Source organism: Lissotriton vulgaris, chromosome 6 (assembly GCF_964263255.1).
Source record: "Lissotriton vulgaris chromosome 6, aLisVul1.2, whole genome shotgun sequence".
Taxonomy (NCBI): Eukaryota; Metazoa; Chordata; class Amphibia; order Caudata; family Salamandridae; genus Lissotriton; species Lissotriton vulgaris.
The window spans coordinates 734,123,520-734,195,608 of record NC_141694.1 but is presented as its reverse complement, the minus strand read 5'-3'; the positions used below and the strand labels follow the sequence as shown (position 1 = coordinate 734,195,608).

The following is a 72,089-nucleotide window of genomic DNA, read 5'->3' as shown; positions in this document are numbered from 1 at the left end:
AAAATCGCTGACATCCACAACAGCTTCGACAACCAACCCGGAGACCAACCCACCCATCCATATGAAGAACACTCTCCCCCCCTGAACACCCTTAACGACTGGAACCCAATCTCCACTGAGGACACCATCCGCCTGATGAACTCCATCCACTCAGGATCTCCCACAGACCCATGTCCTCACCACATCTTCAACAAAGCAGACTCCATCATAGCACCTCACCTCCGAGACGTCATCAACTGCTCCTTCAATTCCGCCACCTTCCCGGAAAGCTGGAAACACGCTGAACTCACCGCCCTTCTGAAAAAACCCACAGCGGACCCCACCGAACTCAAAAATTACCGCCCCATTTCGCTCCTTCCATTCCCGGCCAAAGTAATCGAGAAAGCTGTCAACAACCAGCTCGCCGCTTTCCTCGAAGCCAACAAATCCCTCGACTCCTCTCAATCTGGCTTCCGAGCAAAACACAGCACTGAGACCGCCCTCATCGCAGCAACAGACGACATTCGAACTCTACTGGACAATGGAGACACAGTCGCCCTCATCCTCCTCGACCTCTCCGCAGCCTTTGACACAGTCTGTCATAGCACCCTTCTACAGCGCCTCAGAAACATCGGAATACAAGGAAAAGCACTTGAATGGATCACCTCGTTCCTCACCGGAAGAACTCAGAGAGTCCGCCTTCCACCATTCAAGTCCGAGGCCACTGAAGTCATCTGTGGCGTACCACAAGGATCTTCACTCAGTCCCACCCTCTTCAACGTATACATGAGCCCCCTCGCGGCCATCGCCCGCCAACACAACCTCAACATCATCTCCTACGCGGATGACACTCAACTGATCCTTTCTCTCACCAATGACCCCAGCACCGCCAAAACTAACCTACACGAAGGAATGAAAGAAGTTGCCGAATGGATGAAACTCAGCCGTCTAAAACTGAACTCAGATAAAACAGAAGTCCTCATCTTAGGCACATCCCCATCTGCATGGGACGACTCTTGGTGGCCGGAAGCCCTTGGAAAAGCACCCATCCCGACAGACCACGCACGGAACCTGGGCGTTATCCTGGATTCTTCACTCTCAATGAACAAACAAGTCAGCGCCGTATCCTCATCCTGCTTCAACATTCTCTGCATGCTCAAAAAAACATTTCGCTGGATCCCCACCGAAACCAGAAAAACAGTCACCCATGCTCTGGTCACGAGCCGACTGGACTACGGAAACACCCTCTACGCAGGTACTACCGCTAAACTCCAGAAGAAACTACAACGAATCCAAAACGCATCAGCCAGGATCATATTAGACATCCCGCGCAACGAACACATCTCTGGCCACCTGAAAGACCTCCACTGGCTACCCGTCAATAAGAGGATCCCTTTCCGACTGCTAACCCACGCACACAAATCACTCTACGACATCGGACCAGAATCCCTCAACTCACGACTGTCCTTCTACACCCCCTCCCGCCAACTACGCTCGTCCAGCCAAGCCCTCGCCACTGTACCTCGCATCAACAAGACCACCATGGGAGGCAGATCCTTCTCATACCTGGCTGCTAAAACATGGAACTCACTCCCCACTCACCTTCGCCTTACCCAGAACCACCTAGCATTCAGAAAGCAACTTAAAACGTGGATATTCGACAAGTAATCCTCCTCCCCCCCCCTAGCGCCTTGAGACCCTCTGGGTATGTAGTGCGCTTTATAAATTCTTTGACTTGACTTGATTTGAGCTCAGGGCCCCCACGCACTGCGAGGGACGTGGGGGCTCTTGTTACGCCACTAGGAACACTCTCTTGATGCAAAGTTATTTAAGGTAACTTTCCAGCGCAAATAAGGATTTTCATTAGAATGTGAAGGGCAGATCATCAAGGACCGGGGATAATTATCACTAAGAGCACTTTGAGCTAGTATAATAATCGCTGGGTAACGTTGAATTTTATCTCTGAGATAGCCTGCTATTGGCAACGCTTATCTCAAAAGCGATAAAATTCTAAGCGCTAACTGCTAAATGTGAGATTATCGCTGGAAATCCAGTGATAATCTCACAAAGTATGGCGATAGCTTGATGATAGGGCAAGGCATACTTAGCCATGATATCCACCTTACGTAGAATATCATGGCTAAGTGAATCTTAAAGCAGGCGTAAGGAAAGTAACGATAACAGAGGTTATCGCTACTTTGCTTGTCGCTCCGCAGGTTAGCGTGCCCATTGATAATTGGAGAAATGTTGCTTACCGACATTTCTCCAGTTTAGTCAGGGCAGGAACACCCCTTTGCATCTCATTAGAGATGCAAAGCTGGGCGTTCAGAAAATAGGCGCTAATGCAAGGTTTCACGCGATAGCGTAACCTTGCTGATAAGACGATAAAATTATCGCCACTTTTTGTCCGAAAACAGACAAAAAAGAAGCAATAATTTTTTATTGCCTCGTTGATGATGTGCCCCTAGATCTCCAACACAGCACTTTGCTCCAGATTTGCAACACAAACCCAGCATTAAGTGTTAGTAAATTTCCCCCATGGTTCCTTGTACATAAGATTCTAGATTGCAAGCTAAATACAGGGGGCATCCACCAGAACAGTATTACTATATAGCCATATGTGGTGTAAATGGTAGATTTCCTGGAGGTGCAGTCCCACATTTGAATGGAGGATTTCCCTTTAAAATCAAAAGATGTCTAATATCCTGGTAAGGAAGACAATTAAGCAATTCCATAGCTGCCAAGTTTTCATTTTGCTTATGTGTGATATATTTATCTTTTCAGTTTGCTGATGTGTGACATTTTACTGCTATGCATGTGAAGCTTTAAGAGACATTTTATCACAAACAAAAGGAATCACAATCATGTATTTAGGCAGATTTTGCACATTAGCCTCTTTTTTAAATACCTTAAAACAGCTGCAAGACACATGGTTGAGGTGCACATGCAAGGCCAGTAACTGATTTGCATTATGTAAGAGCGTTGCCCTGTTTATATTTATGGCACTATAATAAATGTAAACCCATTGCTTTCTCGTGCAGCAGTGGTTTCCCAGCAAGGGACCCTTGGTATGCAGCATTGCTACTTAGTGGCCCCATTAAAAGGTATTGCCAACAAATCCCTCACATTTCCAGTCAAGGGCATTTGCTGACAACTTTACAGCCTGGTGCACATTGCAAATGAGGACAGTGTATTCCTGTGTATTATAAACATGTATTAATTGCAGGTTTAAGAATTCAGACACTGTTACTAGACATGGAATGACGGACTAGAGGGAGACCGGCAGCCAGGGAGTACTGTTTGCTTAGTGCTGCCTTAAAGTCGATACCTCCCCAACCTCCCCACCCCCTCCCCCCACTGAAACCGTAATGCCGCCAGCTCACTAAATTAACTTGTTGCTTACCAGTGCTGCATCGCTGATTGAGGGGTGCTGTCTCTGAAATACTAAAGACACAATCTCAATGGTATCTTCCAAAGATCTGAATTTAGCTGACTATGAATCAAATCCATACACACGACAGCATGCTTGCTCTTGCCTGAGACTGATGTGCTTAATCATGGTCTGCCTGTCCATGGGATTTTATGCCCACATGCATCATTGAGAATTGCATTCGCAACCGGTGGGAATCGCAATTTTCGGCCGTTTGCGAATGCAGTTCTCAAATTTTGGATGCATCATGCTTTTCGCAGTTTTAGGAATCGCAACTATGTTGGCATTTCTAAAATTGCGATTGCATTTAAGAAATCGCAATTTGAGATTTCTTAAATGCAATGCATGATTATTTTTAAATTGGGAATTCGCAATTTGGAAGGGGTAAATTAGCATGAAGTTGAACTTCATGCTAATTTACCGAAACTTTAAAACATGCACTAGTTGCATATTTGAAAGTTTTAATTTACACACACACATGTCCTTGGGTCATGTGTGTGTGTAAATTGCACTTAAAGTTAAATTTCAGGGGTGCAGGGAGGGTTTCTTTGGACCCCGCACCCTTGAAATTGCATTCACATTTTGCTATTCACAAAATGAAATTCGCAAAATGTGAATGCCTTCCCATTTACTCCTATGGGCCTTTTGGACCATAGGAATCAATGGGAAGGTTTTCCTTAATTACGATTCGCAAATTGTGAATCGCAATTAAGGAAAAATACTGAATCGCAATAAAAAATGCAAACTTTTCATGCATTGTCGTTTGCGATTTCTAACATGCGATTCCTTAATTTTCGCAATTTAGGAATCGCAAACGGCAACAATGATGCATGTGGCCGTAAGTGTCCTGCGGGACACGTGCTAGTGTTTGTAAATATGGTGTTTCCACCAGCCACTCTTTGAAGGCTAGCTTCCATACTCGCCCAACACCCATCCATCACAGGTGTCACTGTTCAGGTGACCCTGATAATAAAAGGGTGCACATGGCCTGGGCCAGTTCCAGTAGCATACTCTAGGTGTATGTGTGGCCATTAATCCTGCATGATGGCCTAAGGACCTAACCCTAACAGGGACTGATGCTGTGCTGGTTCTGAAGCAGGAAGCAGTGTCTCTGAGATCAATCTGCACATGCGCTTTCTACAAATGACTGGCAGCTGCTGGAGGCGGGTTAAATCAAGAGACTACCAAGACAGGCATTTATGAGGACCTGAAGCCTGGCTGCCTGACTGCTGAATGGAATTATGGACCTAAATGGTGTCTCACATTCTCTTTGTCACTTAAAGAAATTGATATCTTTAAAAGAGCATGTTGGTTTATCGGCTGAACTCAGATGATCTGTGACAGATCTACGGTAGTTCTGGGGTGCAGGGAAAGTTATTGAAATGCGTTACCCTAGCTCAAGATTTGTGGCACTTAGCAGGGCTACAATCTCCTTGGTCATATACAATTTCCATTTTGCGAGGATCCTCTGCAGCTTTCTCCCCCGGACAGGGTCAAATGTATTCCACCTCTTGGGAACAGGGTCTGACTGGCCTATAGGGCAATCCGGCAATGCCCAAAGGGCTGGGCCGACAGTTCAGTGTACGGGCTGGTTTTTTCACTCTTTATGGGCCTGTTTGGTAATGTGCTGGTCCCTGCAACAAGCAAAATAGCATGCAGTTTCCCATAACTTGTGAAACAGCTATACTGCATGCCTTTACAAGTGCAAAATTGCTCCGATTTTCAAATTAGGGTCACTTTTTAGCAGGGCATTGCAACTTGTACCACCGCACCAGGAGATGTTTTTGGGTGGTGGCCTCGTTTTTGTAAGCATATTAACATTTTAAAATCTCCTGCTGCCACTTTCCTGGCCTCCAACAATTTTCAGGTAACAATAAAAATGTCGAGATAACTCCGGTGATTAATGTTCTTCCTCAAGAGAGATCGGAGTTTTGTCTAAGGGAAGTTTTAGCTCATTAAAACATGCAGATCACAAAGTGCATATGATGTAAATAAGTCAGTGAGTTACTGCTTTTGTCATAGAGATCCTTTTGTTACATGCAGTTTATAATTTAAAATCCTAATATAGAACAGTGAGCTATTAACAGTCATCAAAGAGATGCATGCAAACTGCAGGGTATAGATTAGAGAGTTATGATTTTTAACTCAGTCTTTCATTATCCTAATGTTGCATACAGGTTTTAAAGAGAACCACCAATCATGGCGTTATGTTTAAAATTCTGAGTTTGTGCTTTTTCAGACCTAGCACTCTTAAACTATATTACTTACCAGTATGGATGACTTGTGACTCCTACATCTTGTAGTCCTCTTTCTGATGTAACATTTCCTATACCCTGATTTACACAAGTATGGATAATTGTCTCTGGGTAATGTGTGTGATGTTAAGTGCTGTGATACCCTACGTTGTCATGAGTGACGCTATAAAAACAAATTAAATGCCTATGAGAGAGAGTGGTTATGGAGACTTGAAGGGCACTGTTAAAAGTTAGTAGTGAGGAAATCCGTGGTGGAAGTGGTCATTGGGGGGGCGCCAACAAACATTGTCCCACCGGGTGCCACCAGCGCTAAATGCCAGCCCTGCTTTCTAGCTATTTCATTTGCTAATGAGGGCCACTTTTCATTGGATGTCACTGCCTATTTTCTGTTCCAATTCGACCCTGTTTGGAAACATAAAAGAGGGATATGTTCCCTAAAGACTTGCATTGAAACAGAGGCATTTCCGGCATGACAAAAGTAAAAATTAGCACTTTTTTAAAATAAGAAATCAGGAGTCTCTGCCATAAATTGGGTGTGGTGGTATGTATGTGGTAAAAAGGCATTGGTAATCATGAACTGGTCCCTTTCAAAGGTGATCTGTAAGATCTCTGGCACAGAGCCAGATAATTATGACAGGGTCTTTCAGCCTGGTTCTTTGCCGGGGACACATTATGTTTTTTATCAAAAATGCTGCTTTGCAATTGACACCTTATCTTGTATTGCCTGCTTTTAAACTGCAAAACCAACAGTTGATGGACAGAATGCAGAACAGTGTTATACATTCACCCCAGTACAGAGATCTGGGCCTAAATCCATCGTTTTTTGCTCACCACACCACCCCAGTTCAGACATGGCCATATGCAAATCAGCCTTGACCCTGTGCCTCATGGGAACAGTCCAGTCCGAACTGCCAAGCCATGCTTTTAAACTGGTTTCCCGGTTTTAACGTCTGTTTTGATTGGGTGCCAATGAGACGCTTGTTTCTAATGATTTTAATTCACTATAGAGTAAAAATTGACTTACTTACCCTTCTACACCACCACAAAGTTTCCCAACCGGGGAGAGTTTATTCAGCATTTTGTTGGAGTAGAATTAACCATTTACAGCGTGGGGAGAGGTTAGATTGGAGTTTGTAAATGCTCATACACTCACAAGCTAGTGGTGTGTGTTGCATTTATGATTGTGCATTTCTACACATACCTGGCTAAGAATTACACTGTGTTAATAATCTGTCACTAATGCCACTGCCTTAATGTTGTATTGTTTTACACTTATTGATCGACTGTTATGACCCACACGAATCCTCACATGTATCTCAAGCAAACTTCTGTGAATAACATGTAAAGCGCTGTAAAACCATCAGGTCCAACTAGCGCTATATAAAACTCTAAAATAAAGAAATAAATACCGGCCATTGGGTGGAGGGGACGGGCTCAAGTTCCACACAAATTCTCCCAACCTCGAGAAGGTTCCCAATCCACTATTGACATTAGCCCTCAAAATTAGCTTAGCCCGTTCTCCTGAAGGGGCCGAGGGAACCCCCAAGAACACTGAGGCACATTTCTCTCAAATTGAGTGCAAATAATGTAATGGCAAGTCCCATGTTAGTGGGTTTTATGCACTTTTTTCATTTCTCAGCTTGTATTTTCGTGGCTCCCTGTTTGCGTTTTTACTGATTTCTACAGATAAATATATGCAGAAAACAATGTTTCCTGTCTGTATTTATTTTTATAAGTGGAAAAATACAGAAAACTGTGCTTCTTGCGGGCAACACTCCATGCTCTTTTCGTGGATTTCAGGACAACAGCAGAGCAGATAGACAACATGGGAAGTTAAAAAACAGTTTGAGATTTCCCTAAATACAGGCATATGTTAACATATAGTTGTATTGTAATACTGATTTTTACCCGTGGGTGTAGTGTTTTGCAATATTTGGCTGCTTAAAATTCTAAAACGTGACATGAAGCAAAGTATAAGTGCTTGTTCATCAGTTAAATAAATGTGGAAATATACAGTTTTACAACTCCATTTATTTCCATAACACAAAATAAATATGGATAAATACCAATTAGATGGCCAAAAAATAAATATAGATAAATACAGACGGAAATGTTAAAAAAAAAATACCGTAAAACCGGGAGCCCTAATCATACTTTAACAAGCACAAGAAGTTCAGGAGGTAGCAATTAAAATGAAAAGTGAAAGTGGTAAATCTTGAGACATCTACTTCACTAAATCTCGAGACATCTACTCTCAAGGTGGAAAAAACACCAGCATTTATTGGCCCAATCAAAGACAATTTGTTCTGTCCATGGCTCGTGCCCTGTTCACTTTCATGAACTGCTCCACAGTGTAGGAACAGGAAGGGCTGAGGGAAAAAAACATGGTGGGGCATGCATGAAATAAACAAGCATTGATAGAGACTCTTTGAGGTTATCTCAGGACTCACGTACTACCTCAATGCTGCTCAGCACACTTAGACTGCCGAACTTATTAGCTGAATACTGTTTATTGTATGAATCTTGCTAAAAAAATGTTGTGAAGTGCTACGATAGCCTCGGGTCAGGCTAGCACTATATAAAACTCCTTAATAAATATAAATAAATAAACAATGCGTCTAGCATTACCTGCTGAACATTTGGCTATTTATATTTTTAATGCAACAGTAGAGATTTCACCAGTAGTCCCTGTCAAAGAATGGGACTGCTGACTACGGGATGGGTACATTGTGCAAGAGCAGAATTCCTTCTCAGTTCAGTAAGTTAAGGTCTTAAGCAGGCTGACCCTTTGCCCCATGCTTTAGGCTGTCGTGGGTAGGGGCAAAATGGGAAGACACTACTGCAGAACCATGGATGAAAGAGGCTGACTAAAAGCCCCTATAAGTTAGGTGTAGTATATATATTTTTATTAAAGGCGAATGGTCTTGGCTAATGCCAGACTTTTAAAAGAGCTGGTTCTCATTTGCCATTTACCCTCATCTCATTCCTGTCTAGTTCCAAGGTCATCTCACTCTCCATAGGAACAGGACTCCACCACAATGTTACAAAGGTAGAATAGTGAAGTCCTACATAGCAGCAGCGGAAAGATTGTGTGCATTGCAACAGGGGAGTGAACTGCAGCTTAGCATTTGTTCCTGAAACATTTAGGGCCCGATTATGACTTCTTGCACCCCTGCGTGCATCCACATGGCATGAGGCACCAGGGGGCCCTAAAGGGTCCCCTGTTTCCTCTCTGCCACGGTTTTCAAGGCAGTGAAACTGCTGTGAAAACCGTGGTATAGAGGAAACTCGCTATATGCTTGGTGGGACCATCATATTGCTGCCTCAGGATTGCCTCCCCACCTCTAGGGAAGCGGTTCCCCGTTGGCAGTCCCATGGCGGTCCGACCGGCCAAATCGTAATGGGGCAGTCAGACATATGGTGTTGTGCCACCACAAGTCCTTGCCCGCCAGCCTCTTAATCAGGCCCTTAGTCTGAATTCCATTTCATAAGGCAGGTGTACACTGAAAGGTGTCAGGAGTGGGTTCCACAACACGTATGCTACCAACATTATTTCTTGAGGCATGATAGTCTGGGAAGGTTAAAAAGGGCCTGCAGGCAAATAACTGGTCTTCTTTTGTCAACATCAGTGGGCACAATTTCATACCCTATTCCTGAAGAGTGCATGAAACACTACAGCAGTGTCAGGGATGGCCTGGGGTCGTTCAGTCTATCAAGAGGTCATGAGTGCTTAGAATGTGGATCTGGATGTAGGAAGGCACACGAAATACAAAACTGAAGGTTTAGCTTAATGCAGTTAGGTTATATACTCCAATAACTCAATTGTGACTGCTCCTGTTGAGGGATGGGTAAATTATATTTTCTTTATTCCAAAGTGAGCGGATGCAAAACCAGGCCATTGTGCCCATTTCCACTGGACAATTTTTTTTTTAAAAAGCGGAATGCAGGCAGATTTCCCTGCATAACCAGAATTGCCCAGTAGGGGAGTATGTGTGTTGTGCTTGCTTCTCAAGCTCCTACCCTGAGCTGTAATTTTTTCCCACTTGCTGAGCAGAATATTAACCCTTATACTGCTCCACAGGTGGAAAAAACTGGCAATTTTCCCATATTTTTAAATTTGCTGTAATATTTTACCCTCCTCTACTGCTGATCACCTTTAAGTTAGCTCAAACCTTTCTTACAAACCCACTTGTGATAAAGTTATTTCTTCCAATTTAAAAATATGGTGTGGTGTCCTTTTTTCGTTCATGCTAATGCTATTAGCTAATCTTAATTTGCTATGTGCTTTGGCTATGGTTGAGATGGAATTTGTGCCACGCAATTTGTTTCCCACCTTGTGTGTGCTTGTGCACGTCTGTGCGTGTGATGGTGTGGACATGTATTTGGGTGTTTTTGTATTAGAGCATATGATTCTATGTGTGCCTTCTGTTTGCGCATGAGTGTGTGCGCACATTTGTTGTGTGCTTGTTCATATCTGTGTGTGTGATGGTGTGTGTCTGTGTGCATGTATTTGTGTGTACGTGCTTGGGTATTTTTGTACTGTAGCATGTGATTGTATGTGGAAGAGGTGTGGCGCTGCGGCTAGGGTGACTGACTCCGGAATCTGGGGTACGATCCCCGGCACCGGCGGCAGATTAGCCCAGCACTATGAGACTCTGGGCAATAGCTTGCTTAATCTTCCCTACGGCCCCCAGCGCCTAGAGACCCTTATGGGTGGTTGTGCCCTTTAAAAATGTGGATTATTATTATGTGTGTTTGTGTTATTGATAGTTTCTGTATTGTGTGGTTGTGTGTTTGTGCATGTCTTCGTGTATGAGAGTGAGCACATTTGTGTGTGCTTGTGCATGTCTGTGCATGTGATGGTGTTTGCGTGTGCATGTATTTGGGTGTTTTTGTATTAGTGCTTGGAATTTTATCTGTGCTTGTGTTCTTGGATGTTTCTGGCTATGTGCGTGTCTGTGTGCATAAGTGTGCTTATGAGAGTGTGTGCTCACATTGGTGTGTGCTTGTGCATGTCTGTGCGTGTGATGGTGTGTGCATGCTGGATTTGTTATTTTCTGGCGGCCCCTGTCCTAAATATTGACTTTGACTGCCTGATGCCTGACCTTAGGATGGCCACCAGTGTACCAGTGTACCGTACAGTCCTCTGCCTGACCCCAAGATGGCTTCCATTGTGGACCCCCACATGTTGTTTTAATTCCCGGGGTCAACAAATGGACATTGACTAGACCTTGAACCTATGCCATAACCTGCCGATACATCAGGACTTGGAACCTGCGGAACTTACCCCAGACTGTGGAGACCTAGCGATTTGGCTGATGCCCGGTGGAGCTACCATATAGCTAAAGAGGAGATGGATTGTGGACTCCCCCTCCCTGCCGTCACCTACCCAGTCGGACCTTGGGCGAATTTTCCCCTCGTCTCTACGTCCTATCTTCCTCCTTCCCCTTTACCCTATCCCCTTACCATTCCTAGCTCCATTCACCTTGCCCTCTATGTTCTTTAAATGCTTTTCTTGATACTTACGTAAGTTTTATTGTCCCTCATGTAAAGCCCTCTGATTCCATCTGGTCTAGCCAGCGCTATATAATAACTCATTAATTAATTTTGTTCCCATTTAGTACTCTTTCTCTCTTTGTCTTACTCCCTAGCTCCTAGCTCCCATCCACTCTCCCCTGAATATCTCACCTTGCCTGCAAGTCGGCCTAGACCCCTGTCCTTTGTGCCTTTTGACTAAGCACTCCTTCTCCCCTTGTTGGGGAAAGATCCAATATTTATACTCTGGAGTCTCAGCATACCCTCTAAGAGAGTCCACTGCGCCAAGGGAGCCACTCACAGCTGGGGTATGGTATGGCACCCCTTGCCAAAGCACTCCCTCTCCCCTTTTTGGGGAAGGATCCAGTATGTAGGCCTTGGAGTGTCAGAGACCCCTCTAAGAGAGTCCACTGCGTAAAGGGAGCCTCCCGCAACAGAGATAGTGAAGTGATACCACTTCCCCTGGGATCACAGCTTACTGGACTTTGGACGTAGCTTTGACTCGTCTACCGGTTTGTGTCCCCGTGGCCCTTCCCCTCCTCTTTCCATGCGGTGTCCTTCACCCTCCCCTCCTCTATCCCGCCTACATTACCTGTCAACTTCCCCAGATCCTTCCCACTCCCCTGAATCTTTCCCCTTGCCTGCTTTTCCCCTTACGTATTTGTGCTTATTGTTTATCATTTCCTGACAAGTAACTATGTTGCATTGCTCTAATAACTGTGTAACCTTTGTAACAATGTAACCTGTAACTATGATCTGATGCTCATGTAAAGCGCTCTGATACCTCCGGGTCTAGCCAGCGCTATAAAAAACTTTTTTTTAAAAAACGTGTATTTTGCACTAAATGGAAAAACTGCATAAGTCTATCACAAGGAAAGGTGCATTTGCACATTTATTATTTTGTTCTCCCCATTAAAACATTATCCCTCTGGAGAAACCAATTTATCTAACCATATAATATATATGGGAGTTTCCTTCCCTTTTCCAACATTTCTTTTCCAGGCAAATGCATTTAAATTAAATTAAATGGAGTAGTTGTACAGGTATTTCAGGTTGGTAAAGTATCTGTAAAATGCTTATGAAAACAAACTACCGAACATGATTGTGAGTAACCACTCTGTTTTCAAAGACCACCCATTCCCCCGAAATCCCTGTTCCCCGGCCTTATTTTTAAATTTATGATGGTGAAAAGTCCACCGCTATGGTGAATTTTGCTACCTAAAAAATGCATTTTACAGTTGTAATATTTCACAGAGCCCTGTTCTGCAAATATTGATGTGGACTTTGTTATCACTACTCAGGACCTCATTTATGAAAAGTGTTGCACCGCTGAGGTACAACAGCGATGCAACACTATTCACTACACCCTCCTTGTGACACCATGGAAGCTCCGTATTTACTGTACGGCACTCCATGTCACAAAGAATGACAGTTGCGTGAGGAATCCTGACGTATCTGTCGCTACAAAACTCATGCACTGCTGGAGTTCTGTCATGCTTGACGCAACTCCAGTAATGCATGCGGGAGACCTACACATATTGCACTGCGTTACCCTTACACCTGTTGTAAGGCAGGCATAAGATTTTGACAAAGTGGCATCCTAGATATGCCGCAGTGAAATCTGATAGATTTCACTGCACTACTTCTACAAGGCTGGGAACGCCTACTCTGCATCTAATATATCTGATGCAGGTATAATGTGGCACAGGGGTTTACAAAGTGATGCTTCTGCCTAGATCGGTCACTTTGTAATTATGGCGTAACGTGGTGCATTATTTACGCTGCCACTGTGTCACGAAAAGTGACGCAACAGTGGTGCAAAAGTATTGCAAGGGGCTCATAAATAAGCCCTTCAATTTTTTACACCGCCACTTAAATGTGCCCAACCATATGTCAATCAGAACCATATGTGAGATGTGCAGGTGGCAGGTTGACAGTAATCTCTACAAAACTAGTTCCTGAATGAAGTTTTTTGTTACACGAAATACCAGTGTGGCTGAGCAGAAAGGCAATCAAAACAAATGTGTTTCTTCCTTAATTGAACCATTGAACCGGTGATAACAGGGTGCCTTTTTTGAATGTCTCAGGCATTCCAGAGTTAAGCAGATTCGGCAGTTTCTACTCAGTCAGCAGTTTGTGGGAGTGCGTCTAGGATTTGTTACAATCTTTCATAGCTTCTGTGCAGTGTGTAGACTGCCAGCTGGTGAGCAATGCTCTCTGGGAGAAGGCCGAAGCTGGGACACAGGAGAGGAAGGCTGATGAAGGCAGAGGGAACAGCATGTTCTGCCCACTGGGGACCCATCAGATAAAGATGCCCTACAGTGAATGGGTGGAAATGTACACTTGGGCCTGATACAGAAAGATTTTGTAATCAGCAAATTAGGAATTTACCACATTTACAAATATAGGGGCAGATTTACAAGCCCCTTACGCCACTTTTGCGTCATTTTTCCCATGTTAAAAATGATGCAAACGTGGCGCAAGGGCCTTGTAAATAAGCTCCAGACTGTTTTCAGCCAGCAATGGTGCGCTGGGCTCTAATGCGCCAAAAGAGATTGGGGCCACATCCCCTGGTTTTGTTGTGCAAAACTGACACTAACTAGGGAGAAGTGAGCCTTTTACAGCCCTTGGTGCCAGTACCACTGCAATTGCTGCTTCCAGCTTGGGCAATGGATCCAAAAATTGTCCATCTAGCCCCCCACCCCCTTGCTACAAAGACACACGAAATAACACCTAAATGTCTTGTGCACACACTGGGGCAGATTTACTAAGATTTTATGTCGTGTTTGCATCACAAAAGTGATGCAAATCAGCGCAAAATCTTTTTGTCCAATTTTCTTTCCAGCACTAAATTTGTTTAATGCTGGAAATAAGATGAAAGTAACGCGAAGCAGCGCATAGAACTGTTTTGCATTACTAAGTGCCAAGGGGGCATTCCATGAGTGGTGCATGGCATTCCCATGCAACCACCCAAGGTTTTTGACGCTAAACCCAATTTACTAAATAATGTAGACAGGGGTATGCACCAGAAAATAGCGGATCCTTCAATCAGGTGCTATGAAGCAGAAATTCTCCTTATTCTCCTTTATTTTTCGACTTTATATGTGTGCTACACTGTGCAGCACACATATAAATAAGCCGATTAGGATCGCGGACGGAAACGTGTTCCGTCCGCCAAGGAAGCGGCCAAGATACTCCGGACCACTCCGCGGATAAACTTCCGTAGCAATTAGGATACAAATGGGACGAAAGTACGACCGCAGGGGACGGACCACAGCAAACACCGTCCGTGGGGAACGGAGTACACCTGAGACCGCCGCAAGCGGACAGAACCGAAGAAACACCGGCGGACGCACATGACCGCGGGAACAGCCACATCTACCGCTATACCTGCGGAGGCTCCGTGTCCGCGATTAGGATAAATCCGTCTGTACCCCGGTACGCACCTCAATCCACGGCCGCAGCGGAAACAATGCAACGAGAAACGGTGCATCTCAGCGGAAGGCCAACACGAACAACATCCCTACCGTCAAACCAATGACGAAAAGTGAGACGGAAGCTAATAGCAAACACACGAAACAGGACTCCCACCCACCTGAAACACCTACACCAATCACAAGCCACAATGACACCCCCCCAAGTACCTACTAATTCACACTAGTCAACACACCCAACTAGCACCTGACTGCCAACAACCATTGGGACACGACCACGACACAGACTATAAAATGACTCCCACCCACTACCACAATCCTTTGCATCACAGCATAGCTGCTAGCAAGAGGTCCAAGACGACCGCCAGCACACACCAATTGAACACATACAACCACCACCCAAACACACCCACAACACAAACACCCACCACACCATTCCTACACACCACACACCTGCACCTCCCAACTCACTCAACCCACACTCTGAGCACCACACACCATGGCACCCAAGAAAAACCCAAAATTCACGGAGACCGAGTTGAAGGTAATGGTGGATGAAATCATCCGTGTTGAACCCCACATATTCGGGGCACTAGTCCAGCAGACCACCGTGGCTCACAAAAATCACATGTGGGACAGGATCGTCAGTAGGGTGAATGCGTCAGGGACCGTGCCAAGGACAAAGCATGAGATACAGAGGCAGTGGCATGACCTGAAAACCAGGGTCAAAGGCATCCGTGCCAAAAACCATCTACGAGCACAGCACACTGGCGGCGGCACACCCCCGGAGCCCATACCCTACACTGATTGGGAGGAAAAGGTGCTGGGCATACTGCACCCAGAGAGCCTGGAAGGAATTGAGGAAGGAGAAGAGGCTGGTAAGTACAAACCAAGCACCTACGAGCACAACGACATGGTCTGCCTCACACAACTCAGAAGACACATCTCCCAGGCCCCAACCCATGCATGTGGTCCACATACTCACCAAAATGTAAACGACTCCCAACAGGCCCCCATGTCCACAGTAGTGGTGGTGGTGGTGGGTGGGGTGTGTGAGAGGTCACTACTACAACTCCCAACAGGCCCCCATGTCCACAGGGAGGGAGGTGGTGGTGGGTGGGGTGTGTGAGAGGTCACCACTACAACTCCCAACAGGCCCCTTGTCCACCGGGAGGGTGGTGGTGGTGGGTGGGGTATGTGAGAGGTCACTACTACAACTCCCAACAGGCCCCCATGTCCACAGGGAGGGCAGGGCGGTGGTGGTGGGTGGGGTGTGTGAGAGGTCAACACTACAACTCCCAACAGGCCCCCATGTCCACAGGGAGGGCGGTGGTGGTGGGTGGGGTGTGTGAGAGGTCACTACTACAACTCCCAACAGGCCCCTATGTCCACAGGGAGGGTGGTGGTGGTGGGTGGGGTGTGTGAGAGGTCACTACTACAACTCCCAACAGGCCCCCATGTCCACAGGGAGGGCGGTGGTGGTGGGTGGGGTGTGTGAGAGGTCACTACTACAACTCCCAACAGGCCCCCATGTCCACAGGGAGGGCGGTGGTGGTGGGTGTGGTGTGTGAGAGGTCACTACTACAACTCTCAACAGGCCCCCATGTCCACAGGGAGGGTGGTGGTGGTGGGTGGGGTGTGTGAGAGGTCACTACTACAACTCCCAACAGGCCCCCATGTCCACAAGGAGGGCGGTGGTGGTGGGTGGGGTGTGTGAGAGGTCACTACTACAACTCCCAACAGGCCCCCATGTCCACCGGGAGGGTGGTGGTGGTGGGTGGGGTGTGCGAGAGGTCACTACTACAACTCCCAACAGGCCCCCATGTCCACAGGGAGGGCAGTGGTGGTGGGTGGGGTGTGTGAGAGGTCACTACTACAACTCCCAACAGGCCCCCATGTCCACAGGGAGGGAGGTGTGGTGGTGGGTGGGGTGTGTGAGAGGTCACCACTACAACTCCCAACAGGCCCCCATGTCCACTGGGAGGGTAGTGGTGGTGGGTGGGGTGTGTGAGAGGTCACTACTACAACTCCCAACAGGCCCCCATGTCCACAGGGAGGGAGGTGGTGGTGGGTGGGGTGTGTGAGAGGTCACTACTACAACTCCCAACAGGCCCCCATGTCCACCGGGAGGGTGGTGGTGGTGGTGTGTGTCGAGAGGTGGGTGGGGTGTGTGCGACAGGACACTGAAATGTTATTAATTTGAAATAAACATGTAATGTCCACAGTACTGATCAGCACAATCTTGTCCCTCAGGTGATCGTAATTTGACTGGTGAAACCAGCAACCGGCCGCAAGACTCGCCTCACACACATCCAGGGCTCTCTGGGGACGATGCCACAGCCAGCTCCGGTGCGGAGGATGGAGCGGGCCCAAGCACACGGCCAGGGCCATCTGGCTCACAGGAAATCCCTGCCTCGACAACTGTCGCCTGTGTAACTCCTGCAAAACCTGCCACAGTGAGCTGCAGAGCCACCACCACCACCTCCACCACCACCAGTACCACCACTCCTGCCTGTGCCACCCTGCCTAACCCACTGCACAACGCAGGGCCATCGACATCCCAGCCAAGCAGGGAGAGTGCATTACAGAGGGGGGTAGAACCCATGCGATCGCGGGGACCTGGGCGTTATGTAGTAAATGTACAGAGGGGTCCCCGTGGGGAGGAATTATTTGTTAAACAACCAATAAAAATTTCAAAGGGACTCAGATAGTATTCAAAAAAGGGAAAAATGTTGTCATTTATTCAACAACACATGATAACGATTTTAAAGCATTGTTGCAATCATTTAGAAGAGAAACGAGAAATCGGAAAGTGAAATGGCCCCAAGGGGGGAAAAAGGGGAGGGGGGTGTGCTCAAAGGCTGTGAGAAGGATTATAAAGATAGTACACAGACTTAAACATAATGTACATACATCCAAGAGTCAACAAGGAAATAGGAATTATTCCAAAAAACCAAAACGGCCTACATCAATTAAGGCAAGCATTGGGCAGGTATTTCAAAAGAGGGGCATTCCACGGTCACATGTATAATTCAATCAAATACAGGAATTGTGCCGGATGTCCCAAAGCGAAGAAGTGTCGACGTTTCGACCCCTGTTTGTAGGCTAAATTCAGTCCTTTGCCGGGGTCTTCATCAGGACCGTTGCAGTGGGGGAAGGGACGAAAAGGGGCCGTCCTATCTGAAGTGAAGTTAAACACACTCCATAAAATTCAACATCAGCAGGACCAATTGGCAGAACTGCCGGTTTGGAAACAATACAGCTGGGCAAGTCTCAGTCTGATTTAACCAACTTCCATCGGTCGACTACGAGGCCTCGCGTAGCGGATGACGGTGTCTGGAGTATCGCCTGCAGCAAGAAGCCCTGCTGCCTCGCGCCCCTGATTCCGAGACTTGATTGTGACGGCACGTAGTCGACCGGTTCCCCTTGGCGACCGCCGCTTGCACTCAGCTTTCCAGTTCGTAAAGTATTGTACGGACCCCATAAAGCTAATTGAACCAGCACAGCGCCTATTCCTGTCTGCAGAGTATAACTCCTGTTGATGTTCCTCCGTATGGAAGTTGGTTAAATCAGACTGAGACTTGCCCAGCTGTATTGTTTCCAAACCGGCAGTTCTGCCAATTGGTCCTGCTGATGTTGAATTTTATGGAGTGTGTTTAACTTCACTTCAGATAGGACGGCCCCTTTTCGTCCCTTCCCCCACTGCAACGGTCCTGATGAAGACCCCGGCAAAGGACTGAATTTAGCCTACAAACAGGGGTCGAAACGTCGACACTTCTTCGCTTTGGGACATCCGGCACAATTCCTGTATTTGATTGAATTATACATGTGACCGTGGAATGCCCCTCTTTTGAAATACCTGCCCAATGCTTGCCTTAATTGATGTAGGCCGTTTTGGTTTTTTGGAATAATTCCTATTTCCTTGTTGACTCTTGGATGTATGTACATTATGTTTAAGTCTGTGTACTATCTTTATAATCCTTCTCACAGCCTTTGAGCACACCCCCCTCCCCTTTTTCCCCCCTTGGGGCCATTTCACTTTCCGATTTCTCGTTTCTCTTCTAAATGATTGCAACAATGCTTTAAAATCGTTAAGCAGGGAGAGTGGGCGTGAAAGGAGAGAGCCGAGGCCACATCAGCCAAGCAGGAGTACCACACACCGTCGAGCTGGGGAAGGACACCCACCCCATTCTGTCGCTGAGTCACTGGAAGCCCTAGCCAGAGTCCAGGCTTCCTACGAGCGTGGCCAGGAACAGGCTGATCGTGAACACAAATATGTTGCGGTCCATTGACAGCCGCCTTGGCCAAATAGTGGACATCATGGGCCAGCAGACAACACTGTGGAGGGAATGGTTAGCCCGCAACACCCCCCCCCCCTCAACCAAGTGTCCAGACACCACGGTCAGCAACACCACCGCCACCTTTGCCTCTGGCCACGGATGTGGCCCCTGAGCAACCTGCCAAGCTGACTCTGTTCCGGCTCCAAGACAGAGGGGCCGTCCGAGGTTGGAAGTGGGTGAGAGCAGTGGGGATGCTCCATCCACACGCTCCAAGAGGGGCCAACAATGACTCTGACACTGCCTGAGCCAGCCATTCACCCTGCAAACTATCCTGTCCCACATAGCCAATCATTGGCACAGGTCTGCTGGACTAGCCGAACATCACCCAATGTGTTGTCAGCACGGACATTTCATCTGCCATGACCTTCAACTCACACTCCCCCACCCCACACTTACTTGTAAATATTCACTAGCACCAATGCACAACCAGTAAATAAATTTCACTTACACACTCAATGATGTGTTGTCTCCATGTTTATTCACATGATTGTCTCAGAAACAGACGTTACCAGGTGCAGGGATCCAAGTCGTACATAATCATGCCGCTGTGGGAGGGACCTAGGGAAAATCAGAGACAGCAAACACACGTCAGGAAACTGAATCACACCCATCACAACACACTGCAGTGCAACATTCCACAAACCACACTCATCACTAAATCATTGGATGAGAGGACACACACTATGGAGACTTGCATGTCCAAAGAAATAAACACACACACATGCAAACATCACATAGCAGAACACCCAGCTGATGCACACCACATCCACACAACACCAGCAAACATACATAAGGCATTGTCAACCGGCACAAGAGGTAGTCACTCACATTCAAGGGAAGTAGCGATCAATGAGCTGCCGCCTCTGGTCCACACCTTCCTCCTCACAACTATCCTCATCAGTCGACATGGGTGGGATGGGAGGCCGAGGAACTTGTTGGTCTTCAGGGTCCAAGACCAGTTCAATGTTATTGCGCAAGGCCAGGTTGTAGAACATGCAGCAGGCAATCACGAACCTGCATACTTTGCCTGGTGAGTAAGGCAGGGCCCCTCCGGTCTTATCCAGGCACCGAAACCTAGACTTCAGCAGTCCAAAAGTACGTTCAACCACTCTACGTGTCCTTCCATGGGCATCATTGTATCGCATTTCACCCGCTGTAGTTGGATTACGTATAGGACTCTGCAGCCAAGGCCTGTTTGGGTACGCCGAGTCACCTATGTAGGGGGATGAGAGACAGAAATATCACAACCAGAATTGGTGGGTACCCCATGCCACACAGATATCACAACTGTCCCCACAGCATACTCACCAACAAGCCACGCACGTTCTGGACGCAGATTTGCCATCAGTTGGGGGACAATGCTGCTCCGCATGAAGTGGGAGTCATGTGCAGAGCCTGGAAATCTTGCACACACATGGGATATGAAGTTGTTGGCCAGGCACACCACCTGCACATTGAGGGAATGGAAGTGCTTCCGATTCCTATACACCTGCTCACGTGCCCGTGGTGGAATGAGACCGATATGTGTGCCATCAATGGAACCCACTACGTGTGGTATCTGGCCCAGTGCATAGAAGTCTGCTTTGACTGCTGCCAACTCCGCCGGCCATGGGAAATGGATGTAGTCATCCTTGTACAGCATCATGGCTTTTAGAACATCCCGAAGTACCATGCTGAACATGGACTGTGACATTCCCCCGGCATGTCCAACTGTGTACTGAAAGGTGCCAGTTGCAAAGAAGTGTAGTGCCGCCATCACCTTTGCTGTGGGTGTAATGGAACCTGGATAGGTTCTTCGTGGCTGCAGGTGAGGAGACAATTGGTCTACAAGCTCCATCAATCTACGTCCATCCAGCCGGAATTTCCTGATCATCTCCTCGTCAACCATATCCTCCAGCACGGTGTATGGGCGATGGACATTTGGAACCCTCCTGTGTGGGAGTAGATGTAATGGAAATCAATTCACAAACAACGCATGGCTGTGCAACTCAATCACATGTCATCCAACTCTAGCAACAAGAAAAATGTTGTGGACATTTGTCATATGTGTGACATCTCTGATTGTCACTACAACACGGAGTGCCATATGAACAATGGGCAGCCACTAGCAACATGATGTGTGTCAACATGTGCAATGCAACTTAGTCTCATGTCAACATTACTGCCAACAAGACATGTGTTAGGACCCACATGTGTACAAGCCTCATCACAGACACACATGCACGTGCAAGCACAAAACGATAATGATGCACACACTCCATGTCATCATGCACCTATGACAACACCGACAATGGTGAGCATCCGGACATTACATGCATGGTGACACAACAGGAAACACACATACGCATACACAGAATGCATGTGTACCCCCACCATTGTTATTACCACACATTAACCACACACTGACAAGAGATTCAGAATGCGGCGATACAGCCGTGATGTACTGTGTGGGTGTGAAGAAGTTGAAACGTCTGTAGGGAAATACCAGACGTCAACACGTCGACATGCACATGTGTTGCACATTGTGTGCACATCGATGGGCATAGTATGAACACACATGAAATAGAGCATGACATATGAAGTTTCGCAATCACGCTCACAACCCTCATAACGCAAGTGCAGACTATACACCACGGTGCAGCGTCTAAAAATATACAATCATTGGCGCCGCCATGGTGGTGCACTGCTTCCGCTATTTTCGAATGGGCATATGCGGGCCGCGTTCCCTCTTCCCATTGGCTGCATGTGCACGGACCGTCACTGTCACACATCGGCAACCGCATGTGCAAGCTTCCAGGATGGATGCTTCTTTTGCAACAATGTTCAATCACTGGTGCCACCATGGCGGTGCACGTATTCCGCGGGGAGGTGCAGGCCAACACATCCTTCAGATGATGTCAATGGACATGGCAGTTCATGACCCCCCTTACAGTCACATTGCATCACCAACCGTACACCGGCCGGCCCAGCCCGGCCCAGGACCGCCGTGCCAGGCCCCGTCCACAACCGCCGTGCCAGGCCTGGTCCAGGACCGCCGTGCCAGGCATGTCACCCATGGCCTGCACTGCCCCGTCCACAACCGCCGTGCCAGGCCTGGTCCAGGACCAACGTGCCAGCCATGTCACCCACTGCCGTGCCAGGCGAGTGAACACCCGTCGGTGGGTGACATGCCTGGCACGTTGGTCCTGGACCGGGTCTGGCACAACGGTTGTGGACGGGGCTGTGCAGGCCGTGGGTGACATGCCTGGCACGGCAGTCCTGGACTGGGCCGGGCACGGCGGTTGTGGACGGGGCTGTGCAGGCCGTGGGTGACATGCCTGGCCCGGCGGTCCTGGACCAGGCCTGGCACGGCGGTTGTGGACGGGGCTGTGCAGGCCGTGCGTGACATGCCTGGCACAGTGGTCCTGGACCGGGCCTGGCACGGTGGTTGTGGACGGGGCTGTGCAGGCCGTGGGTGACATGGCCGGCACGGCGGTCCTGGACCGGGCCTGGCACGGCGGTTGTGGACGGGGCTGTGCAGGCCATGGGTGACATGCCTGGCACGGCGGTCCTGGACCGGGCCTGGCACGGCTGTTGTGGACAGGGCTGTGCAGGCCGTGGGTGACATGGCCGGCACGGCGGTCCTGGACCAGGCCTGGCATGGCGGTTGTGGACGGGGCTGTGCAGGCCATGGGTGACATGTCTGGCACGGCGGTCCTGGACCGGGCCTGGCACGGCAGTTGTGGACAGGGTTGTGCAGGCCGTGGGTGACATGGCCGGCACGGCGGTCCTGGACCGGGCCTGGCACGGCGGTTGTAGACGGGGCTGTGCAGGCCGTGGGTGACATGCCTGGCACGGCGGTCCTGGACCGGGCCCGCCACGGCGGTTGTGGACAGGGCTGTGCAGGCCGTGGGTGACATGGCCGGCACGGCGGTCCTGGGCCGGGCTGGGCCGGCCGATGTACGGTGGATGATGCAATGTGACTGTAAGGGGGTCATGAACTGCCATGTCCATTGACATCATCTGAAGGATGTGTTGGCCTGCACCTCCCCCGCGGAATACGTGCACCGCCATGGTGGCACCAGTGATTGAACATTGTTGCAAAAGAAGCATCCGTCCCGGAAGCTTGCACATGCGGTTGCCGATGTGTGACCGTGACGGTCCGTGCACATGCAGCCAATGGAAAGAGGGACGCGGCCCGCGTATGCCCAATCGAAAGTAGCAGAAGCAGTGCTTCGCAGCACCAGGGCCAGTCATTGGCCCTTTTACAAACATGCATCCAGGGGCGACCAATTGCTGCCGACGTATGCCACTGACATGGGCTCAGGGCCCTATATATGTGTGATTTCCAAAAGCACACATTCAACGCTGTGAACCAGTGCTGCCTGTGACCATCACCTCGACCTCCTGCTGCTGAGCTGACCACCGACTGCTGCCTGTGACCTTCACCTCGACCTCCTGCTGCTGAGCTGACCACCGACTACTGCCTGTGACCATCACCTCGACCTCCTGCTGCTGAGCTGACCACCGACTGCTGCCTGTGACCATCACCTCGACCTCCTGCTGCTGAGCTGACCACCGACTGCTGCCTGTGACCATCACCTCGACCTCCTGCTGCTGAGTTGACTACCGACTGCTGCTGTAGTGCCACAGTCCAGGACCTTGCCATGCAGAGAGTGCGAGAGATCCGGTCTCGTCCCTTCACCGCCGCGGAACTAGATGTTCTCATGGGCGGTGTGCTCAGCCACTACGAACAGCTGTACGGTGCACCCGGACAGGTGGTAAGTGCAGTGGTGTACATGTTGTTGGCCCTGAGGTGGTCAGTGGCTCCTGTCTTCTGTCGGGCTGCCGGTGTGCTGTGGGACCTTAACATGTGTTGTGCAGGGCATGGCTGGATGTAGATATGTCTATCTACGTAGTATGTGCATGTCATACTGTCCACTAACGTTATCCTCTTGTCTCCCATCATGGTAGGTGAAGCTGTACCTTCGCAAGGCCGTGTGGAGGAGCATAGCACGTGATGTCCGGGCAGTGGGGGTGTGCAATAGACAACACACACACTGCCACAAACGCTGGGACGACATTTCCAGGCTGAGCAAGAATGTAGCGGAGATGACACTGGGGATGATTCCAAGAACGCCACATCTGGCCCGCCGCTCCATGACCCCTCTCATGCACCGTATCATTGCTGTGACGCATCCTGACCTGTCCGACCGGCTGAGTGTGGATCAACAGCAAACTAGCGGTAAGCAGACTGTCTGTGTATGTTACTTGGGAGTGCAATGCATGTATTGGTTCTCAGACACAGTAGTGACTTCCGTGGTGCGTCAGCAATGCCATGTTGGTGCCATTGGCGGAGTGTAATTTCAAATTGACATCCAGGTCCGGCATGTTTATACGCCACTTGCATAGTAGTTGAGTGTTGAAGCACATGCCGTAGAGGTCTGTGGCCCCATGGCAAGACATGTGTGCAAATCTACATGCTCCTGCTCTGTCCGCATGCTGTACATGTTTCACGGCCACCACTGGTTATTTCATGTGAGGATGACTGGTAGGGGTGGGCCGTGTGCAGGATGGTGGCTAGATGTTTTTTGTCAGCAATGAAATTAGGGTTTTCTTGTCCTTCTGTACGTGAGTGTGCCCATGACTTACACCTCTTTTCTGTGCATTTCAGCTTTGGCAGAGGGCACTCAGCCACAGACGGTGGAGATAAGTGGTGGCAATGCATCCGGATCAGACTTCACGCACACGCAGACTGACACAGAAGAGGGCAGCCATGGAGAAGGGGACAGGACCGTCCCTGAGGACTCGCATGTCCTCATCTTCCGACACTGTCGGTGAGTCAGCACTGTTGTCACAGACTGGGAGTGGGCAATCAAAACCTTCGGTCGGGACACAGCACACAAGGCCCACACTGCCGCCACCTGCACCAAGTACTGCTCGTGCACGCAGAAGTAGGGGGAGCAGAGTGGCCTTCGGTGCAGGCACCGCTGCCCCTGCCCCGGTGACCCAAAATGCACTTTGTGCTGAGGCTGTTGATCTGCTGCGACAGCTGTGTGTGGGGCAGACCAATATCATCAATGCATTCCAAGACCACGATAGGAAGTTGGGGCAGGTGGTGGCATTCATGGAAGGGATGCATGACGATGTTGCTGGTCTACACAGGACAGTTCAGTCATTGGCAAGCAGTGTGTCGTCTGCCATTGTACAGTCACATGGACAGGGTGCTACTTCTGTTCCCCCATCTACACCACTGGATGTCTCAGGGGTGAGTGAATATTCTGACCAGGACTCTAATACAGGTTATTGCACTAGAAGCAGCCACAGACAGTACGTCAGGGCACGGAGGGCACAGACACCATCTCCTAGGTCAGCAAAATCTGTTCACAAAGACAACGTCAGATACACTGGAGTTCACACACAGGATCCACAAGTGGTGTTGGGGGAAATGCATTCACATGCTACACAGGCATCCCACACAAAAGGTACTCCCAAGGCAAGTCATACTCCCAAGTCCATGGACACTCCCTTGGACAAGGACAGTCCAAAGACAAAGACACCTCTAAGACGCAGGGACACTCCCAAGGACAGGGACACCACTGAGGAAGGGGCCACTCCCAAGGGCAGGGACAAGGACAGTCCAAAGACAAAGGCACCTCTAAAGAGCAGGGACACTCCCAAGGACAGGGGCACTACTAAGGAAGGGGCCACTACCAAGGGCAGGGACAAGGACTGTCCAAAGACAAAGGCACATCTAAAGAGCAGGGACACTCCCAAGGACAGGGACAGTACTAAGGAAGGGACCACTACCAAGGGCAGGGACAAGGACAGTCCAAAGACAAAGGCACATCAAAAGAGCAGGGACACTCCCAAGGACAGGGACACTACTAAGGATGGGGCCACTCCCAAGGGCAGGGACACACACAGGGAGAAGGTGTCTTCTGGAGACAGGTACACCACAGATGACAAGTCTGCTGCCAGGAACAGGGCACCGTCCAGGGAACAGGGAAAGTCCAGAGACAACACTCCTCCTACGGACAAGGCACATGCAAGGGACAAGGCTTCTCCCATAGACACTGGCGCAATCAAGGACCGGCATACATCACCCCTGGCTGCACTGAGGCTGATGTTGTTGAAGGAACGGAAAACAGATGTCTCCGCGGCGGAGTACCCCCATACCTCCACTCCCATCCTGGCCCATCAGAAGCTGAGGAAGGAGTCCCCTGTTGTTGCATCCCCCATTACACATGATGCTGAGTCCAGGCGGCAGGCACACAGCAAACGACAAGCAGGGTCCAGCACGTCCCCAGAGAGCAGAGCCCCAGCAACAGATGCTCCACCTTTGGTGGGTGGTGTTTCATTGGAGTCCGCACCACTTGCCAGTCCTGTCATGTCCAGGGTGCCCTCACAAATCCCAAAGAAACGCAGACACACGCCATTGACACCTGACCACACCGATGTGGCTCAAGTACAGCTATCCACTTTGGAAAGAAGGGGACCCCTACTACTAATGCAATCACTACTTGTAGGGAATAATGTGAACCATTTTTTTGCAAAGCAGAAAGTTGTGAGCTATATTAATAAGCCAACAGACCCAAGGACATCATAAAACTAACTACGTGATTATTGTGACATGTAATAACTGATAGAAATAACACTTGTCGTTATAATATAAGTTGATTTTTTTTATAGTTTATTTCAATTATTTTCTTCATATATATTAGACATTTCCTATATATAAATATACATATATTGCGTTTAAAACGTATGTGATGAACATACTTCTAATTCAAAGTATATGTGAAGACATACTCTACTACAAATAACAGAAAGGGGAAAAAAATATATAACTAAACAATACAAATGACTCCGATGTTAAACGGGGCTAGTGGAGTAAGCAAAGCGGTGGATGTAGACTCAAGTACAGCTATCCCCAGCTCCCAGAGCCACCCTGCCACCTGGCCCATACAGCCCTGTGGCTCATCAATCCGGTGTTCTCAGTGGTGCATCAGAGGTTCACTCTCAGTTGTCAGATAGTGGCACTGTGTCTGTTGTCTGCTGTCATGCATCATGTTGTGGCACTGTCTCAGTTGTGTCCTCTCCTGTTTCTGCTGCTGGCAGTATGTCTGGGTCGATGGCACATGTGTCGGTCACTAGAGCTGTGGCTGTGTGTCACACTCCTGGTTCTGGTGCTGGCAGTCTGTCTGGGTCTATGGCTCATGTGTCAGTCACGAGAGCTGTGGCTGTGTCGCACACTCCTGTGTCTGGTGCTGGCAGTCTGTCTGGGTCTATGGCTCATGTGTCAGTCACTAGAGCTGTGGCTGTGTCGCACACTCCTATGTCTGGTGCTGGCAGTCTGCCTGGGTCTATGGCTCATGTGTCAGTCACTAGAGCTGTGGCTGTGTTGCACACTCCTATGTCTGGTGCTGGCAGTGTGTCTGGGTCTATGGCTCATGTGTCAGTCACTAGGGCTGTGGCTGTGTCTCCAGTTTCTGGTGCTACCAGTGTCTCAGGGGCAGGTACTTCAGGCGGTCCAAGTGCTCCGTGATGTGCGGTGTGTTTCCCTTCACTCACATCTATTTGGAGTTGGTGTGTATATTGTCCATGTAAATGACTTTGACATTGTCCTTGTCCTTGTGAGGGGTACCTTGCACCACGTACTTGTGCTGCCTCTGATGTACCTGTTGGATGCAATGGACTGTTGATGCTCTTAGACCCTCTCATGTGCTGCCTCTAATGTACCTGGTCAGTGCAATGGACTGTTGATGCACTTAGCCCCTCTCATGTGCTGCCTCTGATGTACCTGTTCAATGCCATGGACTGTTAATGCACTTAGCCAATTTCATTGGCTGCCTCTGATGTCCCTGCTCTGTTGGCCACAATGCCCTGTTGCTGTTCTGATACTGCAGTCTGCCCTCATGTGCTGCCTCTGATGTACCTGCTCTGTTGGCCACAATGCCCTGTTGCTGTTCTCATACTGCTGTCTGCCCTCTCATGTGCTTCCTCTGATGTACCTGTTCGATGCCATGGACTGTTGATGCACTTAGCCCCTCTCATGTGCTGCCTCTGATGTCCCTGCTCTGTTGGCCACAATGCCCTGTTGCTGTTCTGATACTGCAGTCTGCCCTCATCTGCTGCCTCTGATGTACCTGCTCTGTTGGCCACAATGCCCTATTACTGTTCTGATACTGCTGTCTGCCCTCTCATGTGCTGTCTCTGGATGTACCTGTTCGATGCCATGGACTGTTGATGCACTTAGCCCCTCTCATGTGCTGCCTCTGATATACCTGTTCGATGCCATAGACTGTTGATGCACTTAGCCCCTCTCATGTGCTGCCTCTGATGTCCCTGCTCTGTTGGCCACAATGCCCTGTTGCTGTTCTTATACTGCAGTCTACCCTCATGTGCTGCCTCTGATGTACCTGCTCTGTTGGCCGCAATGCCCTGTTGCTGTTCTGATACTGCTGTCTGCCCTCTCATGTGCTGCCTCTGATGTCCCTGCTCTGTTGGCCACAATGCCCTGTTGCTGTTCTGATACTGCTGTCTGACCTCTCATGTGCTGCCTCTGATGTACCTGTTCGATGCCATGGACTGTTGATGCACTTAGCCCCTCTCATGTGCTGCCTCTGATGTACCTGTTCGATGCCATGGACTGTTGATGCACTTAGCCCCTCTCATGTGCTGCCTCTGATGTCCCTGCTCTGTTGGCCACAATGTCCTGTTGCTGTTCTGATACTGCTGTCTGCCCTCTCATGTGCTGCCTCTGATGTATCTGTTCGATGCCATGGACTGTTGATGCTCTTAGCCCCTCTCATGTGCTGCCTCTAATGTACCTGTTCAGTGCAATGGACTGTTGATGCACTTAGCCCCTCTCATGTGCTGCCTCTGATGTACCTGTTCGATGCCATGGACTGTTGATGCACTTAGCCCCTCTCATGTGCTGCCTCTGATGTCCCTGCTCTGTTGGCCACAATGCCCTGTTGCTGTTCTGATACTGCAGTCTGCCCTCATGTGCTGCCTCTGATGTACCTGCTCTGTTGGCCACAATGCCCTGCTGCTGTTCTGATACTGCTCTCTGCCCTCATGTGCTGCCTCTGATGTCCCTGCTCTGTTGGCCACAATGCCCTGTTGCTGTTCTGATACTGCTCTCTGCCCTCTCATGTGCTGCCTCTGATGTACCTGTTCGATGCCATGGACTGTTGATGCTCTTAGCCCCTCTCATGTGCTGCCTCTAAGGTACCTGTTCAGTGCAATGGACTGTTGATGCACTTAGCCCCTCTCATGTGCTGCCTCTGATGTACCTGTTCGATGCCATGGACTGTTGATGCACTTAGCCCCTCTCATGTGCTGCCTCTGATGTACCTGTTCAATGCCATGGACTGTTAATGCACTTAGCCAATTTCATTGGCTGCCTCTGATGTCCCTGCTCTGTTGGCCACAATGCCCTGTTGCTGTTCTGATACTGCAGTCTGCCCTCATGTGCTGCCTCTGATGTACCTGCTCTGTTGGCCACAATGCCCTGCTGCTGTTCTGATACTGCTCTCTGCCCTCATGTGCTGCCTCTGATGTCCCTGCTCTGTTGGCCACAATGCCCTGTTGCTGTTCTGATACTGCTCTCTGCCCTCTCATGTGCTGCCTCTGATGTACCTGTTCGATGCCATGGACTGTTGATGCTCTTAGCCCCTCTCATGTGCTGCCTCTAAGGTACCTGTTCAGTGCAATGGACTGTTGATGCACTTAGCCCCTCTCATGTGCTGCCTCTGATGTACCTGTTCGATGCCATGGACTGTTGATGCACTTAGCCCCTCTCATGTGCTGCCTCTGATGTACCTGTTCAATGCCATGGACTGTTAATGCACTTAGCCAATTTCATTGGCTGCCTCTGATGTCCCTGCTCTGTTGGCCTCAATGCCCTGTTGCTGTTCTGATACTGCAGTCTGCCCTCATGTGCTGCCTCTGATGTACCTGCTCTGTTGGCCACAACGCCCTGTTGCTGTTCTCATACTGCTGTCTGCCCTCTCATGTGCTTCCTCTGATGTACCTGTTCGATGCCATGGACTGTTGATGCACTTAGCCCCTCTCATGTGCTGCCTCTGATGTACCTGTTCGATGCCATGGACTGTTGATGCTCTTAGCCCCTCTCATGTGCTGCCTCTGATGTCCCTGCTCTGTTGGCCACAATGCCCTGTTGCTGTTCTGATACTGCAGTCTGCCCTCATGTGCTGCCTCTGATGTACCTGCTCTGTTGGCCACAATGCCCTATTACTGTTCTGATACTGCTGTCTGCCCTCTCATGTGCTGTCTCTGGATGTACCTGTTCGATGCCATGGACTGTTGATGCACTTAGCCCCTCTCATGTGCTGCCTCTGATATACCTGTTCGATGCCATAGACTGTTGATGCACTTAGCCCCTCTCATGTGCTGCCTCTGATGTCCCTGCTCTGTTGGCCACAATGCCCTGTTGCTGTTCTTATACTGCAGTCTACCCTCATGTGCTGCCTCTGATGTACCTGCTCTGTTGGCCGCAATGCCCTGTTGCTGTTCTGATACTGCTGTCTGCCCTCTCATGTGCTGCCTCTGATGTCCCTGCTCTGTTGGCCACAATGCCCTGTTGCTGTTCTGATACTGCTGTCTGACCTCTCATGTGCTGCCTCTGATGTACCTGTTCGATGCCATGGACTGTTGATGCACTTAGCCCCTCTCATGTGCTGCCTCTGATGTACCTGTTCGATGCCATGGACTGTTGATGCACTTAGCCCCTCTCATGTGCTGCCTCTGATGTCCCTGCTCTGTTGGCCACAATGTCCTGTTGCTGTTCTGATACTGCTGTCTGCCCTCTCATGTGCTGCCTCTGATGTATCTGTTCGATGCCATGGACTGTTGATGCTCTTAGCCCCTCTCATGTGCTGCCTCTAATGTACCTGTTCAGTGCAATGGACTGTTGATGCACTTAGCCCCTCTCATGTGCTGCCTCTGATGTACCTGTTCGATGCCATGGACTGTTGATGCACTTAGCCCCTCTCATGTGCTGCCTCTGATGTCCCTGCTCTGTTGGCCACAATGCCCTGTTGCTGTTCTGATACTGCAGTCTGCCCTCATGTGCTGCCTCTGATGTACCTGCTCTGTTGGCCACAATGCCCTGCTGCTGTTCTGATACTGCTCTCTGCCCTCATGTGCTGCCTCTGATGTCCCTGCTCTGTTGGCCACAATGCCCTGTTGCTGTTCTGATACTGCTCTCTGCCCTCTCATGTGCTGCCTCTGATGTACCTGTTCGATGCCATGGACTGTTGATGCTCTTAGCCCCTCTCATGTGCTGCCTCTAAGGTACCTGTTCAGTGCAATGGACTGTTGATGCACTTAGCCCCTCTCATGTGCTGCCTCTGATGTACCTGTTCGATGCCATGGACTGTTGATGCACTTAGCCCCTCTCATGTGCTGCCTCTGATGTACCTGCTGTGTTGGCCACAATGCCCTGTTGCTGTTCTGATACTGCTGTCTGCCCTCTCATGTGCTGCCTCTGATGTACCTGTTCAATGCCATGGACTGTTGATGCTCTTAGCCCCTCTCATGTGCTGCCTCTAATGTACCTGTTCAGTGCAATGGACTGTTGATGCAATTAGCCCCTCTCATGTGCTGCCTCTGATGTACCTGTTCGAAGCCATGGACTGTTGATGCACTAAGCCCCTCTCATGTGCTGCCTCTGATGTACCTGCTCTGTTGGCCACAATGCCCTGTTGCTGTTCTGATACTGCAGTCTGCCCTCATGTGCTGCCTCTGATGTAACTGCTCTGTTGGCCACAATGCCCTGTTGCTGTTCTGATACTGCAGTCTGCCCTCATGTGCTGCCTCTGACGTACCTGCTCTGTTGGCCACAATTCCCTGTTGCTGTTCTGATACTGCTGTCTGCCCTCTCATGTGCTGCCTCTGATGTACCTGTTCGATGCCATGGACTGTTGATGCTCTTAGCCCCTCTCATGTGCTGCCTCTAATGTACCTGTTCAGTGCAACGGACTGTTGATGCACTTAGCCCCTCTCATGTGCTGCCTCTGATGTACCTGTTCGATGCCATGGACTGTTGATGCACTTAGCCCCTCTCATGTGCTGCCTCTGATGTACCTGCTCTGTTGGCCACAATGCCCTGTTGCTGTTCTGATACTGCTGTCTGCCCTCTCATGTGCTGCCTCTGATGTACCTGTTCGATGCCATGGACTGTTGATGCTCTTAGCCCCTCTCATGTGCTGCCTCTAATGTACCTGTTCAGTGCAATTGACTGTTGATGCACTTAGCCCCTCTCATGTGCTGCCTCTGATGTACCTGTTCGATGCCATGGACTGTTGATGCACTTAGCCCCTCTCATGTGCTGCCTCTGATGTACCTGCTGTGTTGGCCACAATGCCCTGTTGCTGTTCTGATACTGCTGTCTGCCCTCTCATGTGCTGCCTCTGATGTACCTGTTCAATGCCATGGACTGTTGATGCTCTTAGCCCCTCTCATGTGCTGCCTCTAATGTACCTGTTCAGTGCAATGGACTGTTGATGCAATTAGCCCCTCTCATGTGCTGCCTCTGATGTACCTGTTCGAAGCCATGGACTGTTGATGCACTAAGCCCCTCTCATGTGCTGCCTCTGATGTACCTGCTCTGTTGGCCACAATGCCCTGTTGCTGTTCTGATACTGCAGTCTGCCCTCATGTGCTGCCTCTGATGCACCTGCTCTGTTGGCCACAATGCCCTGTTGCTGTTCTGATACTGCAGTCTGCCCTCATGTGCTGCCTCTGATGTACCTGCTCTGTTGGCCACAATGCCCTGTTGCTGTTCTGATACTGCTGTCTGCCCTCATGTGCCGCCTCTGATGTACCTGTTCGATGCCATGGACTGTTGATGCTCTTAGCCCCTCTCATGTGCTGCCTCTAATGTACCTGTTCAGTGCAATGGACTGTTGATGCACTTAGCCCCTCTCATGTGCTGCCTCTGATGTACCTGTTAGATGCCATGGACTGTTCATGCACTTAGCCCCTCTCATGTGCTGCCTCTGATGTACCTGCTGTGTTGGCCACAATTCCCTGTTGCTGTTCTGATACTGCTGTCTGCCCTCTCATGTGCTGCCTCTGATGTACCTGTTCGATGCCATGGACTGTTGATGCTCTTAGCCCCTCTCATGTGCTGCCTCTAATGTACCTGTTCAGTGCAATGGACTGTTGATGCACTTAGCCCCTCTCATGTGCTGCCTCTGATGTACCTGTTCGATGCCATGGACTGTTGATGCACTTAGCCCCTCTCATGTGCTGCCTCTGATGTACCTGCTCTGTTGGCCACAATGCCCTGTTGCTGTTCTGATACTGCAGTCTGCCTACATGTGCTGCTTCTGATGTACCTGCTCTGTTGGTCACAATGCCCTGTTGCTGTTCTGATACTGCAGTCTGCCATCATGTGCTGCCTCTGATGTACCTGTTCTGTTGGCCACAATGCCCTGTTGCTGTTCTGATACTGCTGTCTGCCCTCATGTGCTGCCTCTGATGTACCTGCTCTGGTGCCCACAATGCCCATGCTCAAGCATACACTGTGATTATACCCCTATTATGTGTAATAAAGCAAGTCAATCATGTGTTGTGGTTTGTCGTAGTCATTCCTGCTTGTGTACTCCAGTTGTGCATTTGTATTTGCGACAAATCAGTGGTTTCTGAAACATGACACTCCCCCTCCCAACGTCACGACCCTGGCAGGTACTCCCCTTCAGACAGGGAATGGTTTGTAGCGTACCTGCGTCGTCGTCGATAGTGGGCCATGACTTGCACGTGGTGGATCGCGAAGAGTATCGGGTAAGCATGTAGTGCTGGGTCCATGACGGCGAGCAGCTTGTGGTGGGTATCTCTGCTATGTATGGTATCTTCGCTGTGGGGAATCCGCCGTGTTCAGGCAGGTTGTTTTCCCGCAGCAGTTTTATGTGTATTTTCCGCCATCTTGATTTGGGGGACGGTCGTAGACGTCAGTCCGTACGGCGGAGTCTCTGGATTGGTTACGTCCGCCTCGTGGTCGGGTGTAGTTGGGCGGCGGTGCGTGCTCTTCCGTCACGGACGGAATTTTGACACTCTTTCCTATCCTGATATGGCGGACGGAGTGATCGCGGCAGGTGGACACAGAAACTGCTTTTTCCGCATACTCCAGGGCTGAGGTCGCACTTCCGTCCGCCATCATAATGTGCCCCAAAGTGAGGAAATGTTTGAAATTAGTCTAACCATAGTATTTTGTACTAGAAGGGTATCCTTTCAGCACTTAACCTTTGCTTGACTCACAGAAACACCCTTGGCTCAAAGGTGTCTTCGTGGCGCATGACAGCTAATTTCAGTGCAAGCACTAGAGAGAGGGGAGGAGAGCGCCATATTTCATTAAATTTGGCACTCTCCTGCTCTCCCGTTCTCACACAACACAGTGCAGCATTTGTGGCTGCTGCACTGCACTGCGTGAGAAATTGGTACGTTTGGCCCACAGTGCTTTAAGTGGGATGATAATGGTTGCAGGCCTCAAAAGGGGGTGTGGCCTAAGAAGTGTATGTAGGAGATCGCTACAAGAGACGTGACCTAGGTAACAAGGGGGTAGCCTGGTGTATGTGAAAAAACATGACATGTTTGACTAATTCTTAGAATCCTACTGGACAAACAATAGCCGAAAAAAGCAGCCAACAAGATCTATATTAACACTTTATATAGGAACATTTTCCTGGGCTTTAAGCAATATCCGGTGAAGGACGGAAATGAGAGTCTAATAGTCTCCTGTTTCAGTATCTGTTTTTCAGCTTGACAGATCCTGACCCCCTTACATTACTGTTCATACAATTGAGAATGTTGAACAATGTTAGTACAGCGCACGCAGCCACAACACGCATATATTTTAAAATTCTTACAATTCGTGTTATCTGCAAACCTAAGGCTTTATTATGCATTGTGATTGTTTGCGCCCAGTGCACCGTTTCAAAGGTGCCCTCGACGCAAACAATCACAATACGCCCTATTATGATTAAGGCTCCCCGTTTTCCATTTTTACTGATTTTTACAGATAAATACAGACAGAAAGCCATTTATTTTCCTGTCTGTATTTATTTGTAAATGTGGATAAAAACGGAAATTGCGTGCTTTTTGAGTGATTCTAAATACACCTTGCCATGTCTGCCAGGCCAATAACTGTGTGGATTGGTAGGTAAGGGGGTTAAAAAAGGAATTTTAGTAAAGAGGCTTAAACAGCAGTAGCTATGCACAAGGCCGATACTGAAATGTGCATATTTTCAAATAAGTGAAGTGATTTATCTTCTGCAGGTGTTCATATCACTAAAACCTGGCAGGCATTCAAGTTTCACTGCATATTAATTGGTTAAATAAATGCGGAAATATACACATTTTTAGCTTTACTTTTTTCACAAAGTCCATAATAAATATGGATAAATGCAGATAAAGTTGACAAAAAAGAAATATGGATAAATACAGACGGAAATGTCAAAAAAATAAATACCATAAAACCGGGAGCCCTAGTTATGATGTATGCCCTGCCTCAAGGGCAGCCGCAAACTCACGCGGCCCTGGGGGCAGCGCATACATGTGAAAACATGGAGCCGCTGCTCCGTGTTTTCACAGTGCAGGCAGCACCCGCCTGCACTTTTACCGGGTAATAGAGATCCCCTTGCAGACGGGTGCAGTCAGTGACTGCAGCCCCCTGCAGGGGGATGTCTGGGGGGTCTATGGAACCCCCTATACCCCCTGCGGATGGCTGCTCTCAAGAGGTGCACTGACAGTGTGCCGCCTTTTAAACAGTGCGCCTCCTGAGGGCTGCTTTGACTCTGCACCTGCATCTGTAATATGGAGCGGGTGCAGAGTCAAAGGAATTCCCTCATTTGCATAGGACACGCCCCTATGCAAATGATGGAACACACTCTGAAGGTAGCGCTGGCGCTTTAAGTGCACCAGCGCTATTGGTATTATAGAAGGGGACGCACAAGCGTCTGCATCCCCTTCTATAATACCAAAGTACCCCGGGGGCACGTAAAGTGAGTGCAAACGCTCATTGCGCCCACTGGGGAACTTATTGTAATACGGCCCCTGCTCTCCAATAAGAGAAAAGTATGCTGTAAGACCAGGTATTAGAAAAACAAAAAATGCCTGTGATACTCATATTACAATAACCAGCATGCATGCAAAATTTCACTCATGTAAAACATGTAAAAAAAAAAAAAGAAAAAAAAGAATGCACAGTCCTAATTTTATTGAATAGGAGCCTGAGCTGTCTTATCCTTAATCAGGGAATAAAAGACACTAAAAATAAAATGCAACTATAATTCAATCTACTTCCATAAATGTCCTAAAGCCAGAGAGTTATGTGAACTCATATTAAGTAAAAAAGTTAGATATTCTGTGTAGAGTGGAAACTTGGCTGAATATATGGTCAGGTTCAGCTGTAGCTGAGATGTGTCTTCGCAGCTTTTCTGTTATAAAACTTCACAATCTACTTGAGAACAGACCTATGGGATTAGTATCATTTTTGAAAATTCCATTCCAGTCATATTGTCAGCCACATTCAGCATTCCACCCATTTGTATGATAGATATGATGATCATTTGTCCCCCTCCATTCCCTACAGTAGCATTTATTGGTTACTTTTTTAATACGGCTTCGGAATGGTTGCTCCCGAATAATAAATACTGTGCTTAATTTGAGCCAGTGGTTGCAGGTGCAGCCCACTGGCACTCATTTTTGGAGACTAGCACTTATTTTTTCTCCAAAGACTTTGATACAGAGCAAGAGAGAGAAAAACATGGGACAAAAAGAGGAGGAGAAAGATGGAAAAACAGTGACAAAGGGAGAAAGCACGGGTAAAAACGAACTTGCAGGTTCAGATAAAGAGGCAGAGAGTGTGGTATTTAACAAGCTTCCCATTTAAAGGGCAAGCTACAGGCTTATTCTAAAGAAATATTATTTTTTATTTTGCAAATTAAGAACTGCATAATAATAATCTATAGTTCTGGAATACGTTACGACCTGTACAGATACTTCCACCAACAGAATGGCTGGACAATATTCAACAGCTGGAGCTGGGTGGAATAATTCAGTGGATTAAGCAACCCTCTCTTTGTGCTGATCACACCCGTGATTTATTCTTTTAACAAAAATTCTGACATCTAATGTTAAAGTGATCCCATGAAGATGGCAGACCATGTGTTATTAGACATTATCCCAAGAGATTCTCAGCCACTGTCCTTTAACAGAAGAGATACAGCCAATAATTAGATAATAATAACCCAGTGGTCCTTCAGACTAAACTCCACAGCGGTATTCGTACAAGCGCCTTGAGACCCCTGCGGGTGAGTAGTGCGCTATACAAGTATCAATTTACAACTCCAGGAGTTGCATTACATAGAAGGCGCCTTTTCATTGTTTGCGCTGTGTGCACCTTTAAAAAGGTGCCCCTGGCATAAACAATGAAAATGCGCCCTATTACGATGAATGCCCTTCCATATTTTCACAGTGCAACCCGCCTGCATTTTTTAAGGGGATTAGAGATCCCCTTGCTGGCGGGGACAGTCAGCGACTGCCCCCGCCTGCAAGGGAATGTCTGGGGGGACCATAGGACCCCCTTTCCCACCCTCGCCAGAGGACTCCCATCAGGGGGCGCATTAACAGTGCGCCACGTAAAAGGTGCACCTCCTAAGGGCCTTTTTAGGTCTTGCCTGTCAATGCGCATGCGCATTGAGCGGAGCGAGACTATAGGGGCTTAAACAGACTTTAACTAGACTGGCGATTTGATGCTGTGCCCGTGCGCTTTTAGGTCAATGCGCAAGCGCATTGACCTAAAATGCGCGTGCACAGCATCAAATCACCAGCCATCTGTTCCCCAGCAGCTTTTCCCGCTCCGCCCCACAAGCTTCCCCCAGCGTGCACTCTGCCTCAGCCGCATTTATTTTACAACTTGTTTCACTCCTCACATCTCCCACACCTTTGAAGTGAAGCTTAGCTTCACTTCATAGGCCCCTGCTGCTTCACACTATTCACAGCTGCCAGGCCGTGTCTCTCCCTCATCGGCGCTCTCCCCGCTCCGCCCCCTAAGCTGCAGAAACCTATATGCTTGTCGTAGTGCCCGGAATTCTGAGCAGTTCACGTAATCACACTATTCACGGCCACCAGGCCTTGTCTCTCCCTCATCGCCGCTCTCCCCGCTCCGCCCCCTAACTTCTTACCTTGTTTTAAATCTGACATTATGATGCTGGCTGCAGAGAATGTCATGTATCATTCAAATGCATCCTGCATTGAAAATGAGCCAGTGTCTCATTGTAGTCCCATGAATAGCAAAGAGAAATAATAATAAGAAAGGAACTCAGTCACGTGAATGTGACATTCATTGTTTGGTGCAGCGAAAATACTCTTTTTAAAGTGGCCGTGAGTTTTGCTACAACCTTCAGCTCAAATATGTTTTTGTTTCTTTAGAGAAAAAGGTATATCCGATGATTATCAAAGAATTGAATAGTGTAGCCAATTGAAGCCGGGAGTTTTGTGAGCCACGGATTCTCCCATTTTTTTTCAAAAGCCAACGCATGTTTGTGCAGTGTGTTGATTCTAAAACACGTACATTTTGTAAAGCGCTAATGTTTTCAAAACACATTTGACCAAAAGTCCTTTTTTTTAAGCGGCGGAACAAAGAGTGTCAATTTTATTCGCACTTTTTCTCTAATTTGCTGCATGGTTAAAATGTACAATTTCCGCCCGCCAGTGTGTCCCTCTCCTTCGCAAACCTATTGCTAGAGTTCGTGTCACAGCTGCGCGAAGGACACTTGCTCTGAATTAAGCGGGCAAGGCAAAGGCATTCTCTGACAAAGAATTCATCCATTCTCTGTATTAGAATAGTGGGACATTGAGGGCTCAACTGAAGGCTCAGGGCTACATCCGCATTGGTATGTACCCTTCTGTTTTATTTACCTTACGAAGGCCATGCATGGTATGTCATTAGGCCGGTCCCGCCTCAGAAGCACCACTGAGTACTGTATCCAGTTATATATTTCGAGCGCATATGGGGTCCCGTAGGCATTCAGCCCCACGTATGTTCTGTAGCCTATTGCATGTCTGGTTCAAATATGTTCTCTCAATATTTCAAGCTTTATTACAGATGTCAAAAAAAGATGTTAATATTTCACTTCTGTTCTTGGATTTACGTCACAATAAAATACACTGAACATAATCTTCACAAAAGTTATTTACAAAAGTTTAAGCTATTGCCATTATAAATTACAATAACTTTTATTTAAGTATTAATTACTTACAAAAAAAAGCCAATGTTATGTGTAATAGCAATACATCTAAGTCATGTAAATACAACACATATTGCATTACAAATGCTATAGGTGTCACATTTGCAAAAGTTATAACTATTGGCATTGCAAATGACAAAGCTATCAATTTAGCTATTTTAAAAACCAACACATAAATAAAATAATTGTCATTTACAAGACCAATAGCTCCAACTTTTCTAATGCAAGACCTATTGCATTTCCAATGCTTGTTGCCCCTGTGCCCGCGTCAGTAATACGGCGTGCTCACAGAGGCAACATGATTTCCTCATTTGCATGGGGCATGCCCCCATGCAAATGAGGAAACAACCCCTACATATAGCACTGGCGTGTTAAGTGCGCCAGCGATATAGGTATTACAGAAGGGGCAGCACAAGTGTCTGCAGCCCCTTCTGTAATACCAAAAGGCCCAGGGTATGCGCCACGCGGGCCCAAACGCCCTTTGGACCCCCGGGGCACTTTCTGTAATACGGCCCCATGACACTCCCTTAGAACCACTTTCACATCATGGCCTGGGCATATATGTGTTCTTCACAAAATGGACGCCAACTCTTGATTTAACTTCAGCACCAGGTTCTTGGTAATCGGAAAATCCTGCTAAACTTGAAACATCAACAAAAATGCAGTGTTTTATTCAGCGCTACATGCTGGTGTTTGAGTGTGCATGCCGGCTCTCTGGGTCACATTTATCAACAATTTTCCCGAGGGCAAACGTCCCAAAAGCAATGCAAATTGATGCAAAGTGTTCACTTGTTTCTTTGCTTTGGAAAGCTGCCTAAAAGTAATGCAAAGCAACCCTTTGATCTGCTTTGCATTATTTTGCATCAAGTATCCATGCGCGATATAAGTGCTAATAACATAACATAACATAACAAAGTGGCACCCCATGGGTGATACATGGATGTTACCACGTGACCACCTATAGTTTTTGATGCAAAGCCTCTATCTCTTTACATTTGTAGAGAGGGTTTCCACCCAAAAATATCGTGGCAGGTACACGGTATGTACAGCAAACATGCAAGGTGAGAAAAGTTTAAAGGTAAGTTTAAGCATAGTATTTTGTACTGCAAATGTGTCCTTTCTGTATAAAACCCAAGCAAGACTCACACAGACACCAGACGTGTGCGTGACACTAGGGAGCTAGAAAGTGTGCCAGAGCATGGGAAGACAGCTGAGCGTCATATCTTAGTAAATGTGTCACAGTCCTGCCCTCCAGCTCTCCATTTCGCGCAATGCAGTGCAGCAACATTTGCAGGTAAAGACCTGCGATTCTGGGAAATAAAGTAATGTTCCCAGGATTAGACAAAGTGCTTTTTCTTTTTGTTTGTTTTCTGCAGTTTTATATAAATCGACCCGAATGTATCAGGACGTTTTACTTGAGCACCAGTTGCATTACAGGGGACACATTCATGTATTTCTTTTTTTAACTTTTTTTCATTTAGGCACATGGAGATTAAGTGATTTGACTAGAATCACAGGATGTTTGAGCCTCTTGCCAGACTCGAACCAAGGGGCATATTATCAAGGGGGTTTATCTCCGCTTTTTTGGCTTTAAAAGCCAAGAAAGCGGAGATAAAATGATCTCCCTATTACCTAGCTGTCGCTAACACCAGTTAGCGGCAGCTAGTAGGAGATAGCGACCATCTTGGGCCCTACTTTGCATGTCAGTGATATTTATCACTAATGACAAGCAAAGTGGGCGTGCCAAGATGTTAGCGACTGGAAACAGTCGCTAACATCGCTAACTCCTATTACCAACTTTTGGAGATATTCGCGCTAAGCGCGAATATCTCCAAAAGCTAACACCTGCCCTGAGCAGTTCTTAGCCATGTTATCCAATGGGAGGTGGATAACATGGCTTAGAGCATTAGCTCGGTAATGCATGAATATCTCTGACTTTTTAGCGAAATTCATGCATTGCCAGCGATTTTTATCGCATTTGCGATAAACCTTGGTAATACCAAGGTTTATTTGCGATAAAAATCGCCGCAGCTCAGGGGTAAATTTTTGTCTCTAACTAAGCAATAGCGATTATTATCGCTATTGCTTGGTAATATGCCCCCTAGTTCCCCTAGCTTCAAGGTCTGCCGCTCTAGCAGACGTCTTGCCCTGGGGTAAGCTCAAGCTCATCTAAGTTAGCAAAGAGATGTTTCGCGCTTGACGAGCTGAAGAACTTACTAGTGCAGACTATCTTTAACCCCTTCCATGCGGCCGCGATTTTTCCGCTGTGCGGTAAACAAAAGAACAGGGCGGGCCGTGACGAACCCCAGCCGTCATCCGCACACGAGCACTGCGGAGCGTGACGGCTGGGGTTCGTCACCAGCATGGGATGGGGTTAAGAGGAGGAGCATCTTGCTAGGAGCCTTGTGTATAAGCCAGCTGGGCAGTCTGTTTTAGAGGCGGAAGGTATTGCTATTGGCCCTCTGCTCCTACTGAGACCGAGTTGGCTGGGCAATAGGTTTTAAAGAGAGCATATTTTTATTGGTCCTGTGCTGCTTCTCAGATTGAGCCATTGGTCAGTAGGTTTGTAGGCAGAGCATTGTGTTATGGGCCCGGTGTTATTGTGATTGGGCTGGCTAGCCAGCTGAGAAGGTGGCTTCAGAAGCAGAGCATGATGCTATAAGTTGTGAGCTGCCTCGGAGACAGAGCCTGTGGGCAGTAGGCTTTACAGGCAAAGGATGGTGCTATGAGCCCTGTTTTGCTGCTGAAAACACACTTGTTGGGCAGCAGTTTTGGAGCTTATGGATGGCCCTAAGAGCCCTGTGCCATTCCTAAGATAATATTCGCTGGGCTGTGGGTTTTAGGGGCAGACGGTGGTGCTGTGAACCCATTGATGCTGAGACTTAGGCTCTTGGGCGGTAGGCTTTAGAGGTGGAGAATGTTGCTATGAGTCCTTTGCCACAGTTAAGACCGAGACAGTTAGCTAGAAGGTTTTAGAAACAGAGGATGGTGTTAGGAGCCATGTGCTGCTGCTGAGCCTGTTAGAGGGTTTTAGAGGCAGAGGTTTTTCCTAAGAGCTCTATGTTGATGCTAAGCCTGTTAAGCAGTAGATTTAAGAAGCATATGATTGCACCATGAGTCCTGGGCTGCTAGTGAAACTGAGCCCGATGTGCAGTGGGATTTAGATGCACAGGATGGTGCTATGAGCTCTGTGCCACTACTGAAACTGAGCAGGTGGGGCAATAGGTTTTGGAGGCAGAGCATGGAGAAATGGGCCATGTGCTGTTTCTAAGGCTGAGCCTGTTAGGCAGTAGGCTTTAGATCTAAAATATATTACTATGGACCTTGTGTTGTGCTGAGACTGGGTTTGTTGGGCAGTAGTTTTTAGGTCTTGCCTGAGATAGTGCATGAGCTGTTGCTTGTGAAACAGTTTGTTAGCTTAAAGCGGTCTATAATCCGCCCATTGCTTACCATTGGTTGGTTTCATCATCACTCCCATTTTGTTACTTCTCTTTGGTTAGCCTATGCCAGCTTCACTTCCTCCTTGTCTGTTTATGCCTCCCTGGGAGTATAGCCAAAGTACTGCTTCTGTGCACGGTGAGTGACTTTTCCCTGCTCGTGTGTTTGTTTGCAGGCGACTTTTTTTAATTTTAGTTACAGCATGTCTTTAGATTGGAGATGCTTGCAGACTCTATCCTTCACATCCTTATTCCCCTTCCCACCATCCTCCCACTGTCTGTTGTGTTCCTTTCCTTTCTCTGCCATCCTCCCCCTACGCCTCATGTTGCTTGCTCCCTCCCGCTCTGTGCTGTCACTTCCCACTTATACCTTCAGCATTATTGCCCCATCATTTTTGATTGCCTGGTCACCCACCCTGTGTTGTTGCTCGACCCTTTCCTCCTCCCCACCAGTCTTTGCTTTGCTTATTATGCCTTGTCTCCAGGCCTCAGGGCATAACGAGGGGCATAGCTTCAGGATGGATGTTTGGGGTGCTACACACCCCTAAAAATGTATTCTGTTGTAAATAGTTGGGTACAAGTGCTCTTAGCCGCGTGAAATTCACAACATGGTATTTTGACATCGCGGCAGGTGCTGCTCAGCAGCACCCGCTGCATGGTTAAAGAGCAAAATCCGACCGCCATGATGGCGGTCGCATCCTTATGGGGTTTGCGGGACCGTCCTGGTTCCCACCAGGATGGCGGTTGGACTCCAGTCCATCCACCATCCTAATGACCCCCATAGTGTGACATCATCCAAGGTGCTGAGGCACTGTGCTCCAATCGTCAAAGCCTTAGCCTCATTTTCCCATATCGGGCAAAACCGGAGGCTCATCTTGGGAGGGTCTCACTTACCACTGCAGTGCAGAAAATAGCTTAGGTAATCTGGGTGCCATGGAGCTCTAGCAATGTGCAGCTCTATTAAATAAAACAATGCCCCAAATATGAATAATGAGATTTGTCACCTTCCAAATGCAGGTTCCTGTTGAGAGTATAGTGAGGTACTGAGGTAGTATGGGTATACTGTCGTTTCCACAGCATAACCTTATGGTTGGTACAGAAAATGTAGAACTTCATTATTGCGCCCGCTGGGGGCAAGTGTATTGCATTAAAACGCTGGTTTGATATTTTCCCGCATTTGTAAATTGAGCTAAGTATAATCCAACTACTTGATTTCTGAGTCTTCTCAGTCAGTCAATGAATTTTTTTGGGAGGCTGACATCAATCTAGCAATTCTTCAGGGCATAACATGTGACACAGTGTTAAATGCAGCACATTGATTTGGGCAATGCAGGACATTTCTGAATCAAATATTACTCGCAGGTTGTCCACTTTAAGTGATATGATTGGTGGCTCAGCGGGTCTGGCAGCCATTCAAGAGGATTTCATTTGATTCTGTTCAACTGAACATCAGGACTGCTGGATTTGCTCCTTTCAGACAGAGAAGATGACACTACATAATTGAGAACTTTATATCCCTGCTTGCTAAATGCAGCTGGCTGAAATGTTAGGACTAACTGGAAATGCCACAAAGAATAAATGACCACTTGGACACTAAGAACTGAAGAACTGGTGGCTTGAGAGCTTTTTGGGGAAACAGAGGGATGTCCTGAGAGCTGGGCTGTATTCAACAAGTGATGCACCAGGCAGATGGCAATGACTGCCCCACACTGCCTTAGTGCATAAGAGACATAGATGACTTAGCACCACGCCATTGAGGCTGACCTTAAAGCTGATGGTATAGAGAATTTAGAACTAAGGGCCTGATTAGGATGGCGGTCGGACGTAAGTGCTCATTGTAACAATGGAGATTGTCGTAAGTGGCTCCACATGGACGCATTGCTGCTGCACGCGTTCATTGCACCCAGACTCTAACACATTATACAGGTACACGGATCAGCATGTTTGGCATTAATTACCTACTCGGCGAGTGCCAATGCAAATTATTTGCATTCCTCGCTCCGGAGGCCACACTGGAATACACGGATTGTCCTGTGTTCTTTTTTCCTGCTCATCCAGCTCGCATCCTTGCTCTTCAGTCTTCTCTACCAGCTTCCATTCCCATCGCTGGGTGCCCAGCTAGGACCCCAATGTGAGTAACTCGTTTTTTACACTTCTCACTTCCCTGAGGTGCTTATCCTTCACGTTGTTAGAGTACCCTATATCATTAGGTCTTGATGAGACCGATCATTTCCTTAGGGGTTGGAACGCCGTTGACAAAAGCAAAGCGAACCATTCATCAGCACCTATAATTAAAAAAGGATGCTGTCTTTATTGCCATTTATTTCTGATGGTCAACTTGTATAACTATTGGAAACCAAGAGTATATGTCACAAACATGTCACTACTTTTTTAGGTTCCATGTTCACTGGGGACATTGCACTGATTTTTTGAGAATTGTATCTATATTTACATAAACAACAATTGTTCATACCAAATATTGAATTGAATGTGGTTTTTCTCCTTTGGATATCGATCTAACCCTTACCTATATTGCAAAAACAACAGTTGATGGACAGGATGAAGAACAATGTCATGCATTCACCCCAGTACAGAGATCTGGGCCTAAATCCGTCGTTTTTTTGCACTCCACATTACCCCAGTTCAGACATGGCCATATGCAAATCAGTCTTGACCCTGTGCCTCATGGGAACAGTCCAGCCCAAACTGCTAAGCCATGTCTTTCCTGGACCGGAATCAAGCATCCTAGGACCGGTTTCTGGCTATTAGCTGTCATCAGCCAGGATAGCTTGACTCCAGTGGTGTGGAGAGCACGGAACTCACGTCTGAGCATACCCGTCCCACTCAGGGTGACAAATGCAAAAACAACAGTTGATGGACAGAATGCAGAACAATGTCATACATTCACCCCGGTACAGAGATCTGGGCCTAAATCCATAGTTTTTTTGCACTCCACAGCACCCCAGTTCAGACATGGCCATATGCAAATCAGTCTTGACCCTGTACCTCATGGGAACAGTCCAGCCCGAACTGCTAAGCCATGTCTTTCCTGGACCGGAATCAAGCATCCTAGGACCGTTTTCTGGCTATTAGCCGTCGTCAGCCAGGATAGCTTGACTCCAGTGGTGTGGAGAGCACGGGACTCACGTCTGAGCATACCCGTCCCACTCGGGTTGACAAATGCAAAAACAACAGTTGGTGGACAGAATGCAGAACAATGTCATACATTCACCCCGGTACAGAGATCTGGGCCTAAATCCATTGGTTTTTTGCACTCCACACCACCCCAGTTCAGACATGGCCAATCCTAGGATGCTTGATTCCGGTCCAGGAAAGACATGGCTTAGCAGTTCGGGCTGGACTGTTCCCATGAGGCACAGGGTCAAGACTGATTGGCATATGGCTTGGTTTGAACTGAGGTGGCAAGTGAGCTAAAGAATTATAATGGATTCAACCCAGATCTGTGACTGGGGGTAAGTGTCTGAAAAGTTTCAGGGCTCCGTCCATCATCTCCTTGTGTTTGCTTTGATTGAATGTCATACGTTGTACCTGAATCCGATTGGGCCATATGGAAGAATTGTGTTCTTTATCTTTGACTGTTGTTCCATGTTGTTTCTTGAAGTGAAACATTCCACCTCGCGCTATGGCTTAAAAGACACAACTCTACCTGCCTTGCTGGTGGCCTGGGTGTACAACCTCTGCCCTTGGTGGTCTGACTCACTGACATGTCTCCCCTGCTATGGGCATTCTGGCCTCTCTTCACACATGCAACACTCGCTGTGTCCCATTAGCGAGCAGAGCATAAACCAAACAGCTTTCGCCTTCTAGTTTCCCCGTGATGCGTCCTGCTGTCCCACCTTCCTCCCCCTCTCCTCCCGTGTACCCCTCCACCCGCCCCTTGCCCGCGCTCCCCCTCCCTCTCCGGCTCTGCCCGGCCCCCATAAGACCAAGGCGGAGCCGCTGCTCGGAAACTTTTTAAAAGCCTCTGTCAGAGTGCGCTCCAAGGAAATAAACTTTCATCGGCTTTCGAACTTCTCCGAGCAGGAGGAGGGAGGAAGGCGCACACAAAGCGGACCTTTAAAGCGCACAGAGGCAGCTCCGGAGTAGAGCGCCTGCCCCCGGCGCCACAGTTGGCCGTCAAGGTAGGTTTCACGCCTTTTATCCCCAGTGGCAAAACTTTCTTGAACTTTTCTGTAAGTGGCAGGCACTCCACTGCTGGCACGTGCGCAACATCGGCTGAGGGCTTCGCCTGCCCTGTGGTGCCGGGCACCTGCCTCAGCCTCTGAGTGGCTTTGTGCCTGAGGTGAGACTTGGAAGTGTGTCTCCCGGCCGCGGTGAGGACCTGCCGGACTCTGGGCTGCCCAGGACTGCCGGATACTACTTGGAAAAATAAGCGGAAAACGGAGACAGTGGGTGTCGCTCTGACAATTTTTCTTCGAGTGAGGAATATTTCGACGAAGGTGGCCTCTGGGAGCATCAGTCGAGTTTCATTCAGCGTGCGAGAGGTTTATTGAAATTCAGTGTGTGGCCACTTTAAAATGGACTATCTAGGCACTGTTGCTCCACTTTTTTAGGGAAGTTTTGTAAGGATATACAAGACATATCGCATCCTTTTTCAGTTGAGCGAAGACTCGCACTTTAGCTTTTCCACCTTTTTATTGACATTTCTTAGAGACAGCTCAGAGGATTGTGCACTAGCTGCAGACGTCTGCATGTGTGTGTGTGACCTACAACTCATAAGTTTTCATCTCAACAGGCTGAATCGACCTCTCACCTTTAAAGGTCAACACAATTTACACTCACCCTTAAGAGGCTTCATAATTATTAAATAGGTACCTCACACGCCCCTCAGTATATGGTGCGAGCAGGGATGCCACTTAACCCCTGAAGTGACTTCCCCATCATGGCTAAGTGAACTCTAAAGGGTCAGTCGACCTCCTGGGAGGACGAGAAAATTCAGGGAGGGTGAGGTAGCACCATAGTGGGCGAAGTGCTACCAGTGGAGGTTTTTGGCGACCCCTCACGTGATAGGTGAATGAGGTGATCCAAAGGAGTGTGAGGAAATACCATTTAATACACCTCTGTCGGTGAGTCAGTGACGTACGTGATTCCAATGAGGGTAAGGAAGCCCATTCAGGTCCACGGGACACCTGCCTCGTTGGGCGATTGAGGTAGCCCAATGGAGGTGAGGTGGTCCCTTTGAAAGATATGTAGCTTCTACCTTCTTGGCACTGGTCCAGCCAGAGGGCCAAAATGGGCAAATAGTTGTACTTTCCTGTCAATCCATGTCAGTAACCCCCCCCCCCCACCCTTCTATTATATAACAGCTCGAAGAAGGCTGTACACAACAGCCACGTTTAACTCAACGCGCGAAGCACGGAACCAGTGCACTGAGATACCAGAGTTGTGAGTGTGCAACGTGTGCAGTGCTCGCGCTCGTGTAACGGTGCCGTTTTTATGTCAGAAACTAACTCTCGGTTTAAAAACGTGTCGGTGTATTTCTGAGGTGGTCTTAATTTTAGCAGGGAGTGGTGGGTGATTTATTATTACTTAGCCCAGGGCCACACGGTGTGTTCAATTGGAGCTGCATGGATTCTTACCTAAGGTGTCTGACTCCCTCACTACAAAACGTAAGCATCGGACCACGTGCCCCAACAGCATGGGCTGTTTTTTTTTGTTTTTTTTTGCTTCATATGTAGGCACCGCCGCATATCGCGCCTCAGCAGGCGCTTTGTCTCAACGCCTGTGACTTACACTCACAACCGTTCTCTGGACCCCATGCCATCCTCGCAGCACTCGAGGCAGGGTATTACATGCTGCTGCACTTCAACCCAGCTCGCGCATGGGGAGGTGGCATTGTAATGTGTGATCCTCTGCATACTGAGCATTTGACTGCACAGATTTGCCGGCAATGAGTGTGTGCGTTCTGCTCGGGAGTGTTTTCACCCCAATAGAGGTACTGAGAACCAGTGTTGTTTCCAACACAGCGTTGCAGACCCGTAATGTTGTAAATTACTTAAATCGATGATATCCTCTTAATCGACCCCTGAAGCATGAAGGGCTGGACTGACCCTGCCCGGATCTCATCTGTGAACGGAGCAGCGAATGTTTAACTCCTGGAGTCACAGGCATGGTTGCTCAGATACACCGATAGGATAGGGGCTACATGGATTCAGACAGATTCAGTGGAAACCAGAACCCGGGACCTGACTTTGTAAGCCTAGAACCTGCGCGCAGATCTTAGAGAACAGAGTACGAAGCCCGGGTGGTCAGAACCACAGGCGAGTGTATGACGCGCTCCATCTGAGAGAAACATGACCTCCAGACAGACACCAGTGTATGCGCAACGAGTTTTCCAACCCAGTCACACACCTCAATAGAGCGGAAGGCGCCATGTCTTTATGCCTTCCCCAAGAATGTGGAATAACCTTCATGGGGCACTCTTCTTTGCTTGGAGACAATCCTCTAGACTCGGAAACCTTCTGATCTAAAGAGATATGCCTGCCTCTTCTTTAAGCTAGTCGTCAGCCCCTCACTTCTGCCGAGACCGACATGAATTACGTGGGCATGCAGGCGCCCAAGGCACTATATTAGACACGTGAATGGATAGATAGATAGTTAGACAGACAGACAGATCGACCGACCATGGAGATGGGTAATATTCAAGGGCCATCGGAAAACACTTTGTCACTAGATTTACACATGGGAAATGCTACACAGCACTTTACTAATTTCGGAAAGAGTATATTTTGCACAGTATATAAATAAAATGTTGATTTCAAGAAGCAGTTATTGACATTCTATGTACAATGGGTCGATCCTGGCCTTTTCACATGTGCTGTCATTAAGCTGCGTAATGGTTTATGTGGCGGCTATTGGAATTTCCATTGATTCACTGAATCGGATATTGACCAATCAAAGACTCTTAGTCACGCTTTTGTCCAGTGGTATTGGATGGGATATTGGCCAATCAATGACAAATATCCCCTCTTCATCCAGTGATTGTTGATGTGGAAGGAAGTTCCGGAATAGTCGTTGGGGGTGATTCGGAGTCAGTCCGTTTTGGGTCAGAGCCCTGCTTTCCCCTTGACTCATCGTATAACACCCCACACAACACCTAGTCTCGCACGCCTCACATACGTCAGGGTTATTGTCTGGTGACTGCTCGGTGCTGTGGCGTAATTCAAAGTGATGCGAGCCCACCCCTGCAGAGCGTGTTTTGGGGGTTGTGTGTGTGTGTGTGGGGGGGGGGGGGGGGGGGTTAATGTGGATGTGACTACCATATGTCAGTCACAGATATTCATAACCCTGAAACTCAATGCTGTCCCCTGAAGGTTGTCCACCCCCTTGTACCGAGGGGGCTTTGGGGTCCCTGGTTCGCTGTCATTGCTGGTGGGAAGCACTGTCCTTTCTCAAGCCATACTCCACATAAGGCAAGCAAAGTTATACGCCATTTATGCGTTTTTGGTTATGAGGTCACGAAGAGATAGCTCAGTGTGTCAATGTGCCTGATGCAAACTGTAGCCTGCAGCTGTACGTTCACACCTTGAAGGGGCCACTCAGCTGTTCAATTTGTGAAACTTTTGTAATGAGTATCAGAACTGAGTCACAGTAATCCCAGGCGGTTGCAACGCTACGGAGCTGCACGCTTGTGGCACGAGGCACACTATAGAAAATGCACAACTTGACCCAGTTCCCGGCTCATTCTGTGGCTAGGTACATCTCACGATCACACCTCTAGAACGGCTACTAGTGCGTGCAGCTATCGCGACAAGGGCTAGTCTATCGTGCCTTCTGGTCCAATGGCCGTAGCACCGTCTTTCACAAAGCGCCAGTGGCAGTGCCCCCCCCCCCCCCCCCCCACCCACCCCTTTCCAGGGCTGAAAGCAAATGTTATTATTATTGCGCTGTTTGACCTAAGAGCAGATGGTTGTACGTATGCCTGTCTTTGGAGTGCACACAGACCCCAGAATGTGCCCAGGGTGCGGGCACTGTGTTTCCAGACGTGCAGGCGTGACCGTCCATGACACAGTGAGCGTCTCAAAGTTTACTCCGTCCAGAGCCCACCAGAGGGCGCCAAACATCCCATAAAAATGCACCCGCAGCAGAAACCTGCAATACAATTCTCCCTGCTGTAGTTATTAAAATAAGTACTAGTGAGTTGGGCAATTGTAGTACGCGTTACAAACCCTGCAGAAGCCTGGTCTGACCAGTGTCTCTCAGGCCTCACAGACCGTTCCATAAATGAGTTATAACCGTAACCAGGGCCACTGCATATATGGGATAAGGAAGGACCAAATTATGTGGCAGGATTGACTAAATCATGCGGCAAGAAATGGCAAATTATGTGGGATAATGCATCACGTTTTGTGATAGTATTAACTCGCCTTTTTCGAATTTTTACACATGTTAACACGTTCTGGGCAAATGTTTAACCTCATCACTACCAGTCTGCCCAACCAAATATAGCAAAAAGCAATAGAAAGGTGACCATTCACATTTTTGTGAGGGGCCTCTTACAACATGGCAACACATCCAAGCGTTTTAGTAACTTTTGATCCATTCAACCTAGAAACATTTTTTTGTGTTAAAATCTGCAGATTATCCATCCCATGATGGAATATGTGGCAAGTGCGGCAAATCTATAATGCTGTGGAAAAAAATGTGTAATTCCAATGGCTCTGATAAGTACATTAGTGTACAGTTGCTACCTAATTGGGAGGCCAGTTGGGCCCAGACAGCTGCCTGTATTAGGGCCAGTGACCCTTGCTCTGCCACTGCACATTAGAAGGGTTCCAGAGAGGCCACGCTGCCCCAATTTGAGACTGCAAAATAGTTGCTCTTGAGCTAATCTCATGGGATTTCAGGATTAGCATGTTCTTTACTTCCCGGAAATCTTCATACAATTGCACGCCCCATAATGTGTTTTTCGATGCGCAGTGTATTCTTTTTTCTAATAACATATTCTCTGAGAGAATAACGCCATGTTCCACGTGACAGTCAAATTGGACTTCTTTTCTCCAGGTTTCCAGCAGGGGCGGCCTTAGTCATGTGTAAACTGTGCACCTGCACAGGGCCACCAAACCCCAGGGGCCACCACGCCAATATATATCCTTAATTTAATAATCCTTTGAGGATTGATACATATTTGCGTGGTGGCCCCTGGCAGGGATTTGGCGGCCTCCGGCTCTGTTCCACTTCCAAACACCCTGAACCCCCCCCCCTTTTTTACTGGCCTCCGCGCTTCGTCCCGCCCGGACCCCCTCTTCCGGGGCCCCCTACCTACGCTCCCTGCCCAGGGCCGCCATGAGCCTAGAGCTGCCCCTGTTTCCAGTGAGTTATGCACAAATCAATACACACATATCTTTTCAAGGGCAGCATGGATTAAAACATGCCTGGCCAGGCCTCCCATAGATGCCACACATTCTCTGTCATTTGATCACAATAATGCGCACAAAGAGGCTTATTTACATATTAAAAGTGACGCACCGGCGGCGCAAGGGGCTTGTAAATAAGTCCCAAAGTAGGTTGTTGCGAGCTTTACCTCCAGCAGCACTGGGCGTGCAAACAGTTATGCTATGGTATGAGTATTTAAATGGCAATCACTACCCCAGTTTTAACACTTTGTACAAGGGTAGCACGCTACCCTGTGGGAGCCCAGCGTTAGTACTTTAGTCATGCATGAGTGTTACAGATTTCATGCTGTGTTCAGGCCATGTCATGCCTTTTTTTAATTTTTATGTCACGCAAACCTATTGTGCAATTCCCTGTAAATGGAGGTTGAAGATGTTGTGTGTTCTGAGATATGGGTGGCACTTCACTCCTTTAGGAACTCTGACATTGTATTGATGTTTATATAGCACCTTCTATCCTTAACCGTATTCAAGTGCCTTGTGGACGGGGAGTAAGCTACTCCATGGGATATTTACATTGAAGATGTTTGTCATGGACATTAGGATGCAGATTGTAATGCTTTTTTTTTAACATATCTGTCTCAATGCCTGCACTGGAGCAGGTAAGGCATTGCCTCTGTAGAGGCCTTCCATAAACAGAGGCTGAAAGGCCTGCACCAGGAAGTGTCAGTCACGTGACTGAAAGCAGGTTCCATCTCTGAGCACATGCCCATCACGGGGAGGGGCCGGCCCGTGAGCCCTGTGGAACCTGTGCCAAGGGGCTGTGCAGTGAAAAATGCCCTCTTTGTAAACATGTGTTCTGCCCCTGCTAATGATGGAGGACGGAGAACTCGGGGCCTAGATTAAGCTTGAGTGCGTTTTACTCTTGCCCGGATTGTCGTATGGTCGCACCACAACTGGTGCTTAAAAGGGAGGTTCAGGGACATTCCCGGTCATCACAGTTTATGGTTTGCAGTGAAGTTCAGTGATTGGCTTTCACCTACTAACTACTACTCCCACTTGACCATAAAATACATCCACACACTTAGGGGACATTGCCAGCTTCCAATCCGTTCCGTCCCGTTCAATCCTATCCCTGTAGCCTTCCTCCCCACACACAGCATTTCTAAGACAGGGCCCACAAGCACAGTACCATGCACAGCCCACTCACCTTCCTCAAACACCCTCTACTCACCCGTCCACACAGTTGCGCGCCAGTAGTGTAGCAAGGTGGTCATGGGCCCTCGTTTAAGCATAGAAAATGTCTTTTTAAAAATGTTTTTGTAGTGGTAAAACACAGCAATTATTCGGGTTCTATAGGCCCTTCTGGGCTCTGCTGCCACTGCACAATGGAAGCTACCCCTGATACCTACTGCATTACAACTCACAGCTATCCTACAAAGAAAGTCACCACTTGCTACATAGAGCCCTACCCTCACCATCACAATCCCCTCCCCTGTTGCTCATGTCCCCCATCCTCTCACACATGACCCTAAAGACCAATACAAACCCTAGAACGCACCACGCATGCATGGCTTTAATTGAGCAGGTGCTATCAGGTACTCAGTTCCTGTACTTCTTTAATATGGAAGGGGTTGTTCCCGCACTTCTCAGCACAGCTCCAATGTTTTTAATGGGAGAGTACCGCACTTCTCAGCAGCAGGCAGGTACTCTGGGCCAAGGAGAAGCGCCTGTACTTCCATATTTAATTTCAAGCACAACACGAATGTATAGACGTGACCCCGACAGACAACTCTCTCATCTTCTGTTGAAACACAACCGACTGTGACACACCCCCATGACCGCTACGCACAGCCCCCTGCCCACTCCTGACCTGGTTCACCCCACATTTACCCCCTCACACACCACAACTTAAGTGGAAGCGAGGAGCAGGGATAAGAATTGGTAGGAAGGGCTGCTTGGATGGCACTGCAAATCGCTGACTCAAGCGAAGAGAAGGTTTATTCTACATAGGAGCCTGGAACAGGAATGTTTTTTTCTACATAGGAGCCTGGAACAGGAATGTTTTTTTCTACATAGGAGCCTGGAACAGGAATGTTTTTCAGTCTCACTTGCTGAACACTTTCTGTGCCCTGCTCTTCTCTTAGATATTTTGCCACATACTGAGTAAACAAAGTTTTTGGTTTTGCAAAAGAAATGGAAACAAAAGCTCAGTTTCGAGCGCGCCATGCAAGAACCTCACAAGAAGCAAATGATTCATCCCCAGGGAGAGGAAACTGAGTTTCTGTGCTAAGTGCGGAATAGGAAGGAAGACTTCGCGGCTGATTGATAGCCCAGCCACTCAGCGGGTAGGTTTTGTACTATCTTGTGCATAACAGCAGCCAGCAGGCCTGGCGGCGCGAGCTGCCTCTTATCATAGGATATGACAGCAAGGAGCAGCCCGAGAACGTCAGCAGAAGGCGCGTCATCCACAAGTGTTCAGAATTAGCTGCGCGCGCTTCGCCGGCCTTAGTGTCGCAGGTTCGAATCGCGGCCTAGTCAGTTCGTCCCTCAAAGGATCCTCGTGCCAGGCCTTCAACGGGCCTGAAGGGCTGTTACCAGGGTAAGGCAAAAATAGGAGCCCGCCTAGGGAACCACCGGAGTCAGGCAAGGATAGAAAATTGACCTACGCACTAAAATAAAAATGCCACACAAAGACGAATCAGATAGCAAGAGATGGTGCCCACGTTCCGAAAATCGGAGCAGTTTTATATTTGTAAACACACACTGCTTAGGGGTTTTGCAAGGTATGGGAGACTGCATGCATTTGTGCTTGCTGCAGGAAATGTTTGTAGTAATATCAGAGAAATCACCATTAAAAGCCATCCCAGCAGGCCATAAAACAAGCCCACATGCAACCAAAAGAACAGCCCATACACTGATTTATCCGACTAGCCCTCCTGGCACTGCAGTGCCAGATTGTCTATAGGGCAGTCCGACCACGGAAGACGCCATCTTTGATTTACAAATAGCATATCCTAGCCAATGTTGAAGAAAATGGCAAGATTCCACGTCTCATGGGGAAATAGAGTTGCTATCCTGTGGGCAGACACTGGCCAGCTGTGAGCCTGCCCTGCTGCCATGTGAGGCACCAGTTTTAGCACCTCCTAGAAAGGAGTACGTGGTGTGGGACATGGCTTTTCCACTCTCTTTTTCTCTGTTGTCATCAAGCAAATGTCAATGAACGTGGCCCTGGAAACAGGCCACAAGTTTTCTTTTGCTGTTCTCTGCTTCTCAGGGGTGTAGTGTAGGCTCCTTGAGCCCAAGCTGTGCTGTTGCGCTCCACCCTTCAGTGTCCCCCATTCAGCCTCAGGACTATGAATATGTGTGCCAGATGGGAGTCTTAGGAGACCTTCAACAGATTCTGTATGGGGCCCCATTATTTTCGTGTTCTGCCACTGCTGCTACCTACAAGCAAACTTCAAAGATGGCAGCAGTCCACCTGCCACCCAATCTGGCAGGGCTAAATGACAACGTTCTTTCGGCTTCTGACATATCTTCTCGTTGCCCTGTCTGTTGAGTATGTGAAAGGAAAAACGTTCATTATTTAAAAAAAAAGATATAATAAGAACTTAATTAACTGCTTTTGAATTATGTTTTGATCAGAGTTATGATATTATTCCCCTTCCCTTTTGGTTTTAAAGCATGATATTCTATGATCCTTTTGTAACATGTTTTGCACTGGTTTTAATTAACTATTCATAATAAACTTTACCTTACCTCACCTTCCCTGCTTGCTCCTTATATATGGCTTTGAGCTGTTGGCTGGGCCTTATGTTATGTGTATTTGTAATGCTCACCCTTGCCCGCAAGGGTATGCTGGTGTTGAGCAGGCGTGTGTCCCTAGCCATGCCAGTCGGAGGTTGGTTAATTGAAAAGCCAGGTCTTCAGCTCCTCGCGGAATTCAAGAAAAGAGCAGGAGGATAGAGTAGGTGGCCGTTACACAATTTAGGATCAATTTAAGAGAACGTTTGTCCTCTTCATCTGGTTCTATGTATGTGTGCGAGTAGACGTCTTACAAAGTGGAGGTATCTGGGTAGTTGGTGGAAGGAGATGTGACTGTTCAGGTGTGTGGGGCCTTTCAACGGTATCCACAGTTCTAGGCAATAACACCTTATTGAAACAATAATATTCTACAGAGAACAAACAGTACATTAACTGTCTAGACTACACACAAAACGCCCCCCCCCCCCTTCTCGACCAACAACACCCCATCTGCTATGTGTCAGGGGATTGTACTGCAGCATGTAGGCGCAAGCTGAAGCTGTGCTGGGTGCCCAATGTCTGACTTTAACGATTTCAAGTGCTTGTTCCCTAGGCTGTGTCGCTTCAGAAAAGACTTTCAGTCACAGGTCCTTTCATAAAGCTGTTCAGCAACCACTGGCTCATTTTTGCCTTGCTTGGATGGTGCCTATGGGATGATGCTGACAGGGTTTGAGTGTAAGTTTTGCTAAAATGGAAAACTTACATCACACTATCTACATTTTGTGACAAGTCAAAAAACGGGTATGATTGGTGACTCCACAATAGAAATGTAGTAAAAATTGATGATCCACATTCCCCGTTGCTCTGTATGGGTATGGGTTTTAAAACTTAATCCTGCAATGTAATGTGTCACATATTGGGTCAGACATTTCTGGGGGCCTGGGCTGAGAAGAGGCACAACTAACTTTAGAACCCCAAACCAAGTCTCAACCAGTCACTGTGCAATGGGATTGTCCACCCAAGCGGTCAAGGTGCATTCAAAGTGAGAATGAGGCAGTGTGCACAGGGCTAGACTGGATTGACATCAAGGGCATAACGCAGCCCTTGTAGCCCCTGTGGCGCAGGATGGTCCCCAACTCTTCATGGGGCGCTTAGCCCTTTAGAGGGTCCTCTTGCAGCCTGATTCCAATTAATATCTGCGGCATAGGGGACAATGAGTCCCCTCATCATATCCTGCAGGGAGGCCCAATCGTTTTGCGTTACTCTTTTGATTGGCATGCACGTACTATGGGTCCTATCTGAGGGAAAAGTCCCAGGGTTCATTGACAGAAAGTCCCAGTAATGTCCCAGTGAGCTTTCTTCACACGTTTCTTCTACCTCGAATGGTACAGTCCTTGTGACTCTGAGTGCGTCAGTCTTTCTATGAAGAGTGGTCAATAAACAAGTGACGCAGGCAGAAGCTGCTGGAAGCTTCTGCGGCCTTCACGAGGAGAACCTGCGCCGGCCCTTTAAATGAGCACAAATACTGGCAGCATTAAAGAGCTTGACAGTACCAGGCCACTCGGAGCCCTGGCACAGCCTGCCCATGTGCACAAAGAGCTTCTCTCTTGGCTTCGGCCGCCCCTGGCAGGGCGCGAGGTTCTCAGGAAGGCTGCCCAATCACTAAGCCATCCGTTTCTAAGGCAGAAAGAGGGCACGGAACACTGGCTTCCCAACAAGCCCCTCGTGTTTAAAGGGCTGCCATTATACCAGCCGCCCGACCTCTCCCGGCCCTCTTTCCGCTTCAGCAGTCATCACAACCTGTGACCAGTTGAAGGAGCAAACACAGCAGATTCCGCCAAGCTCCGTCGGGCACTCCGTGGCCCCGCTCTCTTCTGGGAAGTTCTTGGATCAATTTGGCAGGCTCCAACTGGAAGTGGAAAACCGTTGTAGGTAACAACAAAAACCATTCTAGGTAAATACACACGAGTTTGTCCTAAGCACAACAGTTAGAACATGGCTGCCCTCCTGCGGTAGCTAGTAAGGGTGCCCTGGTTCAAGGAAGGAAAATGGCTCTTCTAACTGCAGGGGCGCAGTAAAATCAAACAACTATTGAGATTCAGTCGGCCCCGCATACACCTGCTGCAACATTGGTAGATACGCCCCTGCTGCTGTGCATTTTGACTCGCTCAGGCCATGCATCTTGCATTCATTGTACCATGTAATGCTTATTGCACCCTCTTGATGTGTTTTTGCAAATGTTCCAGAATGGAAAACTGTTCTTTAGGGCATAGAAGCATAAAAGACAATTATCTTAGTGCAGGGCCCTTGTCTCTGGGATGCAAGGGAGCCTGACTCAGCGTTCTGCAGTGTCACCTGCCTTCAAATAGGCCCTCAAATTGACTCTCTGTAAGTATGCATTTTGGAACATCCGCCAACACTTTGGCTACCTCTGGTGTAATGCAAAATATGTGGCGTTTCCTCTTAAACTCCCATATGCCACAGATATAGTCAGGAGGCCTGTTTATGTCCCCAGACACCCCCCCCCCACCTCCTCGTTTATGGACTGGCCCAGATCCTCTGCTCGCTGACAGGCCCAGGAACCGGTGCTGAGGACACCTGGCTCCCAACCCTAGCATTCAAGTGCCATGGCCATATCTGAGTGCTTTGACTCGATTATTACACAACATGTGGGCACCATTTAGAACATGGAAATAAATAAAATACTTTTTCACTGCTGGCTCTCCAGTGCTTCAACCATTGCTGACTTATTTCGGTCACACCAGTTGGGCATGGTCAAGTGTCCAGCTCAGCACCAAGACAACGGTACAGTGAAGATGCAAGAGGCCAATTAATTGAGTAGTCGACAAACAATGCGCCGATTACTCAGTTACGGCACTATACAGTTCCCCTATCGTAACATAATGTAGCATAGCACACCATACTGTAACTTAGCAGTTTCAGTGTTAATTAGATAGGAAACGACCCCTACCAGTGATATGGCATAATATACAGTGGCATAATGCATAATGCAATATGATGGGACCCCCTCCTGCCGCAGGGAGGGCGGGGCCCATATCTATAAGATATTCATTGGCTTTAGCTTGAGTGGAGTGCCCATTGAAGAAAAAGCCCCCCTCTCCTCTGCAGCACTGCAGGGGCCAGCATTACACCCCTGCGTTGGGAATAAAATAGTCTGGGGTGGCTTTAAATAGCTCTGCTGTTTTGTTAGGGTATTCACAAAAATCACAAAAAAAAGGGGTCGCATAAGAGACAGTGGCCCGAGGGGCATGTGCAATTGTTTTCTGCGCCTCAGGGGCATTCTAGTAATACAGAAGGGGCTATAGAGGCTACTGCGGCACCTTCTGTAATACAGACAGCGCCTGGACACATACCGTGCTCGCGCTTGGAGCTATCTTAAGAAGGCATTCCGTTTCTGGCATGGGGGCATGACTCCAGGCAGATGACGGAAACACTTTGCATCTGCTTTGGGGTGCAGTGAATATAGGCGCAGAGACAAAGAGGCCAGCAGGAGGCGCAATCATTGCCTGCCACAGTTATGGTGAAGAGGGGGTCCCCTGAACATCTCCCATCAGGCAGATGCAGCCCCTCACTCACCTGCAGAAGGAGTGAAAGGGCGACCAACTGATTGAAGCAGCCAATCCTTCTTTCAGTGTGCAGTGGGCTCATGACTGCACTTCAACAGGAGTACAGGGAACTCCCTACACTACAGGCTGGTGCAGCGAGTGGTGATTCCACCTGCCTTCTGAGGGATATCTAGCGGGGTCAATGGGACCCTCTTTGCCCCTCCAGAGGGCTGTACTCTGGGAGGGGGGGGCACTGACGGTGTACCACCTATTTGGAGAGCATAGTCAGGGTGCCACTTGACGTCCTCTTTGTCTCTGTGCCTGCGTCCATAATACGCAGGGTGATTTACCTATAGCAGGACCTCCTTCCAGCCCCAATACCCTCCTCCCCTCTGCCGGGGCAACAAACGTAGGGTGCAGCTGAGCTCCTGCTGTGCTGCTTGTACGAGGCTGATCCATCACAGTTTCATGGTTAATTAAGTCAATTTGTCACTAGAGAAGTCCATGTGTAAGAGACAGAAAATGCAGTAATTCAAATACTCGCCCTACCTTCTTCTAAATACCAGGACATCTATTTAGAAATAGGAAAAAGCCTCTGTGGATTGTTTTTTGGGCAGGAAGATGTTCCTTCCTGTACAAAAACAAGGCTGTATGCAATGCAGGCACCATTGCACCATGGTGGAAGAGTGCCTGCGTTGGCGCTAGAAAGCACATTGTGTGCCAGCGCAGTGAGAGAGTATGAATGCGCTTTATCCTAGTAAATATAGTGCATTTCTGCTTTCTCTATTCGATGCAGCCCAGCGACGCAAGTTGTCTTGCTGCGTTGCACTGCATCAAATATTGATAAATATGGCCCAGAGTATTTCCCTTATTGGCATCTAGCCACACCTTCATGCAAATGAGGCAACGTATGTGCACTTGCACCCCTGGGGCACTGTTTGTAATACAGCCTCAGATGTAAATGACACCACAAAGTCCCACTGTACAACCCTGCCGGGACGAACAGAGAAGCTGGTTTGGCCTCAGTGCAAGTCCCAAACATCACCATGCAAGAATATCAGGTTGCACTGCAGGAGTTCACTATATGTGCACACACATACCTGCAGGGATTTAAGTGGGCCGGGTCTCACTGGTGCTGAGCACCGGCAGTTTTTTAAAGAGGGGCTCAAAATGGGTCTCTATCGGGCTCTGTTTTGTGCCCTGGCACAGGCGGTCCATTTTTATCTACCCTGCAGTGACAGCAGGCACATCGATATGTGCGCTGCCCACACTGCTCACTTCCACTAGTGGAGAAGTTACGACAAGACGTCATGCCAGGTGAGCGTTGTAGGGTGAAGGAAAATCCTGTAACGAGAGTAATTTTCTCAATGGATTTCCCTTTTCTTTTTAAAACTCAGGAGCAGCAACATTGTCATGGTGTAACCAAGGCTTTAAGTCAAAGCTTTTTTAAATAATTTATGCAAGCCATAGTTGCTGCTTATTTATCTTATGCAACTAAGAACCATTGACAAAGCCAATAGTAATGACGTGTTGTAGGTATGAGGTTACTTGTTGTATCATATAACTGGATACAATGACAGAAACAGCAAAATACAAGTCGGGCGACACACTATGCAAAATACAGATTTTGAGCTTGCGTGTTTTGAGCCACGCCCTTAATTGCATTAACCACGCCCCTCTGAGAGACTCCCCAGTTTTATCATCCCACTTAAACCCCTGCATACCTGTAAAGCACACTGATAAACCATGTGATTCTGCATAGGCTGATATGTCATGAGGGTCTGTTATGAACAGGAAGATCCTAGTTTACAACTAAAATAACTTGAGAGTAACCAGGAGGGTTACGTGGCTGCTCTCGGGAGTCACGCTCATCTACTAGGCAGTGGGTCACCGTCTTTGTTTAATTTTCTCTCTCTTTCCTGGCGCTGCTGCGACGAGTCTTGCCTCATGGCTTCTAAAACTCGAAGACAAGCCTGAAATATCTCTATAAATACACACAGAACACCCCTACACTGACCCCTGCGTATTCCCTGCTTGTCACGGAAATGGTTGCCCTGGAAAGCATTGTCTTAGAAGTGATAAACAGTCTGTGCCTGTTTTTTTTTGCTTTTTGTTTTATTTTCATTTTTAACAGCGTTGCATTTAGCAGAGATGCCCTCGCGACGCTGCTGCTTCGGACTTCTCTCAGACATACGCACGGTTCATTTCACAATCGTGCACAGAGGCAGCGCGGCCTAAACGTCTGGTCGTAAAACACGCTGTTCTGTTAGTGTTGTTGAGTGGACCTGGTTATAGCAGCCAGTCGACGTCAGACGTCGAGGAAGAGCTTAGTTTTGAAATTCCACATCCCAAAGCAATAATATTCTGGTATGTGCATCTTCTATGTTTAATGACCCCAGATGCGAGCACGGCTGTGCCACACGGGCAACCCCTACAGGATTCCATTGGCTAAGATGAGCTGCCTTTCTGCGTACACTTCCTAGTCACAGCTGGGTCCCTAGTGAAAAAAATATTGTGACGTTCTCGCAGTGCCGAAAAGGATGGCGCACGTGGGCAATGGGAGTGGAGAAGAGGAAACTGGAGAAGTTATTACTCCTGTGAAACATATCAGGATGTCCAAAAAGAACACAGACTACTCAGCAGGAAATGCTTGACAAAGTTGCAAGTTTTACAAATGTACTGAACGTGAGGTAAACAACTAGGAATATTTTGGACCTCATCGATTTATGCCAAGAATATGTAGTCAGTAGTAAATGTTCACTAAATGAGAATCCAGACTCAGAGCTGCATAAGTGGCGTAAATACAAAACGAAATCCCCCCTTGGACCTGTATGGCACAGGCAGATTCGTATCCTGTGAAAGCTTTGCATGTGACTGAAGGGTGATGCAATCAGAGCCCGCCCCTCTGTGTGCCTGTCAATGCTTCCACATCCTAGTGCGGTGTTAGTGTCTCTGGACCCAGTAGGCGTCCGTGTGTCTGGCTGGGCCCTATATCTATCTTCGTCTATCTGAAAAATGAGCATGACCCGGAGTCTCATCTTGTATTCCCAGTATCAACCCATGTGTCTCTGTGTCTTTTTTGTCTCACGGCAGTGCTTAATTTGAGCCGGTGCTTGCTAGGGGGCCCCCAGGCACTCATTTTTTTGGGTACCGCCACTTTTTTTGTTCATCAGACTTCTACCCCGAGCAAGAGAGAGAAAAACACAAAAGAGGGAAAGAAAGACAGAAAAACAGTGACAAAGGGAGAATGCAGGGCTGACAAAAAACCATTAAAAGTGAGATAAAGCGACAGTGTGTGGTGGGGAATGAGAGAGGCATGAGGTGGAATCAAGAACAGGCAGGAATTTGACACCTCGATATTCATAATTCCTGTTGTGGGCCTCAGAGCCAAACTTTAGGCCCTGGCACTTATTGTTTTACAAATTAAGCACTGTCTCACATTACATTGCTCTCTGTGCTGTCCAGCATCTTCTGGTTCCCAACTCTGTCCCCTTGCCTCCCAATGTCTTTTTGCTTCACTTCATATTTCTCAGTATCTCTCAATGTCTCTCCCTTTGACTGAGTGTTCTTCCCACGGTTTCCCTGTGAAAGAGTATCTCCTCTCTCCCTGTGTTGTTGTCTCTCCAGACACAGACCTTTCCATGTCTCTTTCTCCACATGTCTCTCTCTCTGATTGTCTCCTTGTGCCTCCCAATGTCTCTACCTCTGTGTCCAAGTCTCCCTGAGTTTTCCAATGTCTTTGTCTCACCCCTGCTCTTTGTGTCTGGATTTTCCAGTGTCTCCAAGGGATTCCGAGCATATTTCAGTGTTTTCCTGATACTCAGTATCTGATCCTCTTCTCTCCTTGTTTCTCCCTGTATATTGTATGTCTCCTGGTGGATTTTTATGATGCTCTGTCCGTATCTTAATTTTTTCCATTCTTAGACGTCCTTGCCTCCCTGCAGGGCCGGACTGGGAACCAAAACCGGCCCTGGCAAAGTGCTCGGCCGCCCCCCCCCCCCCCCTCCCCACCCGGGGGGGTTGGAGGTGCCGCCGAGCGCTTTGCGGCCGATTTTGTTGCAGGGCCGATTTTGCAGCTATGCTGCAAAAACGGCCCTGTAACAAAATCGGCCCCCAGGGGCTCAAAACCGCCCCCCACCCTCGCGGCGCACCGGGGGATTGCCCGGTGCCCGCTATGGCCAGTCCGGGCCTGCCTCCCTGCATTTTCTAGTGACTGTGTCTTCCTATTTCCACATCGCTCAATATATACATGCATTTATGCCAGACCCTCTTCCTCAACCAGTGTCCCTCTGAGCCCATATCTTGTGTTGCCATTGGCGGAATCAGAGGGGCACGACATATCCATACTTTTTTGATTTGTGAAAAACCATCTCCCTACTTTTTGTAGAAAGACAACTGTCCCGGGACGGTTAATTCTGATAGTTTAAAAGCTTCAGTTGAAGTGGCATTCAGGGAGTCTCCTGTGCTGTGCAGCCAAAGCCAGGCAGACAACTAAACAAGCCTTCCTGATAGGGTCCCTGCTTGCTTGAAAGAAATGCAAATGTGCACCACAAGTTAGGGCCTCATTGCGATATCGGGCGGAAAGCCTCCAGACGGCATTTGGATATTCCTAACCCGTGTCGGAACCCATGCTTTGGACCGATTCGGAAACATTTCTGACCGACCGATTACAACGGAAGGTAACCATTTGGTCTTTCCGACTCGGTCCCGAAAGGTATTTGGGGACTCAAAGTCGGTCGGGGCCGAATCGTACAGGTCTACGGACTGCGCTTCCGACTGAAGTACAGCCTTTCCGAATTGGTCTGTCCGAAACGAATCGGCTGTCGGAAACTGACTTTGGGTACCCGATCCATGACCCCCTTTACCAAGAGGCCTCTGGTTGTGGCCTGTAGTGGTACCCATGGTACCTATGGGACCCATCTTTCCAACCACGAACAATGTGGCAGGCACCATGGGGGGCCTGCGACAGGGTGCAAGACTTTCCGCAACCACCCCATTTTAAACAGGAGTCTGTTTTGTTGGTCGGAACACATGCTCACATTTAAGTAAATGCGAGTCTGACGAACGGTCTTTTGAAACATCGTAATCGGTCGATCGGACTCACTGACCCTGAGTCGGTCGAAACCAATTCCGACAAGGAGTTAGTCAGAATGCTTTCCGAACAACACCATAATGAGGCCCTTAATCTGCAAATGTAGAGGGTAATCTGCAAATATAAAGGGCACTTGGGAGTCTATATTGACTTTAATTGATTGAATCACTTGGAGCGACAAAGATGTATTCTTTTTGAGTGGTAGTTGAAAGAGTTAACAACTGAGCTGTGAAGTGCATGCGTTTAATTGTAATTGTATTTATATAGTGCTTACTACTCCTGAAGGTGTTGAATGGAGAGTAATGTAAAAATGACATTATGTACAGTCTGGGTATTGCTAAAATCTATATCTTGAAAGCACCATTTCATCTTAAACCGTTTTGCACATTTTATTGGATGTCTATTTTATATTGTGTGTAGTATAAGTTCAAAATAATGTCTTACATATTCAGAGTGCTTTCTGTCACAGGCTGTGACCTCACAGCACTAAAAATACACAAGTCACTGTACTGTTCTCCACTGCAACAACCAATAATTAATTATATGGCTCTCTGGTTACATACACAGACCTCTGCAGTGCCTTAATTAATAGAGGTTTCATAATGCACAATAGTGCATTTCCTACTAACAAGATATTTAATTTTTTTGTAATTAAAGCTGCATGTTATTTTATATGTAGCTACCTTACAGTGAAAGACCCAACAAAATTAACAGAATAGTTTTTCTTTTAGCCACACCTTTGACTCCACCCCAACGCTCACTAACCCCATCCCACTGCATGCAGCATCATGGTTCCCATACTTTTCGACCGCTTGTGTCACCTAGTTTCTCGCTTTGTTACTCAATGTCCTTCTTTGCTGTCTTGTGTCTTCCAGTGTCTCCTTCTGTTTCCCTGTGTCACCCAATGTCCATATCTGTCAATGTCTCTGGAGCCCATCCGCCTCTCTGGAGCCACACCAGTTTAGATGCAGAAAAAACTGTGAAATATATTCTCTGTCACAACTATAGTCCCATAGACTTGACGAGTAAGTGTCTGTACACACACGCCTTAAATGTAATACAAATCAACGATTCTCAGTCTTGGGACCTTAAAATTGGAACTTCCTTCTACTGAAAGTTAGAACCAAACCCAACAGCGGCATTTCACAAAGACATGCATGAGTACATTAATTAGTACTCGAGGAGTACTACTTCACACACTTTTAAATGCCTTTTACTCCAGGATTACTACTTCACATACTCATGAATGCATTTTACTGCAGAGCACAATGGCACATACTCAGAAAATCCTTGTGCTCCAGGAGTACTACTTAACATACTCACCAATGTCGTTCGCTCCTGGAGTTCTTACTCCCATACTTGCAAAATTATTTATCTCCAAGAGCAGTATTTCACATACTCCTAAATGCCTTTTGCTTCAGGAGTAGTACTTCTTATACTTAAAAGTTAACACATAGCAGCTCAATGTGAGGACATTCATACGTCTGCAACTCATTATGGAATGTTCTCTGGAAAGGTTTGAAACAATAACATTTTTTGGATAGAGAACAACCTCTGGTTACTGTTAGGACAATGGTTAACCATGGCCTGGTGAACCTTTCGTTTTGACTTAGGGCCTACTCACGAGTTTGGCGATATTCCTGCAGGACCGCCACTGCTACGTTCCCAGGAAAACCTCCAAGCCCGTGGTGAACCCGCCCACTGGATTATGAGTTAAATCCAGGACGGGCAGGCAGTGCGACGGCGGTGTCATGGTGGCAGGTATGTTAGGCTCATAGGAAAGCATAAACAGCATACCGATGCTGTGAGAGAGCCTACAGCACGTATGTGCAATGTTTGGCATGCACCATGATATGCATGCCACACAGTGCATGTATGAAGGTGTAATTGTAGGGGGACACATGTGCCCCCGCATCAACCCCATAGGCAGATTTGCCCAGATACCTGCATTTCCACCACCCATTGCAAGGTGGGGTCCCCGCCATGAAATGGGTGGTGGAAATGCAGGTCGTAATATGTTTGGCGGTGCCGCCATCGGCACCACCAGCATATTCAGCAACTTTACACACATCCCCCATCATGGGATTCTGGCGGAGGCGACGGTCTTGTAGTGGTCTCACCACCACCGTGAGTATGACGCTTCCAGCACTGCCGTACTCATAATAACACCCATAGTAATGAACTAAGTACTATATACTAATTTGAAAGCTATTATTTTTGAAAAACTGAAACTAGTAAGTGAAAGATTTGTAAACACAAGGTCCCTTTGCCAAACGAACTTATTGCTCATCTTGCAGGCAATGATTATAAAGCATATGCATCCAAGGCTTTTGGCTTTGCTATAACCAGTGTATCTAACATCTGAAGCACAAATATGTCTACAGTGTAAATGTTCACCAAATTTCCTATTCCACTGTCTTCCAAATCATTCCTTCTCCTACTTCTTTTTCCTGTTATACTTTTAAATTTGCAAAATATTGACTGTACCAAATTTTCATTGTTCTTGTAGGCAGCCTTTGGCAAGGATGGGTGACTGGAGTGCCTTGGGGAAGCTCCTTGACAAGGTTCAGGCTTACTCTACGGCTGGAGGGAAGGTATGGCTCTCTGTACTCTTCATATTCCGCATCCTGCTCCTGGGCACCGCAGTGGAGTCCGCCTGGGGGGACGAGCAGTCTGCCTTCCGCTGCAACACTCAGCAACCCGGTTGTGAGAACGTCTGCTACGACAAGTCGTTTCCCATCTCCCATGTGCGGTTCTGGGTGCTGCAGATCATCTTCGTCTCGACACCGACCCTGGCGTACCTGGCTCATGTCTTCTATTTGATGCGGAAGGAGGAGAAGCTCAACAGGAAGAGTGAGGAGCTCAAAATGATCCAGAACGATGAAGCTGATATAAACCTTCGCCTTAGGCAGATTGAAATTAAGAAATTCAAATATGGCCTGGAAGTGCACGGCAAGGTTAAGATGCGTGGGGGGCTGTTGCACACCTACATTGCAAGCATCTTCTTGAAATCTATCTTCGAGGTGGGATTTTTACTCATCCAGTGGTACATATATGGCTTCAGTCTGAGTGCCATTTACACATGCGAAAGAGAACCATGCCCACATAAAGTGGACTGCTTCCTCTCAAGGCCCACCGAGAAGACAATTTTCATCTGGTTCATGCTGGTGGTGTCTCTTGTATCCCTTGGCTTAAACATCATCGAACTGTTCTATGTCTGCTTCAAAAGTGTCAAGGATCGCATCAAAGGGAGGAGCGATCCCTACTCTGCTGCCAGCGCTGTAGTGAGCCCCGTCAAAGACTGTGGAACCCAAAAGTACACTTATTTCAATGGCTGCTCTTCACCCACCGCCCCACTGTCTCCCATGTCCCCTCCAGGGTACAAGCTTGTCACCAGTGACAGGAATGCTTCGTCCTGCCGCAATTACAACAAGCAGGCCAGTGAACAGAACTGGGCCAACTACAGCGCGGAGCAGAACAGATTGGGGCAGGCGGGCAGCACCATCTCTAACTCTCACGCTCAGCCCTTTGACTTCCCTGATGATGGTCAAAATACAAAAAAAATATCTCCTGGACATGAGCTCCAGCCCATGGCCATCATTGACCACCGTCCACCAAGCCGAGCCAGCAGCCACGCCAGCAGTAGGCCTCGACCGGACGACCTGGAGATATAGACCCTCGCGCCTACAAGCTTAGCAGTGAAAAATACTGGGTCAGAGGACGCCTTGGTCTGATCCAGCAAGCGTGGTACTGAACAGTCTCAGCAAGGAGACCCGTTGCAAAGACACTACAGAACTTTTGTTTGTGTTTTGGGAGGTACACATTTGTTTTGCAGTAACGAATTAAAGAGAGTAAACACTAAAATGACTCAAGACAAGACAAGGCCCATTTCTCCCATTGTTGTAGAAATGCTGTAGAGCTTAGCGTGTGGGATTCTGGGCTTAGGATGCTCGTGAAGAGTGTCCAGTATCACAAGATATTGAAAGAACTATCGTCAGGATGAAAGGCAGCAAACCACTTTCAAAGTAAGGGTACAAAACGACTTCCATATGTTGGGAAGTGATTAACTGCACACAGAGGGGCTCTCCGCCCCAGAGCCTAATGATAAGGAAACCAGGCGAAAGGAGGAAATAGAGGCCTCCCATTTCAGTGTCTGGTGGAATGTAAAGCTGTGCGGGATACTAGGAAGGGGCAGTCATTACCTTCGGCTTTGTACATCCTGCATCTTAAGTATTTCTAGGAAAACATTATGGCACGTGACACACCAGCTCACGTGCTTTTTTTCCGCGATGACTCAAAGCTAGAATAATTCCTCGAAAGAAGCGGCAGCCGCCATTTTGAGTGAGGACATCTCTGTACTCTTGTCTGTCAATTTGAAGCATGTTGTTTCTGAGCTGGTAGCATTCACCGTGGCCTTCTGTTTCTACTCTAGCGTTCAAAGTTTTTTGGTCGGATTTAAAATTTGAACAGTCCCTGCAATGATACAAGACTTCCATTGTACCACCAGTCCAGACAGGAGCGGGTTAATAAAACTGACAAGTTCTAGCAAAGAATAAGTCCTGTTCTTTTAAAATGAGATGTTGTGCACATACCATAGTATGAGTGTAGTGATAGTTCCGTACATTAAATATGCCAATTACCGATCAACAAGCCTTGGCAGGTTACTAGACCATTACGGGGGATGTCCAGCTTCTAGCTAGGTTCTCAAACCAGTGCCATTACAGTTTAAAGTCTGATGCCAAAGTTTAGAAACTTTGACTTTCAGACTTGAGAGAATTAAGTACCTGTGCCTTTCTCATATCTGCCCAGAAAGTCAGGAGGACAGAGACCTCTTGTTTCTCATAGATGACCCCACTAAACTGTTTCTGAACACGATGCGAAGAGGGAGACATGTCTGAAAGGTTCTCTCTTGAATAAAGCACGGCATTTTGTAAGTCCATTCTATCCTCCATTTTTAAAGAGATAATAGGGTTTTAAAAATAATGTCAATCTCTGGATAGCATCCCTCCCTTTAGAGGTGAAGGCAGAAACGTTTTAAGGCATGGGCAAAGTGGGCTTTGGCTCAGGGCCCCCAGCCTTTTAGGAGGCCCCCTGCAGAACAGAGTCAGCTCTGTTCTGCAGAAAGTCTTGTCCTTGTTACCTTTAATAATTCTTAAACAGATGGTTCTAGATACTGTTTACAACTAATTTATTTTTAGTGTGTGTTGTGCGAGAGTCTATTACAAACATTTTGCAGAGAAATCTTGTGCTTATGTTTAATGCAACATCCATACAAAAGTTTTTTTTAGATCAAAACAGCGCCTCGTATATGAGAAATACGAGGGTGTCATATAGATTATTCGCATCAATATTACACATCACAATCCTTGAATATTAATTGTAAACACATTTAACATTTGAATGAGTGTGCCTGTGCACAATCATTGACCTGGACAAACAGTGCATGAAAGAGCTGAAATTACATCTTAAATTCAAAGCTATTCCAGGCAGGGCCCCCCCCAAAAACATTTGGCCCAGGGCCCGCAAAACCCTTAAGATGTCTAGGGGTGAAGGGGTGGGGTAACAACACAGCATTGGATATGGCCTTGCTTTCACTCTATGACCCTTTTCCCAAGCACCCTTGAATATGGTGGCTCAAGGTCCATAGAAGACAAGAGACAGGGTCGGCTGACTATGACGCTGAGTGAAACCAGGGTACTTGGGTTCTAATTAAATTTAGATGATGCGATCACATTGTTAGAACCCCGGGGAAAACCATAACTCCAGAGTTTCTAAATGTCTTTGTCTGCCAAGAAATAGGGTGAAGATTAGTATGAAACAACATGTTATAGAGCATGTTTATAATCATTGGGAGGGGATGGTACCTTTAAAACATACAAGACACTAGAGTCTCTGAAATTCACAGCTATGCAGATTATTATGGGACCAGATATCCTACACATTAGAACAAGGGAATCTTATTGAACTCGAGAGAGCTCTCTTGATGGCCTGAATCAGTAATGGGGACATGTCTAGATGGCCTTCAGATTTTCCTCTGACATGCCTTACATAGATGGTTATAACCATTAGACTCATCAGTTGTGGAAGCAGCAAAGTGACATTATCCAGGGCCTCCTGTGTGGAAAGACTACAGCCAGGCAGAGGCCTTCTAGTGCAGCCTTCAGCAAATTCCTAAAAATAACTTTTTTATTGAGCCAGCGGTGGAGAAAAGCCACTTGCACAAGATGTACCAGCGAGGCTGTATTTTAATGACCTGAGTATGATTTTGATCTTACAATATTTAATGACTGGGAATGCTGATGAGAGTGCTGGTCTCAGAGGTGCTGAGATCGCTGTAATTTTGTGGCTCAGACTGGCTCCAAAAGGGAGCCGGGATGAGACATCAAGAATCACTCAATATTTCTGCACTGAAAGCATCAGCCCTAAAGATTATAGTTGGCATCAAGAGGATAATCCTATAGATCTGGCAACTTTACCAGTTATTAACATTCCATTCTTGAGATTTGCACTTTTGAGGTGAGCATCTTTGAGTTATATTGAAATTCACAATGATTGCATGTGACCATAATCTGTACTTTTCAATGTGTATGTTACTTTTAAAAAATCTGGCTTGGCTTGTTGACATGTAGCAAAATCAGATTTTCCTTCTAGGTGAATTGGCTTTCTATATGATGGTGGAATGCCAGCAACTTTGCGTCCCTGCAATGACTTTTGCCTCAATGCGTGCCCTTGGATTCCATCTTTGACACCACACACTCTGATATCGATGATCCGATTCGAATAAAGTCTTTCTGGACATCCTCCATATGGGAAGCCTTAGGAAGCACAGACTGCATACCCCCTGATCGCATGACGGCAGCCATTTTATCATGCTGGACTTCCATATTGGACGAATCCATATTGAGCTGAATGGCTGGATCAACGTACCGCTCAAGACAATGCATTGCAATGGCTCTCCAGTGACGCTGAACTTGTATGTAGCATGTGCAACTGACAGGGAGCAAGGACAGACATGCCACCTGGATATTTTGCAATCTGTGACCGACCATAGTGTTTACTTGCTATTATTTAGTCAGGTAGGGAAGCCAATGTAAGACTGTGTGTTTTTTAAATTTTTTAACATGTTTTCAATGTACCCAATGTGGGAGATTGTCTCATAGTCAGATTATGGTTAGGGATTTTTTTTTGGTTTTCTTTAAGTAGCAGTAATGCCATTCCTGGCGTCAGTGGCTTCTCTTTAGTAAGAAGTAATAGACTGATGCTTGTTCGATAGAGTTTTCAGTACTGTAAGCAGACTCACTTGGGTGATTACTGTGAGAAATTTAGAAGAATTGCTTTTTTAGCTGGAATATTGATTGCGCTACATGGGTGTAAGGGTTACTGATCGTGTAACTCGTTTGTGTGGGTGTTGTTCACTTTGTACTGTACATAAACCTGACTGCAAAAGAGAGGCGGATGATGGCCTTTTCACAGTTAAATGTTTCTGGGGGACTTCAGCTGTGTTGATGTTTGCACTTAAGAGTTTGTTTGGAATTCAAAATGAGGCTGACGGATTTTTTCTTCACATGCCATTAATTTATTTGAAACACATCTGTTGCCATTTTACAATCTCATCGCTGGTAAGGCGAGAGGACGCAAGGCGAAGGAGGTTGGTGAAAAAGTT

General features: G+C 47.8%; 1 protein-coding gene across 1 annotated transcript; it reads left to right on the top strand.

Annotated features, from left to right (window-relative positions):
• Nucleotides 1–46,675: 46,675 nt before the first annotated feature.
• Nucleotides 46,676–71,531, top strand: GJA1 (gap junction protein alpha 1). Its single transcript, XM_086926726.1, has 2 exons — nucleotides 46,676–46,813; nucleotides 66,936–71,531. Exon 2 carries the CDS (start codon nucleotides 66,952–66,954, stop codon nucleotides 68,098–68,100), a length of 1,149 nt encoding a protein of 382 aa, XP_086782852.1. The 5' UTR covers nucleotides 46,676–46,813; nucleotides 66,936–66,951; the 3' UTR covers nucleotides 68,101–71,531.
• The last annotated feature ends 558 nt before the right edge of the window (nucleotides 71,532–72,089 follow it).

Coding starts and splice junctions, on each gene's coding strand:
- GJA1 (XM_086926726.1), top strand. CDS start 66,952: ATGGGTGACTGGAGTGCCTTGGGGAAGCTCCTTGACAAGGTTCAGGCT.